The 60,948-nt window shown below is 47.2% G+C and overlaps 3 protein-coding genes across 4 annotated transcripts; 1 reads left to right on the top strand and 2 right to left on the bottom strand.

Annotated features, from left to right (window-relative positions):
• Positions 1-9,529: 9,529 nt before the first annotated feature.
• LOC149364805 (uncharacterized) lies at positions 9,530-10,144 on the bottom strand. The gene is made up of 2 exons (XM_089574745.1): positions 9,882-10,144; positions 9,530-9,828 (listed from the first exon to the last, which is right to left on the bottom strand). The coding sequence occupies exons 1-2, from the start codon at positions 10,056-10,058 to the stop codon at positions 9,748-9,750; spliced, it is 258 nt and encodes an 85-aa protein (XP_089430871.1). The 5' UTR covers positions 10,059-10,144; the 3' UTR covers positions 9,530-9,747.
• A 17,793-nt stretch (positions 10,145-27,937) lies between these two features.
• LOC149364806 (chromatin assembly factor 1 subunit A-A-like) lies at positions 27,938-42,025 on the top strand. Its single transcript, XM_089574743.1, has 7 exons — positions 27,938-28,228; positions 30,423-30,532; positions 31,836-31,949; positions 32,812-32,994; positions 34,926-35,283; positions 38,821-39,034; positions 41,167-42,025. The coding sequence occupies exons 1-7, from the start codon at positions 28,195-28,197 to the stop codon at positions 41,240-41,242; spliced, it is 1,089 nt and encodes a 362-aa protein (XP_089430869.1). The 5' UTR covers positions 27,938-28,194; the 3' UTR covers positions 41,243-42,025.
• Positions 42,026-44,106: 2,081 nt separating this feature from the next.
• Positions 44,107-60,646, bottom strand: tgo (Aryl hydrocarbon receptor nuclear translocator homolog tgo). Of its 2 annotated transcripts, none has more exons than XM_089574739.1 (9): positions 60,163-60,646; positions 57,616-57,667; positions 57,064-57,544; positions 56,841-56,988; positions 54,208-54,393; positions 53,559-53,733; positions 47,924-48,437; positions 47,625-47,736; positions 44,107-46,197 (listed from the first exon to the last, which is right to left on the bottom strand). In XM_089574739.1, the coding sequence occupies exons 1-9, from the start codon at positions 60,182-60,184 to the stop codon at positions 46,028-46,030; spliced, it is 1,860 nt and encodes a 619-aa protein (XP_089430865.1). In that variant the 5' UTR covers positions 60,185-60,646; the 3' UTR covers positions 44,107-46,027. The 2 variants fall into 2 exon arrangements, with proteins under 2 accessions (XP_089430865.1, XP_089430864.1); XM_089574738.1 differs by having other exon boundaries at positions 47,625-47,742; positions 60,163-60,643.
• Positions 60,647-60,948: the final 302 nt, after the last annotated feature.

Below are 60,948 nucleotides of genomic sequence, written 5' to 3' on the forward strand. Positions count from 1 at the left end.
TTGCTAACCTCTTGTCCTTTGAACTGGCCCTGCAGAAACCCACGCGGTAAATAACAATGTGGGTCCACTGATTTAGCTACATCCCCCAAGGCGGAGAAGATTTGTAACGTTCTTAACTGGTCGTGATAAAGCAAATAAAAAAGTCCCATACGTTCCTGGTAATGCCTTGAGGCGAGGCTTTCCAAGTTTCAAGTAAGAGCTGGGTTGGGGATGTGCTCCAGTTATAGTTTATGGGGGTTTAGCGTCCCAAAGCGACTCGGGCTATGAGGGATGCCGTAGTGAAGGGCACCGGAAACTTCGACCACCTGGGGTTCTTTAACGTGCACTGACATCGCACACTACACTTAGTTATATGCGTTACAGATGAACCTCACCGATTTGCGTTGTACGTTTTCAAGTTTAGTGATACTCGCTTGAGTGTACCTGTCCCAAACAGCCGCAGCGTATTCCAGCTGTCTGATGCACGTTTTATATGCTAACAGTTTTATGTCGCGTGTTGAATTTTCATTGCCTTTGACATTCGATATTTCAAACCACATTCCCGATTAAGAAAACTTAAATACAGGGCTCACCTTCGATGTTGAAAGCCGTCAATTTTACAATATAACCTTGCCTCCTAAAATAAAAAAAAAGTTTAGTAACTCAAGTTAATTAATCGTTTAATTATTGATTCATATGATGTACATCATCTCCCTCTTGCTGCACAGTACAGTCAAGCTCAACAGACCACATCGACGTATCTCTCATAGTTTTTAAAATAATAGCCTGTAAAGGCCAAAAAAAGTTAGGCAGGGTTTAACCACGGCTGTACCCACAGGCCGAGTGACAGCATTTTGGCAATGGTTCGGGCCAAATTTGGAGGTCGCCATCACGTCAGGCGCGCTCAATTATGGCTGGACCTCGCTTCTGGTCCAAATCGGCCAAGGTCAAATTTCGTGGGCGGGTCCGGCCAAATTTTTGGAAATGACCCGGGCCAAATTTGGAGGTCGCCACCGTGCCGGCCATAGTCAATTATTGTTGGACATGGATTTTGGTCCAAATCAGCCAAGGTCAATGTGTCAAAATCAATCTTATGCTGTGCTTCTCAAGGGTTAAAGAAAGGTCAAATCAGGAGCGGAATGGGGAGCGACTTTTGCGTTGAGTAGAGATACCGCTCTAAAATGCAGCCTGTATATCAGCTCATATAATATTACGCCAGGTTATTTTCTACAGTCATGGGCAGAAGTTTGCGGGATGCAGATTTGAGGGCAAAAAATCCTGCGTTGCCCTGCCAGCCACTCAGATCGTGTTGTTCTACCACATGCAACACGCATGTCTCCTCACACTTCTATGCTTTTTATTGACCAATTGTGCCTAACCGCTCTGCAGTAATATTTTTTTCCACGAATCCGCATCCCGCAATATTTTGTCCATGACTGTACCTTTGGCAATGAGGCGGCGCCGATTGTTGCGCCGACACGTTGCTGCTTTTGAAGCAGTATTTTGTATATTTAAGCTTATTGCGGCGGGCCCCATCTGAGGTTGCTGAATTCCGAAGCTTTCAGTCATTTACTTTCACCATCCCCAGTAGCGGTCCCAGAGAGTGGTTTTAGGGAGGGCGGGGTGAGGGGGGAGGGGGTGCGGACAGACTTCCGTATATCAAAAAAGAAAAAGAAATAGAAACAACGATTTTTTATTTATTTTATTTACACAAAATTTTTTGTGCGCTTTGCTGTTGAAAAATAAACGGCGAACGGTATAGATGTTATACCATTACTCAATGTTTGGATGTTAACGTTTACGCGAGCAATATTCATTTCGATACCAGGGGAAACAAGCCGACGACTGAGATATGCCGCCACAGCATGTCCACGAAGGTCAGAGCACCTGCCCGGACATTTCACCGGTGGGATTAGCGGCCTTCATTACTCAGCTCTGGGAAGTGGCTTTGCTCCGCCCTCAGTCTCCTCCTTCAAGGCGGCTGGTCGGCGCTCCTTGTCAAGCCAAAAAGGGATGAACCCCTCACTGGCGTCGCTGTGTTCCATGGTGGGATAAAGGCATGAATGGGTGGCTCCCTTCCGCCCCGACAAGGTTGCTGGCCACCGCAACCGCAGGTGAATGGCACCGCTGTCGCCGCGCCGGCGGCATGGCAAGACAATGGTGGGGGCACGGCAGGACCTCGGCAGTTACTACAAATTGTGCTCGTATAACTACCAACGTGTAGAACGTGGAATTGTGTGAAATAAGCCAGCCGCTAACACGGTGAACGTACAAAGCAGGGGACTACTTGACGCATCACAGACGAAAAAGTTTTCTAGATCTACATCAAAAATTGCTTCTCGTTCTATGAGAGCCCGAAAACGGACGTTCGGGAAAATGTGCAAAAGCAGTCCAGGGTAATCGGACTCGCATGGGATGCGGTTCGGTGTTCCCGGTTGTGGTGCGCGACAGTCGTGGCTCGCGTTTGGGTCCGATAATGGCCCTAATTCCGAGAACCGTCAAGGCCACGGGTTCTGGGGAGACCAGCGACCGTAGAAGAGTCTTGCTATATTGTTTTTGCGTGTTTTGCTTTTTCTTCCACAGGGGAGAGAGTTGGTCTAATAGAGTGGAAGTGTGGGGCGTGGCACGTAAACCCAGGGAGCCAATCAGTTTGTGTGTCCATTCTCGGAATGTACGATGTTTTAAGTGAAAATTATGTCCTTTTTACACTATGTATAGTTGACAGAAGGTTATGTGCCTTAAAAGTAAATTGGGGGGCGGGCCACACGGCTAATAACAAATCGTGTTAAGAGTTTGACACGATCGGATGCTGAAGAATGTGGGCCGGGCCCATGTGTCTTTAAAACTGGGTCCCGGAGCCCGGGAAAAGGGTTCTGGGCTACGGTGAGATGTAACGCATCTTCGGCTAGGGGCCTCCCCTAAATGTTAGCCAGTTCTATGTTGTGCTCACTGCTCAACTTGTATATATACGTAAATTCTTGTACATAAAGCTTCGGTTTATATCTCCTGCAAGTCCTCTGCTCTTGCCGAGTATTGTCCAGCAGAAGCCCTCAAGACGTAAGCCGTCTCCGACGGGGTACCCCTGGTGCGAAAGAAGGAAAAGAGAAAAAAATTTGCGGGGGCTTAGCTTTGGTTAATCCTGGTAGGTTGCGAAAGCAAAAGCGCAGCGCCTCCAAATGAAGGAACGCAGTGCAGGTCACGCGTGGCTACCGGCCGCCGCTGCGCGACGACTCAAAGCGTCTTCGGTAATTTTTTTATATTTTAAGGCGAAAGCCTTTAATGCCTCATACTGTCGTTAGCAGACGCGTCGGCAGCCGTGTCGACAGACGTGTCGGCAGATTCGTCCGCCTTTCGGCGTCACTGCTTAAAAGGCTCAAGGTTCCAGCATGAATAAAGGCGCATCTAGTGATTGCATGGCCTTCATAAATAAAATAAAAGGAGTAAAGTCAAGAAAATAAAAAAAATAAAAGTATGAAAATAAACAAAAATAAAAACAAAATAAATATAAGATGTGGAAATAAAATAAGAAACAATGAAATTAAACAAAGGAGCAAAAAAAAAACAAAATATGAAAAATAAAAAAGTACTAAAAACAACCAGGAAACGCTTTCGCCTTGCAGCACTTTAGAGAGCCAAAGTGCCCCCTGAATTTTTTTTTTCATTCCGCCAAAGGTCAAACGTAACTGCGGCCGGGTCACGCGAAGGCTCGAAAGTGCGAGTAGTATTGCTTTCGCAATAAAATTGGCTGTGGTGTGACCAATGGATCCCGAGTAGAATTACGGAAGCAACGGCGCGGCAATCGCTGAGGCGGTGGCATCTCAGGGGGCACTTTGACTGTCTAAAATGCGCAAAGGCGAAAGCATTTTCCGCACGACTTCTGCCTCTGTGGCACTGGTGACGTCACCACTGGATGACGTCACACATAATGAATGACTAATTACTAAGTAATTGCTAATTGATAACCAATGGCTAATTATTTGTTAATTACCAAATACTACTTAACTGCTAATTAATGATGCTTAAGCTTTGCCTTTAGGAGTAGAACGCGACAGCGTGTTGTAGCGCTGCCAGGGAGTCCACGGAACGCCACCACCCGTTCGGCGCGATGCCTTGGCCTTTGAACGCAACGTTTTTTGCGAGGAAAGGAAATGGCGCAGTAATTCTCTGTCATCTCGGTGGACACCTGAACCGCACTGTACAGGAAGGGAGGAAGTGGCAGTGAAAGAAGAAAGAGGGGCCGTAATGAAGAAAATAATTATATTTGACGAAAGGAAATTACACAGTAACTGCCTCACATATCTCGGTGGACACCCGTCAAAAGCGTGACACGTATACCTCTGCTGACAAGCTTCTGCTGACAGCCTACTGTTGTGCCTTGAGGGAAATAAGGCAGCTGACGCCGCCGCCCGCGCGCTCTGTCACCGGATATTCCCCTCCGACCCCGACGATCAGGAACTCAAATTCACTCCCGCTTACTCCTTCAAAGACATTGCTTTACTTTATCAGCCTGGCCACGGTCTTTATCCCCGCCCTTGTAAAGGTCTCTCAAAGGCGGAGGAGCGGCTTCTGCTTCGCCTTTATATTAATACTTTGCTGTGCCCGGCAGCTCTCAAACACTTCGACTCTTCCTTCTCGGGCAGCTGTCCGTACTGTGCGGAGAAGTCCTCGGACATCTACCACATGGTGTGGGCCTGCCCCTCCAACCCTGCTATCCTCCCTCACCCCAACCCGACCCGGGAGGACTGGGAGGCGACCCCCTGCTCGGCTGCTCTGACCTGTAGGCCCAACGGGCCTTGGTCGCGCGAGCCCGGGCGGCGGCCGACGCCACTGGGGTCCTGAACTAGGGACCTCCACCTAGTACTTGTAAGGGCTGGCCCCCTCTGCATGGTTCAGCTCATGCATAATCTCCAGTATATGTGTACATAAATGTTTTCCACCACCACCGACAACGATAAGGCATTAAAGGCTTTCGCCTTAGAACCCTACCACTTGGGCCGTCCACCAGCTGGGTATATCCACACAGAAAGAAGGAACAGCGTCTTTCAGCCGGGCGTCAGCGCGCCGTCAACCGTATCAACCAGAAGGCGCAAAGACCGGGGATGGCGGAATGGTCACTTGACCAAATATGGCAGCGCCGCCGCGACATGCTCACCACAGGTAGCGCGCACGAAGCTTCACGGCCAGTAAACGAGGTAAAAAAAAAAAAAAATTGGAGGACGCTTGAGCTTCGTCTTTTGAGTGTGGAACGCGACAGCGTGTTGGAGCGCTGCCAGAGAGTCCACGGAACGCCATCACCCGTTCGGCGCGACGCCTTGCCCGTTGGGCGAATCGAAAATTATTTTTATTGCGAAAGCAACACTAGTGCGCGCACTCTCAAGCCTTCGCGTGACCCGGCCGCAGTTACGTCTGACCTTTAGCGGAGTGAATATGGGCGACCAACTCGCTACTTCAGATAGCCCGGCTGCAGTTACGCCGCGCCGCGCACCTGTGGCGCTACTGCCGCTGTGACGTCATACCAGCTGTAGATTGAGAGAAGCCAACAGCCACAGAAACCAAGGAGCACAGGGGATTTTTTTTTTTGTGGTGTTGGTCAAGTAAGAATATTACTGAATATGTTGTCGCTTAAAGCTAATTGATAGAAAAGCAGAAGAAAAAACAACCACATGCCGCCGGTGGGATCCGAACCCACGACCTCCGAATTACGCGTCCGGTGCTCTACCTCTGAGCTACGGCGACGGCTGTCAAACCTTCTGCTTTCGGGGGTATTTATGTTTACAAATAACCTAACCTTGAGAGTGTTCGTCAGCGCCACCCACGTTCGTAAGCGGCGGACGTGGAACGTCCTGAGTTACCGCTGGTGTGACGTAAAACGCCATCGAACGGCGAGGGTGGAAGCTGTGTGAGAACCCTCTTATGCTTCCTATGGCGTCAAGGCTGCCAGAACCGAGGCCCTCGCTAAGCAATTAAGCAAACAAGGGAAGGAGAATGAGGGGCTCGTTATAAATATGAGAGAAGCCAACAGCCACAGAAACCAAGGAGCACAGTGGATTTTTTAATTTTCTTTTTTTGTGGTGTTGGTCAAGTAAGAATATTACTGAATATGTTGTCGCTTAAAGCTAATTGATTAGAAAAGCAGAAGAAAAAACAACCACATGCCGCCGGTGGGATCCGAACCCACGACCTCCGAATTACGCGTCCGGTGCTCTACCTCTGAGCTACAGCGACGGCTGTCAAACCTTCTGCTTTCGGGGGTATCTATGTTTACAGATAACCTAACCTTGATAGTGTTCGGCAACGCCACCCACGTTCGTAAGCGGCGGACGTGGAACGTCCTGAGTTACCGCTGGTGTGACGTAGAACGCCATCGAACGGCGAGGGTGGAAGCTGTGTGAGAACCCTCTTATGCTTCCTATGGCGTCAAGGCTGCCAGAACCGAGGCCTTCGCTAAGCAATTAAGCAAACAAGGGAAGGAGAATGAGGGGCTCGTTATAAATATGAGAGAAGCCAACAGCCACAGAAACCAAGGAGCACAGGGGATTTTTTAATTTTTTTTTGTGGTGTTGGTCAAGTAAGAATATTACTGAATATGTTGTCGCTTAAAGCTAATTGATTACAAAAGCAGAAGAAAAACAACCACATGCCGCCGGTGGGATCCGAACCCACGACCTCCGCTTACGAACGTGGGTGGCGCTGACGAACACTCTCAAGGTTAGGTTATTTGTATACATAAATACCCCCGAAAGTAGAAGGTTTGACAGCCGTCGCCGTAGCTCAGAGGTAGAGCACCGGATGCGTAATTCGGAGGTCGTGGGTTCGGATCTCACCGGCGGCATGTGGTTGTTTTTCTTCTGCTTTTCTAATCAATTAGCTTTAAGCGACAACATATTCAGTGATATTCTTACTTGACCAAAACCACAAAAAAAAAAAAATCCCCTGTGCTCCTTGGTTTCTGTGGCTGTTGGCTTCCCTCATATTTATAACGAGCCCCTCATTCTCCTTCCCTTGTTTGCTTAACAGCTGTAGATTATGTTCTCTTTCTCCCAGTCGCAACATCAAAAACAAAAATTCAGGGGGCACTCTGGCTCTCTAAAGTGCTGCAAGGCGAAAGCGTTTCCTGGCCACTGTTTGTTTTTATTTATTTTTTTCATATTGTTTTTTTTTATTTTTTGCTCCTTTACTTAATTTTATTTTTTATTTTTATTTGCACATCTTATTTTTATTTTGTTTTTATTCTTGTTTACTTTCTTGTTTTTATTTTTGTTTTCCTTTTCCTGACTTTACTCCTTTTATTTTATTTATGCAGCCCATGCATTCACTAGATGCGCCTTTATTCATGCTGGAACCTTGAGCCTTTTAAGCAGTGACGCCGAAAGGCGGACGAATCTGCCGACGCGTCTGTCGACACGGCTGCTGACGCGTCTGTCGACACTCCTGCCGACGCGTCTGTCGACACGACTGACGACGCGTCTGTCGACACTCCTGCCGACGCGTCTGCTAACGACAGTATGAGGCATTAAAGGCTTTCGCCTTAAAATATAAAAAAAAATTACCGAAGACGCTTTGAGTCTTCGCGCAGCGGCGGCCGGTAGCCACGCGTGACCTGCAATGCGTTCCTTCATTTGGAGGCGCTGCGCTTTTGCTTTCGCAACCTACCAGGCTTAACCAAAGCTAAGCCCCCGCAATTTTGTTTTCTTTCTCTCATCGCAACAACATCAAAAACAAAAATGGCTGAGGCCTAGCTTAGGTTAAGCCTAGTCAGATGCGAAGCATATTGTCGCCGAGTTGCATATCGAGCACGCCGCTTGGCTAGACGTTCTTCACGCTCTTCATCAGTCTCTGTAGCACGCCGCAACTTTTGCTTCTCATTCCAACGAGCAGCCCCGTCTCCAGGAGGCATCTCTATCCCGTGTACGCCTAGCAGAGGCAGGCGCACCCCCTTGTATACCGCCGCTCCAGCATCACGTGTTCACTACAGCGCACCTAGCGGCAGAAGCAGGAAACACATTGGTCGCGACGCCTCGCGCGACGGCGCGAGCTGGGGCAATACCTCCTAGGCTGGGGCCCCGTTTCTCCTATGTCGTTACGTCACGCATCACGTGGTCCTCCTTGGTCGCGACGCCTCGCGCGACGGCGCGCGCTGGGCCCCCGTTTCTCATCTGCTGTGACGTCACGCACCACGTGGTCATCCTTGGTCACGCGAGTTGGGCCCCCGTTTTTCATCTGCTGTGACGTCACGCATCACGTGGTATGACATGGAGGTCACGAAAGGTCAATGGTAACGACACTGCCGCGCTCGAGGAGCTGGGCTGGGCTATTTTAGTATGCTTCGCATGAAATATAAAAAAATACCAAATACGCTTTGAGTCGTCGCGCAGCGGCGGCCGGTAGCCACGCGTGACCTGTAGACGCGGCGCACTGCGTTCCAAGACGCTTTCAGTCGTCGCGCAGCGGCGGCCGGTAGCCACGCGTGACCTGTAGACGCGGCGCACTGCGTTCCAAGACGCTTTCAGTCGTCGCGCAGCGGCGGCCGGTAGCCACGCGTGACCTGTAGACGCGGCGCACTAAGACGCTTTCAGTCGTCGCGCAGCGGCAACCGGTAGCCACGCGTGACCTGTAGACGCGGCGCACTGCGTTCCTTCACTTGGAGGCGCTGCGCTTTTGCTTTTGCAACCTACCTGGCTTAACCAATACCTCCTAGAAAGAAGCCTTTCTAGGAGGTATTGGCTTAACCAAAGCTAAGCCCCCGTCAATTTTTTTTTTTTTGAGGAAAGGAAATGACGCAGCAATAGTCTCACTCGTCTTGGTGGACACCCGAACCGCGCATGATGCAGCCTCCGATCATACGTCACCGGTTCGAATCCCAGCCGCGAGCTGGTTTTAACAAGTAGCTTATGCTGCACGAACGCTGAATCGTATGGCACCATCCGGAACATCCTGCGGCAAACGGTTAGCACGAGACGATTTATCTAACGCACGGTGCTGACTACTACGCCGACGGCTCTTCGACCGAGCTGTCGCGTAAAACGTGTAGAGATACTGAAGGCACACTTTGAAAGTACCGCGGCTGTAATCATGTGTTCTGCAGTGTGCATATTGCGGTGTGCAGTATTTCATGTGCACAATGGGTACACGCTGTATGCGCATCTAAGAACGCCACTGTGCACGCCGGCACAATTTCGCCGTTCGTGTCCTGCATACGTAACAATAGAGATTTCCGTTTCCCCATAGGCCGCCGCTTCTTTAGTACTGGCTTTATATTATCTCCTCACACCTCTTCAACTTGCAGTGTCCACAGTGAAGCGGAACAACAAGCGCGAGACGTAGACATACAGTCCCGTGTCGTTGGCTCGCGAGCACATGAAAAAAATAGCTCACCTGCGCACGCCAATGGCTTTCGTTCGTAGCTTCAAAACAGCACTCTCATGATTGCCAATGGCAGTTGACGCGACACGGCGTCGAGCGACACGGCGACGCGAACATCGCGTGCGTGTTGACCAACGAACGCGACTACTCCAGTCAACTGCGTTCGACCGAATGACAAACGAATGAGTGCTTCGGGCATGAAATTGCTTTATTACACACGCAACGTATTCCAAGTGAGCTGCGATAAACGATTCCGAACTGTTCCTTCGCCATCTTCATCACTCATTACGCAGTTCGTCCCGCCTGCGGCGTTGCTCGGACGCGCCGCTTGCGACCTCACTACAAAGGCAAGAGCAAAACTCATTGCAGGTTCGATTCACAATTAAAACGCGGTCATCTTAGAGTTTAAGGCTTCCTTCTCTGTCGACGCCGCCTTGCTCCCTTCGTGTCCGGTGTAGCATGCGTCTCAGCCACCGCAGGAGTAACCTGCATGAAACTCAAGTTGAATACTAACACAAAGACACTGAATGCAGCCTTACCTTTGAATCGTTTGCCTGTCCCGCAGTAGCACCTTTCATCTCCTGTTCCCGAAGCGCACATAGCAGATTCATCTCTTCGACCTTCAGCTTGCTGGCTACGTCTCTGAGAGTCTGTATGGCCGCCAGGACTGTCTTTTCTTCCTCCTGCAAATAACGAGCCAACCGCAGCTCCGCCATGATTGCTTACTTCGATGCTTCGATGTCCAAGGCGGATGCAGAATGGTGGCGAAGGCTGGGCCAGGCCACGTGGGCCAGGCTGGGCCCCAAAACGGTTTAGCGCGACTGCAGCACCGCCACTTTAGGAACCAAAACACTTATGTTAAAAAAATTCAAAAGTACAAATAAAAATGCTATAAAACAACAAAAAAAATGAATATTTTGATGTCACGTTTTATAAAATAGGTAAATTATTTCAGCAAAACATTACGCCGAATTTTGTGATTTTTTGCAACGCTCTTGTTGCGCCCTCTATTTAGGAGCGTGCAGTGCATTTTCAGCGCGACTTCGCAGGCTCTATGGGTGAGGTGCGTTTCCGCAGTCAACGCAAAGAGTCATGGGAAAATCGTCTGCTAGCTACTTCCGGTTCCAAATTGCTCAACTGATTGCATGTTTCGCCCTATTCACCGCGTAAGTTGACATCGTTTATGCGATAAATAACTCTTGGTACTAGTCACTGATTGCACTGAAGCATCGAAAGAGAAGCCCGTACTACGTATCTGCATGACCTGAGCGATGAAATGGACAATCTAGAGAGGTAAGCGTATTTTTTTCATGGTTGATATATGCCGGCCTCCGTATAGTCCATGTCTGTTGTGCATATGCGCTGAAGATGATTTCGTGTGCGTTTCGACATGTTTAGCGCATAAGTCATTATACAGCCGTTTTTTGTCGCGCTTTGATAAACTGCAATCTGTGCAGCTGATTAGACGATGCCGGTATTTTCCTGACAGCGTGTACATATAACCGCCAGTGTGCTAGCAGACGACCCATATATGCCACTGCGCGCGTCTCAGCACATCGCATGGTGCAGTGATAAGTCGCCTTGTCGCCTTTTTATTATTCCAGATGCAGGGCAGGTGGCATTTCATGTGAGAACACGCAGGGACACGCCGCAAAGGAGAGTAGAGGCGATAGATTACATATGCCACGCTGTGTTGTACGGAGCTACGTGAATAAAATGAAATGGCTTGCCCGCGTGTTCTGGAGCAGAAATATTTTATCGAGTACTTACTGCTTTCAGTGATCCGTTGGAAATACGCTGCATGAAGTCAAGGTCACCACGTTACTTACTTCAATCGCATGTGTGATTAGCCCTGCGCTGCGCAACATACCATATTAGAGCGAAAAGTGCGTTATGTACCAGGCTCCTTTCGTCACCCTAAAATCGCAACTGCGGCAGGCTACAAGGCGAATCAACTTGCAGACTGCGCATGAGGCGGAGGTGAATTTCTCTTTCGATGCTTCAGTGCAATCAGTGACTAGTACCAAGAGTTATTTATCGCATAAACGATGTCAACTTACGCGGTGAATAGGGCGAAACATGCAATCTGTTGGACAATTTGGGACCGCAAGTAGCTAGCAGACGATTTTCCCATGACTCTTTGCGTTGACTGCGGAAACGCACCTCACCCAACGTTTGTACCGGCCACAGTGGCCGCAGGAGCTTACGAAGTGGTTTCTTATCTCCGGCTGTCTGCAATGGCGCGCCTGGGAAAGCGTGTAAATTAAGCTCGCCGGTCTCGAAATGGCCTCTTTGAGAAGTTTTTGTCGTCCTTGCTCGTCGCTTCTCTGTCACCATTTGGTTAGATTTGCACCCCGCCGCACCACTGCAGCAGTTTTATTGGTTCTATCGTTTCCTTCGGTGTACGGCCAGTGCGAAACCTTTCCCGTCGTTGTGTCACGCTCGCACAGTGTTCGTTTGAATCCTTTAGCTCTTCATTTCAAGATGAGCTCGCGGCATGTGAAGAAATTTTGCTCCGTGGCACATTGCGCCAGCGTGGACTGTACCGTCGGTGTCTTACTACACCGCTTCCCACTGTACAGTGGTGAGCAGCCTTGTCTAGAGCGCTCGGGCGGTGCACTTCCTTGCAAACAAATCCAATTTTGCGGCAGCCTCTAGGGTCCAGCTGCAACGCTTGCACGGAAGTAGCGCCAGATAGCCTCGTAAACAAAGCAGGCACGAAAACTTTGCCCTGTAATGAGGGGCTGCTCTCTAATTTCGGTTTTTGTTACCAAGTGCGCACTGCTCAAGCGCTCTAGACAAGGCTGCTCACCACTGTACCTGCCTGTACTTTCACAGGTGAGCTCTTGCCATTGTCGTCTGCTCTAGATGTGCTTTTGTCGAACTTTTCGCGTGTTTCGTAGCTGTAACCGTTTCATGCGTACTTGGCTTCATGTTATCGGAGATATTTAAGTAAACCGCAGGGCACGCACTTGCAGTCCTAAGGTGTTCGAAAAAGGCCCACCATTTGTCTTATTTATAGTTAGTTTCGTGCAGCCGGCTGTCACCAACGTGAACTTGATACCGAGCTCTCAGGAGCAACTTCGTGCCTTCTGCTGACCGCAGGGCCTATTTAAAACCAACTGTGCTGCCTAACAGCTCTCAGCATGACATTAATGGGTTTTCCAACACCGTGAAGTCGAAACTCAACCACGTGTATGTGCGCCGCCTTGACGGTGCCTTAACTGAATTCGGTCAGCAGTAGTCATTGCCGTTCTACATATACATGACCGTCAATGTAGTTTTAAACTCATTTCGCTGCTTCGCTCTCGTCACTCCTTGAGCATAGAAAAGAAGCTAGCCGAGTGGAATCAGGCGAGCGTAACCGCACTCTGAGGCGCGGAGTCTTGGCGCGAGCATTTACTGCCACAGTTAAAATATAATGTACTGCATTTAGGTGAAAGGAATCATGGCGTATTGACGTTTGGAGTTTATGTTATTCATTTGGGTGCAGTTGTATAACATGCACGCTGCATCATGTCCAGGTGCGAAACGTGGATGCAGTTCTGCCGCAACCTCAGCCTGGAGAAGACGCCGTGCCAGATGCGAGATCTACAAAAAAAACTACAAACAAACTGATTTATAATTCGCGCGAAAAACATACCTATGAGTGACGTCATTCAACGTCACTCATACGTAGGTTGCCCCCCGAAATGGAGGCGCTGGGGTGCCCCATGAGCCGCCATTTTTTTGACCAATGGGCGTCTATGGAGCCTTCGCTACCATGGTATATCTACCTTGGTCGTGCTGTAAATACGGTAACTGCGACGGTAAAGCAAGGCAACTGTACCGACGGCAACACAGCTTGGAAACATGTGTGCCGAAACTCGGCCGGCTCGCCGCACAGGTCGTCGCTTGCAAAGTGTCGCCCCACAGCAAGGAGGGACACACATAACGGCAGGCATCGGCTCGCCGTTCGTCTGAAGCGCCGCCCACAGCCGTTATCGCCTATGCTCGCTGCTTGGCTCGGTGCAGTTCGCGTTCGCGCCAGAGAAGACAAAATAGCCACGCTATCAGAAAGGCTACGTGCTATATTCAAGTAACGACAACTGTCTGCACAGAAGTCTGCGCTGCTCCCCGGCTGCCTGGTCATAACTAAACCTAGCCGATTTCACATCGATGCCGCAGTGGAGAGCGCTTCGGAACTGTCCAAAGCTGTAATAAAGGTACTACTGCCGTCATCGCTTTACTGTGAACCCGGTCTCGTAATAAAATCAGTATGTGCTCTATTTCTGCAATGCCCCGAGCAGCGGAGCTAGCAGACGCCAGGCGAGGTGCACCATGCAGGCAGCAGCAGCAAAGCGGCTATGGAAAGAACTTGCTTGTATCGAAGTGATCACTTATACCAGCAACTCGATATTGGACAACGACCCTCATTTTTGACATTAGTCTATCCCAGGGCTTGTTATGAACGCGAACAAACAATACTAGCGCATTTTTTTTTCTGGCGCCGATAGTATGGTAGACCAGAGCCATATACAGGGTTTGAAAGCATGAACTGATGGGCGAGTTGGTTATGCATGGTATAATTGAAACAGCGCAAGGCCCAAGGCCAAAGAAGAGAGCAGAGGAAAGGAGGGAACGGACAACACAGCGCTTATACAGGGTGTTCCGTACTTATTTGTCCAGGTTGTAAAATTTTTTCCCTGCGTAAACTACTGTGCTATTGGAGCTCCACTACTGACCACAAGGTAGCTTATGATTATCTGCGTTTTCGATAAATAATTTAGCATCGTAACTTCCCTGTATTACCCGGAATCGAAGAAAAACTGCAGTCGCCTGCGCGCAGGAGTTTCGTTGAAGCGAGTGGATTAGCCGATTTAGGATGCCTCGATCCAGCTTCCTTTCCAGGGGGATTAGCAGGACAGGGTGAATAGGAGAGCTATGGAAGAGGCCTTCGTCCTGCAGTGGACCTACTAAGATTGATTATGGTGACGAAGTGAGAGGTCCTGATCCCTTTTAACGGGATAGCGTAAAGGCCCTGCTACCCAGAAAATCCGGTGGTGTCGGCGTTGTGAGGAAAAAATCACGAACGTGACTAGCAGTCATGGTGCCCAGAAAGCAACCTAGGAGCCAGGTGGGTCATCTATAGGTAACGTGACCTTGTGGCGTCATCGAAACCTTCCCACCAGATTGTGAGAAAACTGCCCACTGTGGCAGGTAGCAGTTAAATCGATGATTGGTCGCTCGGGAAGCGCAACCTGGGCCGCACAAGGCCCACCGCAGGGAGCACCTGCCTTCGAAGGGCACTGTCGCGTCCGCCAGGAGGGGTATCAGGACTCCCAGGTATGAAGCAGAAAATGGCCTGCATATGTGGCAGTTAACGCATTATGCTATCGTGCCATACCTCTAAAGCGGAGCTTGAGGGTCTCCTCCAGTTATTAACTCAGCTTCGACGTTTTGTAACGCCATGTCTCGCAGTACCCTGATGGCGCAGTCTGTCAAATCTTCTGCTCCGGCCGCCGCGGTGGCTCAGCGGTTACGGCGCTCGGCTGCTGTCCCGAAAGACGCGGGTTCGATCCCGGCCGCGGCGGCTAGAATTTCTTTGGAGGAGAAATTCTAGAGGCCCGTGTACTGTGCGATGTCAGTGCACGTTAAAGATCCCCAGGTGGTCCAAATTTCCGGAGCCCTCCACTACGGCGTCTCTCATAGCCTTAGTCGCTTTGGGACGTCAAACCCCATAAACTAAACTAAACTAACTCTTCTGCTCCGCTCGCCTCGACGAAAATTCTGCTCGAAGTCTATTGCAGCTATCCGCCGATTCCGGACAATCCAGGCAAGCTCCAACGTTCAATTACTTATATTAAAAAAGAAACACAGTCTGGCATAAGCTACCTTGCGGTCGGTAAATGAGCCCAAATAGGTCGGTAGTTTGGGCAAGAGAATTTTGCACAACCCCGGCAACTGCAGCTTTTCTTGCTCTCTGCTTGTTTCTATTTATATTGTGTTTCTGTCGTCTTTCTGGCGACCTCGCCGTCCAAGGCGATGGCGGATGGCCCGCCATCTCTGCTGCCTACCGTGGATGGCAGTGTTGACCCAGCTAGTCAACGTGGTTCCAGCGTGGATGTCCCATTGGAGCTACCGGGGTCATACAGTTTCTCCTACACGGATGACATGGAATACGGTGCTGGCTACACCGTGATGGTGAGTCGGCGCCTGAAAAGGAAGCTCTGTAAGACCTCGAAAGAGTGCGGGCAGGGTGTGGGTAAGCTGAGCAAGTCTGACGTCACTCGCTCCAGCCTAATTTGCGCCTGACCAATACGTCAGCACACTGTATATAATGCCACCTTACCGGGAATAAACGTTGTTCATCACCCGATGCGGGGCTGTGCACATGGTAGCAGCGGGGCCCATTCACTAAGTCCGCCCCATCGACGCTGCTCCCGGCCCCGAAACCATTGGGTACCTCGGACGACGCATACTGCTTGGAAAATATAGAAAAGTGAGTCCATGTTATTTTCCACGGCCATCCAGTTAAGTAAACAGCCTAAAGAAGTGCAAGCAGCGACGTTACTTGTAAAGATTGAAGAAGACAGCAGGAAAACTTATAGCACTTTCGAATTCGACAAGGAAGAGGACAAGAACAACGTCGACATTTTGCTTGAAAAGTTTGAGGAATTCTAGAAACCATCGACGAATCTGACATTTCATGAGATCCGCTTCGGATGAAGAGACCAAAAGCAAGGGGAACCTTTTAACGACTAGCTGACAGACCTAAAGCTCCTAGCAAAAAACTGCGAGTTCGGAGACTTGGAAGACCGCTTGATCCACAGCCGGATTATCCTGGGAGTGCAAGACAAAGGTTTGCAGCAAAAGCTTATTGCCGAAAACTCATCGTATGAGAAGGCAGTCACAATATGCCGAGCCCAGAAAAAGCTTGAAAGGAGCAATATAAGAAAATAAGTGAATGCCCCGAAACAGCAGGCGACGCAGTATAGTCCATGCAGTCGGGCCGTGAAAACAGCCTTGTAGTCGTTTTGGTTATTTCACTCACCGTGGCGTAACGTACTCGGCTCAAGGGAAGGTGTGCACGAAGTGCGGTGGGCGCAATCACTTCGCCCGAGCATGTAAAGCACTGGCGCCCCGTCATAACACAGGTTCGAAGAAGGAACTGCACGAACTGCGAGGCGAGGATGACGGCGATTTCATTTTGAAAACTTTGACCGTCGGTGCTCTAGCCTCAGACCATTGGAGCGCGACAGTTTACATCGAAGGACGCTCATACACATGCAAGCTGGACACAGGAGCTAACGAGCAAGGATGTCGTCAAACTGCCGAGAAAACCGCACCAAGAATGTCGCGTAACGATAACGGTGTTCTTCGGCCCCAAAACTCTGGCCAAAACAAAAATTAGGCTGCATTTGCGCGCTAACAGCAAAGTACACGAAGAGACGTTTTTCGCGGTCGACCAAAACGTGCCCGTGACTCTCAGTGCATCAGTAGCTGAACGCCTGGGTTTTATTTGTCGCGTGCAAAATGTGCACGGAGACCCGTTTCACCCAGCAGCACAATCGCTTGAAGGTGTTTTCAGTGGACTGGAGCAGTTACGACATTCAGTACACGATGAAGCTAAAGCCCGGATCCGTGGGAGTGGTCGTGCCGGCGAGGAGAGTTCCGGTGGCCCTCCGAGAAAAAGTCAGAGGAGCTCCAGCGTATTGAAGAACAAGGCGTTATATCCAAGGTTAATGAGCCAACAGAACGGTCCAGTCATATGCTCACGGTAGTTAAGAAAGAAAAAGTACGCATCTGCCTAGACCCCATAGCACTTAACAAAGCTTTGCTACGAGAGAACTACCCCATGCCGACCCTTGAAGATGTTGTGCCTAGGCTTGCCGGAGCAAAGATCTTTACACCTCTAGACGCAGCGCCAGGATTCTGACAAATCGGACTAGCTGACGCAAGTTCGAAGCTCTGCACAATGAGCACACACCTTACGGACGCTATCGCTTCCTGCATGCCTTTCGGAATTTCCTCAGCCCCGGAAGTGTTTCGGCAGCGATGCATCGCTTGCTAGAAGGTTTGCCAAACGTTGCAGTGGTAGTGGATGACATCCTGTTATGGGGCAAGACAAAAGAAGAGCACGACTACCACTTGCAGATCCTTTTAACACGCTGTCGCGAACATAACCTGAAACTGAACTTGAAGAAATGTTCATTTTTCCAGACTGAAGTACACTACGTGGGACACGTGCTCACGGCAGACGGCCTGCGAGTAGATCCACAGCGCGTACAAGATATTCTGGAAATACCAGCACTAAAGAATAGTAAGGAACTGCAAGTTTTTAGGAGCACAATAAACTTTGTGCAACGTTTCATCCCCAACATGTCTGTAGTGACCGCCCCTCTACCGCGTCCTTGCTGCGCAAAGAAATCGCATGGGTAGGGACAGAAAAGTAGCAAGAAAGCTTCGAAAAGTTGCGCGAGGCTCTGATAAGAGCCGCGAACCTCCGTTATTTTGACCTTATAGTTGACGCAAGTCAGTTCGGGGTAGGCGCCGTTCTGATGCAAGATGCGCACCCCGTTGTGTTTTCGTTGCGGTCACTCGCAGATTCCCAACAAATATATGCTCAAATAGAAAAGGAAACTCTCGCGATAGTGCACGGCTGCAACAAATTTCGTGATTATCTATTTGGACAGCATGCAGTAACAGTTGAGGAAGACCATCGCTCTCTGGATATTCAGTAAACCACTTCGCCAGTGCCCGCTACGCTTACAACGCATGCGACTAACGTTACAACGTTATCCCATCATCGTGACTTATAAACCTGGCAAAGAACTGTTCATCGCAGTTGTTTTATCGCGTTTTCCCAGTAAAGCATGCATGGAAGAACACGAGCAATTTCAAGTCAATATTCTTGATTGCATTTCAGCCTCCGAGCACTGCTTGAAAGACTTGCTTGCAGCAACCGGTGACGACAGCAACCTGACAAAGCTGCGGGAATGTGCAGAGACAGCGTGATCTCTCCATAAGCTCAGAGTCCCAGAACAATTTCGGACCTACTGGTGGGTACCGAGACCGGGCCACCCTGGACAAGTTGACGGTTGTGTCAGAGCTTGGCAACGTGCGTGTTCACTTGTTCTTTGCACACCGGCTTACTGCTAATGCGGGAGTGATTTCTGATGTAGACATCGAGCTAAGAGATATGGATCACTGACATTCACCGGTTTGGATAATCGAAGTGTGTGATACTAGTGTTTGAAGACACCAGTTTGCCATCGCGCGTGAAAGTAGGATTTGTGAGGCATCCGGTGCGCCCTTCTGTACCCCGCCCACTGCAGTGCCGAAAATATCAGAAGCTGGGACACGTGACCGCTGCATGCACGAGCAAGAAGACCTACCTGCGTTGTGATGGAGACCACAACGGACCTGCATGCAAAGTTTCAGCGCCCAAATGTGCAAACTGCAGAGTACCTCGTGGAGGAGCCTCACGGGATTGTCCATAAGTAGACAGATGTGAAATTTTTAAAGAAAATGGTCAGATCACTCTTCTCGCCGAGAACCCAAGCAGCACACGTAATCCTACAAAGTTGTCCTACAAAGGACCACAGTGAATTCATCCATTTCCAATACTGGGCTGGTTACCTGTGCTCCACCTGCACAAGTGCCAAATATCACGTCACGTAGTGCTTCTGAAGAATAAAAAGCAAATGCGCTGAAAACTAAAACGGTCGAGTTGGGACTCGAATCGCTGCTGCCTAAGTCGTGAGCCGCGCGTGCTACCCTTTGATCACTGAATGATTCTTTCTTTACTGCCTTCAAAGGCGTCGGAATGCAATGCAATACAAGTCAGGCGGTTATTTAAAAAACTGCAGCGCTCTTGGCTGGCAGTGAACATTGCAATTTGTTCAGCTGTGTTAGATTTCGAAACATTGATACAATTTCATCATCGCAGTCTCTGTCCTTCACCAAATCGTGGATTTTTAAAACGCTCCTTCGACTTGCTTGAAAGAAGGCATTGTGAGAAATAAAAACTAAATGAAAACTGACAAAATAGACAAATAAAGAGCAGTGTCCGTGTCATATTTCACTAGCACGTCTTCACAACTACGGCTTGTTATAGCGTTGCCCCTCCAAAGAAAATGACTGCGTCAGCTGATTCATTTGATGCTGCCGGCGCTAATGACCCCATTGACCCTCGTGTGGAAGAGTGCGTCACCTTTATTTTTCATTTCATTTATTTATACTGACAGCCCAGATCACGGGCTATAACAGGAGTGGATAATGAGGTATAAAAAATAGCAAAAACACAAGCATTGAAAAGGCACAAAATTCGGTACATAAAGCGTTCATCACTTATACAAAAATAGAACACTGGCATATATTTCATGTAGACGATAAAACATCATGCAGCTTATCTAAAAATTCCCTAAGTGATTGTGAGGTGACAATGGAGTTTGGTAGCATATTCCATTCCTTAATGGTTCTTGGGAAAAAACTAAATTTAAAGCAATCATTTCGGACTGTGGGCATTGGTATGTACAAGCTGTGACGATGGCGTGATATTTCTCCAGTTTTAATTTCAAAGTACTTTGAATGGTTTATTTTCAAGCTGCGATTAATCATCTGGAAAAGAAACTTGAGCCTGTCACATTTGGTTCTAAACTCGAGCGCTTCCAAAGCAGCACGTTTACACAAAGACGTTGGGCAATCAGAATGTCGGTACCTATTAAATATAAACCTAGCTCCGAGACGCTGAATTCTTTCCAACTTAGAGCAATTGAATGCAGTGTGGGGGTCCCAAACAATTTTTCCATATTGGAGAATGGGCCTTACCAAGCTCTTAAAAACCAGACATTTGATTGAAGGGGTTGCACTATGCATATTTGGTCTGAGGCTTACAAAGTAAAAAAAAAAAAGAAATGGAGTTCTCGCCGCGGAGTTCTCAGGTTCGAACCCGGCCGCGGCGGCCGCGCTTAGACGAAACGCAAAAGGCGCCCGTGTGCTGTGCGATGTGGTCGAAATTATTCCGGGGCCCTCCACTAGAGAGCGCGCACTTTCCATTTTTTTCGTGCGGGTCCCACTCCCCTTTTTCCTATCCATGCTTATGTCTTTATTTTTACTTGTGTTTGTTACTTCTGTACTCTCTATCCATTTCACGCTCACCTGCAAGGGCTCCCTGGGCGCTGTCATATTGTTCACTACATGGTCGTGAGCACCTCGCGCTAGCACGGTGAAAGCGGCGGCGGAACCGGTTTACGACAGTTCAGAGAGGAGGCATTTCGACAACTCTCTCGCCCGATGCAAAAATCTATAAAAAGAGAAAACCCAGTGAAGACAAATCACTCTTGAAAAGGATCGGTCCTCCGATCGAAACTTCGAGTCAAATAAAATTATTTCCTTTAACGAAGCGTATGCTCGATATATGTATGGGCTATCTAGGTGCTTTCCTTACAAAAATACGAAAATTTTCTTCCCGTTCATACTAATTCGTACCGAAGGCGACATCTGGGATAACAGTAGCAAGCTTTCCAAAAACTGCAACAAAAGTCTGATGGCGATGATGTTCTAACCATACCCTTTGAAACATGTGAGCGTGCTCGGCCATGTGCAGAAAAATAAAAGAAGGAAAAGGAGTGGAAAAGGAAGGGTCGAGAAGCGCGAAGCAGTGCTTAAACGAAGCGACAAATGCCCTCAATGGCCCCCCAGCCAATGGCGTCGACCGGTTCTGCCCCTAGGCCGATTCCCTTCTCTTCCTCTTATCTATCCCTTTGGACCTGCTAGCTCGAAACAGCAGAGAGTGACAGCTGTATGAAAGTGGAATAATCGTGGTTTAATCGGATTAACCACTGTGTCATGAAAATCGGTCGACGCCGTTGGCTGGAGGACCTCCTTTGAGGGGAATATGCCACTTCGCTCTTGAGTTGGCGGTAACCATGGGCTCAACACCAGTCTTTATTAGTCGGCATCGAGGCACTCATGGAGGAAGGAAAAAAAGGAGGCACCCTATTGGTTGGTGGTGACATATACCGTCGCAAAACGCAAACTTCTCATAAGAGAGGCCAACCTGCCACTAGCACCGTCGGCGCAGTTGGCTTAAAAACAGGACAGCATATGCAGCTTTTCGCGGCTTCGGGAGTAGTTTGCAAGTAAAATAATAGCCGCACATCACGCAGCACTACAAAGCGAAGACGGTGCCTTAGGACCAGAGAAACAGCATCGCGCCCAAGCAGTGCAAAAAATACCCAGAATATCAGGCAGTGCGAAAGTCGAAAACTAAAAATGTCCGCTTTCACAATATGTCACAAACTTGCGTTCGCAACGCAATACCAATCGCTGACAGAGCGTGCTGACCATTTGCTTAGAACGGCGCGCGCAGAGCAGACGACGCGTGCCGCGTGAAGCAGAACTAGGGTGCCTCGATGCCAGCGCCGCCGTCCGCAGCGCTGGGCATCGAGGCACCCTAAGCAGAACTCGATTACAGCGCCACTACAGGTTTTCTTACTGAATTTGATCCTAGTGCCAGTGGAAATAATCTACGCGCTGACTGATATAATCTGCGTGCCATGAATTTAATCTGAGTGCAAAACATTTAATCCACGCGCCAGCGTATTTAATCCAAGCGCCAACTCAAACAATGCGAGCGCCAGCCAATTTAATCCCAATGCCAACGCAAATAATACGTGCGCCAGCTGTTTTAATCCAGGTGCCAACCAATTTAATCCACACTCGAAAAACGAATGCTGTAGAAGACTCCAAAGCATAGAACACGAATACCAGGAATAAAGATTAGGTAATTTTTCAAACCATGCGATGCCTGAGCGAAGTGTCCACATATTGCATAGCTTTCATCAATATTATAACCAACACTACTTTGATACAAGTGTTTTAAAGCGCCGTTTAAAGCGCACAATATCAGCATTGAAAAGCTGCACAGGGGCTCAGCGCTATGGCTTACTGGCTCTTTATTACGACCATAGAACGGAGGAGGGCACAAATGCACACACTGTTTATAATGAAACATTGAATCTACTGTCTTCAATAAAAGATGCGATTATTTTGTCAGATAGTCAAAGAAAGTGTTAATAAACCGTACTTTAGATTAGCCCTACGTAGTTTCGTGTGAAAAAAAGGTACACAGCCAATGATGGAAAGTTCCAAAGCAAAAGGCATGTTTTGCGCCTCCATTTCTTGTGGATTGTCGTCTGCTTTTGCAAAATATGCTAGGACAACAGAAAAAGACATAGATATGTGCACTCGTTATAGAAATCTGTGAACTTTCTTTTTCAAGAAATAAGATTTATTTCTCAGGCACGTAAAAAAGCATTGTTAAAAACACAGAAGAAAAGGAAGTTTCAAAGCAGACGGCTTTGTGTGTGCCGCATTGTGGCTACATTTGCACAACGGAGTAGAGCCGGACGGTGGTGGTACGCACTCCTATACTATAAGCAGGTGATAGTGTACCACTTTTCTTACATCTCGCATGGACATTAACGCGCAGTATTTTCTTCCATGGAAGCCGATGAGCCGTGCTCTTAGGTCCTAATTGGACACCGAAAACGAGGACCGCCATTCAAGCTCCCAGATGCACCAAGAAGAAAGAACAGCAAAGTCTCTGAACATGACAGGGCCAGAATTCTCGATGTGTCAAGGCGCGGAGGAGATGTGAAAAAAAATGGCAGACACGCTGGGCATCAATTTAAAGACAGCAAGATCAATTGCAGCTACCGATAGAGAGGTGTTGAAGAAAGGCGGAACGTCGAAGAAATTCGGAAATGAGGTTGTAGCGGCTCTCAAAATTATTATGGACAACAACCCTGCTTTCACTCTAAAGCAAATAAAGCAGGCGGCGGAAGAAGAATTGCCCGGAATTGCCATCAGCACAAGTAGCATCGATCGCCTACTGGATGCGCACGGCTACTCTATGAAGTTGGTGACTCAGAGGCCGATCGACCGCAACAGAGATGACGTGAAACGCACCCGCAAAACATATGCGCAGTGGCTGCAGTGTGAAGGACCCCGCTTGTGCAGGTTTTACGTTGATGAGACCAACTATAACATATGGTGTTCAAGGAGCTTCGGCCGTGCGATTAAGGGGCAACCTGCGGTGCAGACGACGACTGGCACCAGAGGCGCAAACATTAACATTATCGCCTGTATGTCAGCAAATGGTGTCATACATTGGACGGCTGTCGACAAGGTTCACTGGGTCGTGTTTAACGAATTTTTGAGCGATATATCAGCCCGTGTCGAAAGTGAAGAGCCTGGTTCAGAAGCCGTTTTTATTTTTGATAATGCTCCCGCTCACAGCCAAGCGGAACAGGCAATCCTGGCCAGTCAGCTGCACTCAATCAAGAGGTTGCCTCCTTACAGCCCATTTTTTAACCCTATAGAGGAAGTGTTTTCGAAGTTCAAGTCTGAAGTCAAAGCTTTCCTCAGCGAGCGGAGAGACTTGGCGCTCACCACTCCGCCCGGACTGACTAAAAGGGAGCATCGGCGCAGTTTATTGCTCGACGCTGCTCCACACTGTATGCAGCAAATACAGCGAGTAGAATGCGCTGCTTTCGACCGCCATAACTTTTCTTTTACACCAGCAGCTTTGCGTGAAGATGACATGTAAAATGTGAGATCACACTTTGCGCCACCTAATGTCCTACAGAAAATAAAACTGCATTTCAAAGACGGCCCCTTCTGTGCTTGTATAAACCTAGATTGTTAACACCGCTATAAGGCAGCCGCCAGTAGCTAATCTTGACCTAGGCTGTAAGCTCCGGTGTAGCTTCTCTCACTTTCCGTTCTAAAACTAAATAAACCTTGAAGTGAAGAACCGTTCCTCCGGTTCTGTGACTCGTCCCACCTAGAAGAACTCTGCATTACACTGCTACCTTTGTTTCTGCTAGTGGTGTTGAATCTTTATCACAGCCTCCCGAAAAAATTCTGCACCGGTTGCATGAAAACAGTATAAAGGCCGGAATTGTAACTAGCATGCAGATTCAGCGCATAAGACAACCCATAATCAGCAGTGCTTACCCAACTAATTAATACACGACAGTCACAAGCCTCAAGAGTTGCATAAAATACTGAGGTTTAACAGCTGCTAATGGCTCTTTGATGTTGCAAGGTATGCGAAGAAAACGAAATAGTGCATGAGAATGTGACTCACAGGCTTGCATGGTCTCAGAAATTATCTTAACTTCGCTTTATTTATTCTCTGTTCGCATTTATTCGCATGCGGATTAAATTGGTTGGCACCTGGATTAAAACAGCTGGCGCTTGTATTATTTGCGTTGCCACTGGGATTAAACTGGTTGGCGCTGGATTTGTTCGAGTTGGCGCTTGGATTAAATACGCTGGCGCTTAGATTAAGTGCATGACACTGAGATTAAATTACATAGCAGGCAGATTATATCTGTCGGCGCTCAGATTATTTCTGCTGGCACTAGGATTAAATTCAGTGGGAAAACCTGTAGTTTGCGCGACCGCCACAGCAAATGTTCATGACTGCAAGCCTGCAACTTGAGATCTCTGGCTGCAGCAGCAAGCACTGCCGCCGACACTGTAGCAATATCAGAGTAGTGGCAGTCTAATGGGCATGTTATACAGCGCTTAGAATGGAAATAAAAGATTATGCAATTTTAAAAAGTGTGTTTTGTAGTAGTAACCAGAGCTTGAAGGGACCGGGACGACGTCAACCACTTGACACAACTCTCTCTTTTAATAGTGAACCAAGCATAGATAGAACTCTTCAACCTTACCAGTGGAAAAAGTTTCATGCTTCGAAATGCGAGGAGCTCACAAGGAGGAGGAGGAGGTAAACTTTATTAAAGAAGAGGTCTTAGGCGCGGATTGGGGTCATGTTCCCCTCCCCGCGGTGGGCTCCTCTTCTAGGCCGGACGCCAGGTGGCCGACCGACGATGTCGTTCGGCGACCTCTTCGGCTCGCTCTGTGGCTCGAAGTTGAACCTCCGGGTCCGAGCTGAGCAGCGCGGCCTCCCACTGAGATTGGGTAGAGAGCTGCAGACTGTGCGATGGCTTGTCTTGAGTACATGAGTATATGATGTGCGGTGTGTCTGCCTTTTGGTGCCCACAGAGAGAACAGACGGGGCTGTACTGCTCCGGGAACCATATGGAGTACATGTATGGATTAAAGAAAGTATCTGTTTGGAGCTGCCGCCAACTGACTTGTTGTGTTTTACTGAGGGATGTATGTGGTTCTGGGAAGATCTGTCTTTCTTTCTTGAAGTGGGTAGTAATTTCTTTGTAGGTTGTCATTCGCTCCTTGGCCGACCTGAGCTCGGGGTAGCGCACCTCCCGGTTAACCACGAATCCTCGGGCAAATTGGTGCGCCGCCTCGTTTCCAGGATGGTCCGAATGGGCGGGGACCCAGATCAATGTTATCTGGCGGGTATTGGAGATTTTTTGTAAGATTTTGATGGCTGCTGAGTGGACCCTTCCTTTTGCAAAATTTCGAATTGCTGTTTTGGAGTCACTTATGACGTATTTGGCAGTGGTGGAGGTAATGGCTAAAGCTATGGCAGCTTCTTCGGCCTCCTCCGGAAATTTTGTTTTATCTATAGTCGCCGATGCAAGGGGAGAACCTCGATGATCGACAACTGCCAGAGAAAAGGCGTCTCTGTCCGCATGTTCTGCCACGTCCACGTGCGCCGTGTCTTTCTGAACTGAAAATCTTTCGTGAAGTTTTTGTGCCCTAGCCTTTCTTCTGTCCGTATCGTAGTGTGGATGCATGTTTTTGGGCAGAAGAGGGACTGTTAAGTGTTCGTGCACGTGTCTTGGAATTGGCAAGGTGTGTGTACGGATTCCTTCATATTGTATTCCTGCTTTCTTTAGGATGAAACGTCCCGTTTCAGTGCCTGATAGTCTTTCATATTGTGCAATGAGGTGTGCTTCTATCATTTCCGCTAAGGTGTTATGAATTCCTAACTGTAATAGTTTTTCATTTGGAGTATGACGTGGGAGGTTGAGCGCAATTTTGTAGGACTGTCTAATTAGAGAATCCAGGTTGTCTCTTTCTCTTACTGTGAGGGTGACGTATGGTGTAGTGTAGTTGACTCTGCTAAGAACGAAGGCTTGTATTAGTCTCCTGGTCTCGGCTTCTTTAACTCCTCCTCGCCGATTCGCGATGCGTCTGATGAGGAAGGAGATTTGGTTGACAGTGTTTCTCAGTTTCTTAATTAACGTGTCGTTTTTTTGGTTAGACTGTATCAGCATTCCTAATATTCTTAGTGTTTCCACTTCTGGGATGGCTGCCCCTTCCGCGTAGATTTTGATCTCAGGTGCTTTATTTTTCCTTTGACGCTTTGGGTGTAGGACGAGGACTTTAGATTTTTGGGGGGAACACGCGAGTCCCGCGGCTTGTGCCTCCTCTACTACTACATCTGCCGCTTGTTGTAGTGTATCTTGTATTGTGGCAATACTCCCCTTGGTGGTCCAAAGAGTGATATCGTCCGCGTACAAAGAGTGTTCTAGGTCTGGGATTTTTGCGAGTGCGTGTGCCATTTTGATGAGGGTTATATTGAATAAGAAGGGGGAGAGGACCGATCCTTGCGGCGTTCCTCTGTCTCCTAAGCTGAAGGTGTCGGATTTAATTGCGCCAATTTGAATTTTAGCCGTTCTATCGGAGAGAAAGTCCTTGATGTAGTTAAACGCTCTTTCGCCCACATTCAACGGTGAAAGAGATTCTAGGATTGCTTTGTGTTTGACGTTATCAAAAGCTTTTGTTAAATCTAGAGCTAGGATTGCCCTGGTGCTCCTTTCTTGCTCCTGAGAGAGGACTTCGTTTGCTAGAGCTTATTGGTCCAATTTTTATTTAAAGCTTAGCAGCTTTCGCGCCAATATGGATCGATGGACTAGAAATCGCCTAGTGGCGCAAAGCGCCGCAAGTGCCGCGTAAAGCTGACGTCTCAGTTCAAAGGCGGCGCTGTCTGCTAGCTTGCTCGTTTCAAAGGCAATCTGGGGCAACAATGGCATAACGACGACAAAACGGGCCTAATAAAGTTTATTCCTCCTTCTCCTTGCCATACATGCAGAATGTTCTTAAAGATGGCCACGGGATGTACCCGGATTTATAACCAAAGCATCGGCAAGTGCGAGAAAGAGACACTGCACCCTGTGCCAGTGATAACGGTGCATAGTAATTGAAAATATAACTGCGACCGTACTTTTCGAATTATATTGTAAATAAAGCTGCACAGCGTCAAAACAAAAGCGTAAACAGATTTTTGAAAGCATAGAACCTCGTTTCCGAACAATACCAAGCATATTCTAAATATTTAACCATTACACTCAACCGACCAATCCTGCAGCCACTTTACTGCGTGAAAGGTGTGCAAATCGGTTCGAGCGACTGCTTTATGACATTAGCCCATCATCCTAATGTTGGCAGTGGCATGGCCTAAGCTCTAAAGCACAGCATGAATAATTTTCCCCCGCGCCATCGTGCGTTTCCCGATCTCTACGGTCTTCGTCATGCAGCGCATAGCGCAGCTTGCTACTGCAGCGCCCCTCGCGTGCAATTCCGTATTTGGCAACAATTTAATACCATCACAACTAGCTATCTCAGAAAAAAATTGACGTGTTCCTGCTCTTGGCCAATCACCGTAGTGCCCGCCAAATGTAGTGCTCGCTGTTCTGTGGCTGCAGCGTGTGTAGCTGCGTGGAAATCGTGGTGTGAAAATTTCAAGCTGGTTAATTAGTTGGATTTGCATTACATGGTCGTCCTTGTGTTGTCCTTTCGACGAGGGTGCAGAAACGCGACCAACCGTCAGAGATGGCTGTGCTAACGTAGGTTGTGTGCTTCGATATTGCGCCGTGCTCTGGTGCAACGTTTTCTGGTGAAGCAGAAAGAGCAGCTGGCGCGATGCCCGGCACACCGACCAAGAAGATGAAGCAGTGTGAGTCCCAACTTTCGCGGTCCTCCCATTAACGGTCAGGGACCGGTCAGCCTGTTGAAGTAAAAAGCGCGCAGAGTAAAGGCGTGAACAGACTTTCCCGTGAATATGTGATTTCTCCTTGCACGATTTTGCTTTTCATTGCTACTCTGCTTACGCTACGATGGCCTAGATGTTGAGTCATCGGAATATAAGACTTAATCCCTGTCGTCGTGCGAGTGATTGAAACGTTCTGTTGAGCAATTCACGACCAGGTAGTGAACGCAGAAACGATGGCTTCCTACGGGCTACGAGGAGCCTAGAAGAGCGCAGTGGTGGTATTCGGGTCTGGAGGCACGACTGCTCTCACAAATCTGTGTAAAAGTTTTTCCTAGCTCTTGAATGCAGACCAAAAATCGAAAAATTAAACTGAGAGAACGCTGACCTTTTTACTGCATGCCTGCGCCCAACATTTCGTTGGAATTCGAATAATATGTAACATGTAAGGATTGAAGAGGCACTTTGCATCGTAAATGGGAAACTTAAGCCACATGTGTTCACTCAGTACGTTAGATAAATAAATACCTTGGACTCTGCTTCAAAAGTACTCTTCTGAAAAATTGTATCTGCATATTGGAGACGCAAAGAAAACACTACTTCATGTGCATCCTTAAGAATGAGAAGGTTAGCTGTGTGCAATTGGTTTGAAGATGCTGGATGAGCCAGAGTCACACACCACAATCCTGGCACGATTTTTTCTGTTTCTTTGCGCACCTTTCTTTGGCAGCTTTATTCTTAGCTGCATGCAAAACATTTTCGTGGTAATTGCCCCTTCGCAGTAGTAGTTCGGATGGGGAAAGAATGTTGAGCTGTCAGTCAAGTCATGGTGTTGTCATGTAACCATTAACATCACCAGCGTGATCATCGACCAAGCCAAACATTATTTGCATTTGACATCTGGGACACAGTCACACCAGAGCATACTGTATCTTGAGTCCATGGATAAAGATTGAGACAACAAATTAGCACATTTTGTTGCTGTCTCTTGGTGGCAATATAAAGAACTGTGGAAGTGATAAACTGCTCGCCCACTGTAAAAAGTGTTCTGGGAAATGTACTGGCACCCACAAACTTAGCATCTGGGAAATGTACTGGCACCCACAAACTTAGCACAAATGCTTGAGCGTGTGGCTTGGACTGACATTAGCACCTCGGAGCGTTGACTGCTGGCTCTGAGACCATGGCACCCAGATCATCAGCTGCCAGAAACACACTGTACAGCATGGTATCAAACGTGGCGGCCAGCACTCTGAAGTGCTTTCAGTGCAAGCCACATGCTCAAGCATTCGTGTCAAGTTTTCAGGCAGCACTACTTAAGTGGCTAGAAAAGCCGTATAAGCACGCGAGGTATTCTTGGCAGTTTTTATGAAAATTCATTTGGTGATCCAAACTTCTCCTTGGAATTTGAACAGTTAAGCTGTGCAGAACCTTTATGTGCAAAGCTCATTTGCAAAGAGTAAGCCATTCTGAGTGCTTCAACTGTGATAAGGTATGTGATATGTTTGCTGCTGCATGTGCTCACACTTATGATCACTGCATTAGTAACGGCACACTTGGTTTACCAGTGGCTGGAAAATATTTGTTCCTTTTGTACACTTTGCATCAGGACAGTGTTGTGCAATCGCATTTTAGGGCCCAGAAGACATTGCCACTGAAACGTACCTAGACAGATGAGATGACTGCTCACATGAGTAAAGAGTTCCACTGATTGACAACTGCACATTTGCACCAAGACAATTCAGATACGAAACGTAGGAGTGACAGCGATGTGTGTTTACTACTTGTAATAGAACCATGATCATCTGCACCAAGATTTAGTAACTATACCAGTTGCTGGTTGGCACTTATCCCTAATCTTCCTGTGTCCCGTATTAGCACCGTTTGCTCATGACGTGTGTGATACACATGTGTGCGTATATGAACCTAATCCAGCAATGCGTCGTAATAAATGCATGTACACTTTTGCTCGCTTTTTTGTCAATGCTGACATTAAGAGTTACTTGAAGAAATCTTTTGAGCCTCTTGGTTTCATGTTTGCTTTTTGTTCTAAGTGCATTATGGATCTGTCTCTAGCAATGGTTTCAATGAGAACGATGTGTGGGCTGCTGGCACTAGTGGACATATTTGGGGGTGACGCCAAGTGTTCTTTGCTCTGCAGCACGGCTGCCGTTCCAAGCGCTTTGGGGCAGTGCTCAGAAACGCAAGGCCACTGCTGACCAAGAACCTGTGTGTAAGCAGCCACGCCAAGATCAGCCGAACTCTGCACAGGTGGGTGTGATACCCAAACTGGTATTGCTTTCCCAGCTTTTGGGGCCGAGAAAACTTACTTTAAAGCATCTAAATATGCTTGGCCGCATCTTTTCTGACTGCTCATGAGTATAATTGATTCACACAGTGAATTTTCAAACTTTTTTAATGAAAAAGATGAGGCAATACGGGCTTTTCTATGAAAAATTTCTCAATCATGGGGACGGGGGGGTCTGCCTCTCGCGCTCTGTCCTCATTATAAGTGAAGCTGATATAGACTTTACCTTTCCCTGACGAAGACAAGGCCCTCTGATGAAACAGCGGCAACAGGCCAAGTCGCCATGCAAGTTCATATCTAGTCAAGTCAACATCTTCCCACCGTCCTCTCTCACGTACCCTAAAGCTGTTGTTTGTCAAACGTTCATAGGCTTCGGGTTATCAATTTTTATGTTTGACAGCAAAGCATTTCGGGGTGATCTAGGAAATACTAGAGATGTCTAGTGTGAGAAAGTATCAGTATCCCCACAGCAGTAGTCGCTGCTTGTGATTGGTAGTAGCGCTGAAAGCAACTGAATGCATTTCCTGCAATGGCAAAGCAGAGAAGCTGTGTGGTGACAAGTTAACTGATCGTCGGAGCTCGATGGAAGCTGAGTTGATGTGTTCTCTTAGGATGACCACTACTAGAGCAGCAATTGATTGGCTTTAATATTTTCATGTGTCAAACAACATGGAAAAGAAAAAGAACCGAAATTTCTTCCACATGTAGCTTCTGCCATTTATGGCATAATACGGTATTTGAGCTCTCTATGCCATAGCTCTAGTGGATGTTTGATGCAGCCATAAATTCAGTTATTCCGGCAAAATTAAGCTGTAGATGAAAAAAATAAAGACATGCGCACCATAATTTCTAACCTGCCACGGTGGCTCAGTGGTTAAGGCGCTCGTCTACCGAGCTGGAGTACCCAGTCGGCGCCCACGTTTCTATGGAGGCGAAATTCAAAAAGGTGCCGTGCACTGTGGGATGTCCGATCCCTAGGTGGTCGAAATTATTCGGAAGACCTCCACTACAGCACCTCTGTTTCTCTTGCTTCTTTCACTCCCACCTTCCTCCCTTCCCTTAGGGCGTTTCAAGTGGCCACCGAGATATGTGAAACAGATACTGCACAATTTCCTTTCCTCAAGAAACCAATTTACCACCATAATTTCTAGGGTTTCTTTTCAGTTATTTGTTCAGCTACAGGTTACTACAACAGAACCTGAGATTGGGGGAAGAGAGCTTCACTGACATTATGAGTGTGTAACAGCTGCATGTGGTCTCCTGCAGGCAACATTCCGACCTTTCGAGCTGAAGGAAGGCATGACCCTGGCACCAGCCGTGCCTGCTTGTGCCAAGGACCGCTTTGACCGACTGTTGCTGGATCAGCTGCTGCAATCCGAGGTCAGCCATGAGGACCATTGATGTGGTTACTGTGTAGTTACCTTGGAATGCAGTTACCTTGTAAAGCCTCCATTTAGAATAACCAGAGTAAGATGAACTCTAAATTAATGTCACTATAAAAAAATTGATTCCATCTTCATTTAAAAAAAAAAAAACTGCTTGTTAAACACCTGCTATGGACAACATTATAGAATGGGGAAATTTCATCAATGCCCATCTGTGCCCATGCAGATAACATGCTAGGTTGTGCCGACTTTCCGTACCACCCTACATGTTGATGAAGATGCTAGGTGAACTTTACTATGAGAGGGTTGTGTGAGTCTAGTGTTGGTAAATTCAGCACGTACTGCTCTGTAGCATGACCACTGCTACCGTTTTCTCAGTTAACATCTTAACTGATCTGTGTGCTGTACTGTTACGGGAATCTTGTGCACAGGTGTCACTATAAACTGGTATTGCCATATTGTGGTGTAGCCTTTCCTGCTTAATTTCTCGGAGGATGTCATAGATTCTGTCAGCAAAAAGTTACTAAATGAAACTGCAGTTTACTATCTAGCTTATATTTTAAAGGCCTCATTATCTTTTATTAAAAGTACTCTCATTCGCATTTTGTTACCTGGTGACAGCACGCGCATTTTTGACAAAAGTAAAGAAAGAGGTAGTTCTTTCTTTACCACTTTTATTGTTTTTGTATGAGTATGCAGCAGAGAAGTCACCCAGTTGTACACAGGACAGTATGTGGAAAGATGTACTTCATATGGAATATTTAGTGATAACAGCAGTACTGCGTGATTGGAATCATTACTTCTTAAAGGTTAGTTGTTGGGCGACGTGAATAGGCTGTGACATGGTGCATCTGTAGTGCAATGCGGACACATGCCCAAGCCTGCGAGGAAGACAATGGCATCGGCATATCCGTGCACCTCGCACGGCACCTCGAGCCAAGCTGCTGCAGTTCTGCGAGAACGTGCGGCCTGCCTACTGGGGGACGTGGCGCAAGCAAAGCAGGCTTGTCTCTGGGCGCAGGCCATGGGCAAAGGACCAGGTGAGCAACGCTTTTTATTTTAATGCATCGAATTCAACAGATGGGCACACTAAATGGAGCTTACCACTGCTGTGACCTAGTGAACTGTGGCCTTACCGAACTAATCAACTGTACAAACTTCTATACTTGATAGGATGGTGCATTTTTTCTGCTGTATGCAAAGCACTAATTTCTGAAGCTTTATTTTGACACTTAAGGAGGCTGTGTGTGCGTGGATGTTGCTCAGAATAACTGCTGTCTGCTGTGCTGCTTTTTATCACATCACACTGTTTTTTTTTTCTTTCTCTTTTATGCATACACATTTTCTTTTATGGCCTGTTCTAAAATATTTCCAAGCTCATCTTTCTTTCTTTCGTTTTGTCCTTGTGCTCTCGATGGCATGCAACTTAGGAATATACGAGGTCTGTTAGAAAAGTATCCGACCTTTTGCCGAAGAAAAAAAACTGGCATAACTGGAGCTTTGGAAACCTAATCATCTTCAAAGTAGGCTCCTTGGGACTCCACATAGTTCTTCCAGTGGTGCTGCCATTGTTGGAAGTATTCCGAAAAGGCCCTTTTCGTAATGGAGTTTAGCTCAGCTGTCGTTGCAGCCATAATGTCCTCTCTTGTCTGAAATCGCGCTCCTTCCAATGGCCTCTTGATTTTGAGAAACAGCCAGAAGTCACAGGAGGCCATATCAGGAGAATAAGTAGTCTGTTGAACTACAGCAGTCTGGTTTTTTGCGAAAAAGGTGTGAATTTAGTGCGAGGAATGTGCAGGAGCATTGCATGATGGATGCGCCAATTTCCTGTTGACCTCAACTTCGGCCTCTTGCGCCGCACAGCACCACGCAGGCGACGGAGGACATCCCTGTAGTATTCTTTTAGTCAATGTTTACTTTGTGGGGTGCGTACGCGTGGTGTGCCACACAGAGGGAGTCAAAGAAAGCAGTCAGCATCACTCTGACATAGCTGTGCACTTGGCGGGCCTTCTTTGGTCTTGGTGACGTGGAATGCTGCCATTGTGACGACTGGGATTTGGTTTCCGGGTCGTACCTGTACACCCAAGACTCGTCACCAGCGATTATGGTGTTGATGAAGTCTGGGTCACTGTTTGTGGAATCCAGCATATCCTGTGAGACTTCAACACGAAGCTGCTTTTGCTCCACCGTGAGCAGCTTCGGCGCAAATTTTGCCGCATCTTTCTCCATGGCCAAATTTTTAGTGATAATGGAATGTTCAGAAAAATTGGTGATGTCCACCTCTTCCACAATTTCTCGGATAGTCACACGATGGTCCCGCGTCACCACAGCGTTCACTTCGGCAATGACCTGGTCATTTCGGCATGTTGATGGCCGACCGGAGCGTGGCTCTCTGTGCACCGATGTGCGGCCGTCTTTAAACCAATTGTACCACTGCTTAATCTGTGTCCTGCTCATAGCATTGTCACCGAAAGCCGTCTGAATATTCCGAATGGTTTCCACTTGGCTGTCGCCCAGTTTCTGGCAAAATTTGATGCAGTAGCGCTTCTCCTGTCGCTCCGCCATTTTCCTTGCAATAAAAAACCGACAAGAGCACTGCGCACTGCCTCACTCAAACGCTGCGTGCCAGTGACTGACGCTATTGGCAGGTGAGAAAAAATTTGTGCATGCGCACGAAGGCTCAAGGTAGCCTGGTGCAAGCGTGCTTGTTTCAAATCCGTCAGGCGTTCGTAAAAAAAAATAAAGTCGGATACTTTTCTAACAGACCTCGTATACTCGAAGTACCATACAACTTGCGGCACTGTTACATGCATTTCTTTCCATATGAAACACACTCGTTTAACTCCTTTACTACTGGACAGGGCACACTTAGGTATGTGCTGATTACATCTGTTGTCTTGTAACGTGTGCTTTTGCACCACATGGGAGTGCCACTCTGTGCATCAGCTGGGAAACCTGTTCCGCCATACAGGCCTTGGACTACGAGGTGGACAGCGAAGCCGAGTGGGACGAGGAGCCCGGCGAGAGTTTGTCGGGTAGTGAGCCCGAGAGTGAGCCCGATGATTACGAGGTTGACAACGAAGTTTTTGTGCCGCACGGGTACTTATCCGAAGATGAGGAGGAAGGCGGAGGCCCCTCAGCTGAAGCACTTCAGGTGCGGCAGCTAGAACTGCAGGACGAGCTGCGCGAGAATGCCAAGGCGCCAAGGCTGCAACCCTTGGTGGTGGTCAGTGGCCACGACAACGGGCTGCTAGCACGCTTCGCAGCTGTGCGACTGCGGCCAGGCCCGTTGCACCCCAGCTGGAAGGAGGACTGCCTGCCTGATGATGGTCAGTGCTGGTTTTATCTGTGGGAGATTTGTGCAGTTTTATTTTTAGCTCTCTAGCACTAAGGCTCAGCCAAAAAGCTGTCAGTTTGCGCGGTTCTTGGTCTGGCAGCACCTGCCATCGCAGGGCAGTGCCGCATCGTTTAGCCGCTGCACCACTGCGCCAGGAGTGGTATGAGGATTCCCACCAGGGATCTGTGAATGTAAAGTAGAGAATAACCAATTGTGCATATTTCATTTCATATACGAGCATTAAATTATTATCAATTAACTTATTATCACTATCCGAACAACTTCCATCTGTGAACAATGGATCCAAACACTGGAACCAAAGTGAAAACAAAATTTCTAGCGCACATAATTCCTATTTGGCCAAACTACGCAAATCGAAGATTTTTTATTTTTTTTACCTTTGTGTTGCTTTTGAACTCATGTTAAAGGGACTCTGTGGACAAATTGAAGCTGGAATAGGTCAGGAGTTCTCTATTGTTTTATCTTACAGGAACCCCAATGGCTTTCAAAAGCTGCTAAGGAACCCCACACGTCTTGGCTTTCATCCCTGCCTGCCTAACATGTATGCAAAGAAAGAGCATATGGACACGTGATCTCTCTAAAAAAATGCCCGAATTCAAATAATAATGACTGCCTGTTAAAACAATCTGCTGTTAGCAAAGATAGGATGGTCAGTCCCAGAATAAAGTGGGCAAAGGAAAGGTGGCGATTGGGGTATACATAGATATAAGGGCTCGAGGGACCCAGAAAACACACCATGGAAACCATAGGTTCCACAGAACCCAATTTGATAACCCTCGATCTAGATTGACTGATAACTACTTTCAAATGACAAAGAGGCTGTTTTCACAGAAAATGGAGTTCTTATAAGCTAGTAGAGACTGCAAAATGAAAGACAAGAGTCACATTGCAGCAGTGTCAGAGATTTGTTGTTGTGGGCTAGTAGAGGAAATGGAGGATCACAGCTCTGAACATTAAAGTGGTTTGGTTTGGTTTAGGTTTGGTTTATGGGGTTTAACGTCCCAAAGCGACTGAGGCTATGAGAGACGCCGTAGTGAAGGGCTCCGGAAATTTAGACCACCTGGGGTTCTTTAACCACTGCGCCCTGGACTTGTGGCACCATCTCGGTGATTGTAGACAAAGTAGAGTTTCCGTTTCTGCACGGTTCACATTTTTACCGTGTGGCGGCGATTTTTAAAGGGCGCGCGGGTGCGAAGGTTGACGCGCACTTGAGCGGAGTGATGGCGTCGACATCCGAAACCGCGCGCGCTCGAAAGATCGCAGTTTTGCTCGATCCCGAGGACCTGGCAAGTGATCTTTTAGACTCATCGAGCACAGATGACTTGGACATCGATGTCGCGTCGTCGGAGTTCAGCTCAGATGAGGAAGACGCAGCCGATCAGCCGGGAGCTCTAATTTCATTAATTATTTGTGATTGCTAATTTTTATTACCCATTTTGTTATTACTGTATTTCTTTCGTAATGTGCTTTTGTACTGTGCATTTAACACGCGCATTTTGGTATATAGTATTGTGCTATAAGTTAATCTTTTCCTTGAAAAAAAAAAATTTAATTAGGACCAATCAAGAACTTGAATATTTCACTATGCGTCTTGTAATTTTTCCTAACTCAAAAAGTACTGAGTGTATGGATATCATTTTATACACAAATGTTGCCTATTGATATACCCACAATTTGTATATTTTGGAATTTCGGTAAAAAATTTTTTGCCAGAGATATTACTCCTTACTCAGAAACTTTTTGTATTTTTTTGTTTTTTTTTTGTTCATGAATATTTTTTTATGGAAATAAATCTTTTTGTATTTCTTAAAAATAAATACTGCTTGAAAGCACGTTCATTTACCTTCACTTTTATGTACCGCATGGCACTGTACATTTAGTAGCTGTTGCACAAAAAATTCGCAACTAAACCATACAAAAAACAGCCAATTTCCCCGTGGTAAGGAAAGAGTTAACGTGCACTGACATCGCACAGTACACGGGCCTCCAGAATTTCTCCTCCTAAGAAATTCTAGCCGCCGCGGCCGGGATCGAACCCGCGTCTTTTGGGTCAGCAGCCGAGCACCATAACCACTGAGCCACCGCGGCGGCGAACGTTAAAGTAATTTTTGTATGAATACCTTTTGTGCTCTTTCATCGTGGAAGGAAGTGAAAACAAAAGCCAGATATGGAAAATTAACCAACCAAACCCTCGGCACTCACCGTTATCACCGAAGTCACGAGTTTTGATATTAGTATTGGGAGAAGGTATTCAAACTTAGTTACGAAGTTGTCAGCAGCAATGAAGATGCTTTATGTTGCCGAGCATATGTCAACAGTCATGAAAGGCCCAGCTATCAGATTTTACTGAGCACAAGAACCTGATGGAGTTGTCCGCATTCTGACGATTTTATATTGCTAATCATTTGGTGCCGTCCAGTCCATTTGTGTTCCCTCCAGCTGTGTTATAGCTTGGTTTTGGACTTTCATTAAACAAGAAATACATAAATGATAAAACTGCATCCATTTCAGTTTTCGAAATTCAGTTTTAACCGAAAAGGTCATTCGATAAGCACGCCACGGCTAGATGCCAGTTGAGCAGGAGTTACACACACAGTCAAGGGAGAAAATCAACAAAGTGCTGAACCCAAAGTAGTAATGAGACAGTACACTGTGCATTTTGAGATATTGCTCCACTCGTTACATGCCTCTCCATACTGGGAGGTTCAACCTCGTCACCACATGTCAACTTCTTGCATAGCACTCTTCACTGCCCGAACCAGCTTGGGGCAGTTACTTGGCTAATCAGGTTTCTCCGCTGTATGTAAATGCACTTGAAACCATGCGTAAGTGTCAGGAAAAAGTTATGTTCTTGTTACCGCGACAGTTAAGTGGCAGTTCCATCGCTGTCATCGACACGCAGACCACATGGTGCCCTGCTGTCTTGATCAAATTAGCACAACCCAGTGATAACATGCTAGTCTACATTTTACAAATCAACTATTAGTTATGTTTGGTTTAAAGTTCCTTCATTAAACTTGTTATTTTTTTCTGCCGATAGTATTGCCTTCTGCTAGTACAGCTGTAAGTGCTTTACCAATAATTATGGACCAGTTGTGTTTCAATTACTGTTGAAGCATATGTGGGCAAAGTGCACTCCCTGAACTTTTACCCAACTAATCCTGATGCTGTAATGGTATGGTGTGTGCATTTTAATGTCCCTAAGCTGCATGTGGGCTATGAGAGACGGTGTTGTGAAGGGCTGCAGATCAATTTCGGCCGCTCGGGGTTCCTTAATATGCTTTGGCATTGCACAGCACGCAAGTCTTATTGCATTTTGCCTCTATGAAATGCACGTGGCTACCACAGCCAGGATTCAATCCCACTACCTAGGACTCAGCAGCTGAACACTACAGCCACAAGGCCACTGCAGTGGGTAATCTAAATTGCCAGTTGATGGAAAGAAGTCAAAGCTGCCATTGGAATAGACTCAGAAGGACTGAGAAGCATGCTCTGGATTTGTCTACAGCGTTGCAGCTGTTGGGTCGACTTGTGCACGGGCGACTCTGCTGCAGCCAGGGGGAGCTGGTGCGGCAGTTTCAGACCAAGTGGGAGGGCGCCCCCGTGGCACGGAGGCAGCTGCTCGATGCCCTGCAGTCCCTGGGGCCCGAGCGCCCACGCGGTGGCAACCGCTGGTGCCTGCCACCTCCTTCCCTGCAGCGACTTGGAATGCCCCTCTCACGGTCAGTCACATGCACTACAAGCCACATTCAACCTGGGGTTCTTGATCTCTTTAGCCTCGGGCTAAAGAAAAAAAAAATTGTTTGTTTGTTGGGGGAAAGTATTTCTTTTTCTTATTTGTTGCAGTTACTTCATCGTGTACACTAGCATCACCATGAGTAGCATTTCCCCATGTGTTATGCCTGCCCAGCTTTGCACGTCCATTACGAAAACATGCGTGAGACCAGCCAGTTGAAGTGCATATAAGCAGGATGTCATTAGCATGGGAGCTGCTTGGTGAAATGATTGCAGTGAGACATCGGTCAGTGCCTGTGATCTGGCTACTTGCTTCTAATAGGCATTCTGTGTGCTTATTCTAAGTGAAGCCATATTAAAAGACGTTCGAAGTCTGCGGCAAATAAGTGAAGCACTACTTCCAAACATGTTCAAGATATATGCTGGTTATCATGTGATGCTTTCAACTTTTCGCACTGACAAGCTATATTTTACGAAGGCACTTCTAAAACTGTGAACTTTCCCATGTGTGATAACTGCTGGTTTTCAATATACAAACTAATCAGAGATCACTTTGAAAATTTTTGTTAAGCAAGAACAATGAATACAAACAGAATGACTGCAAAGTGTCGTTCACCGATTTGTGTCTCAATCTGCACCGTTTCTTGCTATGGCAGCTGCGGTGACTTGAAGAGCAACTCCGGCTGTTTTCTCAACCTTTTTGGATTTTACTGAAACTTTCACGGTACGCTCTCCGCAGCTTTCTGATAATTTGTGCCCGATTTCACAGTGGGGCAGTTTTGCTGCAGCACAAATTAATTTTCAAATTATTCCATTTCGTGGCCTCAGTCGGGGAGTTTTCTACGTGCAGCCTTGTGTTTGTGATGTCATTGGATGCATAGTAGTCGATAGCTCTGCATTTGCTGAAGGACAAAATTTTGAGCTAGTTCGTGGTCATTTCGAACAAATAATGACCTAAGCTGTCACTTACAGGTGCTAGGTTAGACAATAAATGCACACACGATTTGGGTTTAGTTGAAACCCAGTTTCGGGTTCGGTTTCCTTGTTTTGCTTTTTTAAGATACTTCTATGGGTATGTTGAAAACAATTTTTTGTACTGGAGATAGGGGACCTTAAGGAATGGGATGCGATTATCAACACAACGTACCTAAAAAAAAAAAAAAAACGGGAGTTACTCTTTAAACATGGAATACCCGCTTGCCTCTGGGCTCCGGTGCCCCCACCGTTTTCGTGATGGCCTCCTTATTGTGTAAGTGGATGCCTTCACCTCACCCGCACACTTACTTTTCTTGTGCAATTCAACCAGTGTGCTCAAAGGTTTTAAATCATCGATCCATTCGGCAGCACCTGGATGCCGGCACCTGCGACAAACCTGATACAGTGACTGACGGCATCCTCTGTTTTCCTTCTAGTCGTCCCTTTTTCTAGTGCCCTCTCAATGGCCGAGAAATCTATTACGGTCTATTTCTCTGTTTGCATATTTGGGTAATCAGGTGCAACCTATATTTTCACGGAATTTGTTCAAGGTGCAAATATCAGTTGTTAATATCAGTTTATGCCCAAAAAATGAAGGGCCAAACTATATGTACCCACGTATACAGAATTCGATTATAAAGACATAGATGGTCAGTACCCAGGTGACACGTCCATTCACGCACGGATGGACAGTAATGTGCAGGCACAGGGAAGTGCAAATGGAGGCGTATGATGCATTCTTTTATTAATAATCTCTTTGGTGATTATTCATCAAGGGTTATCAACAGGAACATGACACAGAGGTCAAGCCTGTGGGCTCACCAATCCAGTGCAATGAACAAGCAACTTCTGGCAACAGTCTGAAAACGCAATTCGAGAGTACACTTGTCATATCTTGTGTGCAGCTTAATTTTTGGTCAGCTGTGCACAGGTTTAGATGAAGCTTGTTCTGGCTCCAATAAAACTTGGGTTGGGCCTAGTTGGTACATGATGTTGTGAAGGTTCTGGCTCGTGCTCCGGGACTGGTGCACTGCCTAACAGCAGTGAAAGACTGCTTCCCTTTCTTTAGCAGCCTGGCCCCAGTGTGTTAGCTTATTGTGTGCAAGGAATGCAGCTGCTTTCAGCTAAGTGGAACGTCTTGCAGGCCTTCAGGACCCCTGGACCGCCTTTGGAGCCGCGAAGCTGGGAACCCTGCCACACCGGTCGAGTCACGGCAATGAAAACCGTGGGCCACGGTGGTGCATGGTTGTTGAGTGCACCTTTTATACTGACGTTCTTACTACTGGACGCTATTCGGAGCAAACCCGTCGACCTTTCTTTAACTTGGTCATGTGGCGAATCCCTTTCGTGATGCGACCGTGTTGCACAGATCCTGGAAGACACCCGAGGTTGCACTGTGTCTGCTTGCATGGTGTATAGTGTGAAGCTTGTGTTCCTGGTGTTAAGCTGATTGTCACGGTTGTGCCAGCTTCTTTCACGTGGGAGAAAAATTCCAACTGGGGACTTTAGGAGTCGGCCATGTCTAGTAGACCTCCTCTCTGAAAAATGTTCTTTGGCTTGTGCCACAGAAGGCTGACATGCAAGCCTCCAGTTATGATATGCTTCAGCAGCAGCAGAGACCTTTCAGTGTAAGTAGGTGTTTCTGAAGGCTCTTCTTGATAGCCTTCCTGCTCGGTGCCCTCTACAACTACCTCCGTCATCTACAACGTCAGCGCAAGAGCTCAACAGCAGCTTGAACAGTCGCAGCAGAAATATTATGTTGTTTGGGTCCACAAGTCACATTCAGTTCACATGGAATGTAAGAAGTGCCTGTGTGGAACAGGTGGCGGAGTTTTTTCAAATGTGCCATTATGTCCACGGGCCGTCTGACGCACATTACTGGAAGCACAGGAGCTCTCCTTCTCTTGTCCCTTCCACAGTAGTATTCCTTTTTACTTGCCAAAGTATTGCTGTGGATTTCTTTCATGTTTAATAAAATTTCTCTCGTTGTAGATTTTGCAAAATTGTGGATCTGTTTCTTTAACTTACATGCGCATTTGATGCAGCCGACACGAAACCTGCATGATGCACTGGAAAAAATAATGATCGGCCCAACTGCTCTCTACAAAAGGCCTTAAAGAAGGCGTATCTGGAATAGTCACCTACCATATTTACTCGCGTAATTTGCGCACTTTTTTTTTTTCCTAAATTAAGGCTTCAAATAAAGGGGTGCACAACTTACGAAGAGATTTCGCGAAAACGTCCTGAAATACTCTATAAAGGTCTAACGCGCAATGTATGCGGTGCAACGCTGCGTATAAGTCGACTCCGCAACTCTTACTCCTCATTGGCCAAGAAAAAAGTATGCAAATGCATCCTGCCTCAAGGTGTGCTTGATTTTGAGTGTGAATTGGTGTGGTTGGAACGATTTAAAATATCCAGCGCTCGGGGATGTTCCTTTAGGAATCCTGGCATTTTTGAAGTGCTAAATAAAAAAAAAATCAGTTTTTTGGTCAACTTTACTTACCATCCACCCTTCGAACATATCAATGAGTGTCGTTTTATTGTCTTCGTCTCCGACTGTAGGCCTAACGATTAAGCAAATATAAAACTGCACACATGCCACTATGTCATCATTCCGCAGCAAGTATGTCGCCGTGGCAATAAATAAGCTCTTTACGGCAACGTCTTCATCGAAGATGTCTTTGCAATAAACGAAAAGAAAAAAAATTTGTGATCTATGGTAGACAAACGAGACTGCAATTTCACTCCACATTTTTTTTTTCTTCTGCGTCATTTGAGAGTTTACTATAGCGGGGTTTTACTGTAACTACTTCCATTCCACACAGTGGATTACCATGTTGTGCTCTTTAATTCATGCTTGTGTGCTCAATACAGAGCCAGCACAGACACTCACCGTGCACTCAAATGGGTGTGCATCCTTATCCAAGCAGTGGTTTGCGAGAAGCATCAACAGGCGCTGGCGTACAGAGCAGTCTGTACGGTCACCGCAAGAAACCAGCACCTCACTACCACTGTGCTCCGCCTTCTCTTGGGTCTCTCTTAGCTCTCACATGGAGCAGTGCGTTTTGGCAGGCCCTCCGAACAGGAATAAAAAACATTTCTTTCAATAAACAAGTATGTAGTACACATCCCAACCTGAAACAAAGGTGCAGCGAGGGGGAGCTCAAAGCCAGCTTAATGCATGCAGTAAGTTTTATTTCTGATCATGGCCAGACCCTTTAACCCTTTCCCTGCCACTCCCGAGATAACTCGGGCTACCACATATGCACACCCCCTGCCTCTCCCGAGTTTACTCGTTTTGGCTTTTTAACTCACCCCCTGCCGCTCCCGATAATACTCGTGTAAAAAAAAAAAAATGATGCAAACATGCAGCGCCATCTATAGAGAGACGCTATAAACTCATAAATCTTGTAGGGTGAATTTTACACAACAGATGGCGTGCATGTTTCCACATCCGAGTCGCTTCGTTTTCGTTTTCGCCAGCAGCCATGTCAGGCAATGTGCCACACTCGTCCGCACTTTGACGGACGAATAAATTCAAAACTGCTTGTGAATTGGGAGTCCAATGATAATAAGAACGAGGAAGGAGCCCACCTAAGTGCCTTGTCAAGTGATGACAGTGGTGAAGTCCCCCTGCCACCAAAAATCCGCGTAAGAAGAGGCAACCCGACAGGCACGATTGGTGCTGCAACATTTGATTCAGTACAACTAATATCTATAAGATTATCCTCAATAAACATGTCTACATGTCCTGCAGAGCATTTTAGTGCGTTACTAGCAAAAAATTTTCAGGAAACTAACATGCAAAAAAAACCCGGCAGGGTGTGTGCAGCTGTAAGCAAAAAAACCTGGCAGTGAAAGGGTTAAAACAAGCGCAGAAATGAAATGGTTGTCCCCATCTTGGATTACTTTTGCACTTCTCGCTCTTCAGGCAGCATGGAGCCTGTAGTTTTCGTCGGGACCATACACACACACTTTTATAAAGCTAGTATGTGCAGCTGGAACCAAGAATGACAGTGTTGAGTTATCGACACACACAAAAAAAAAAAAATTGGACAAACAAATGATCGCAACACAGGTGTAGACATGGTTTTCCACTATTTATTTATTTTGCTTCCTAAGCGAAACCGGGTGAAAGCACAAAAAAGAATAAAAGCGATGCCTGCAGTTCAGGCACTGTGGCCCAAGCGTGGTGGCTGCATGCATATGCATTGGCCAATTACACCTACCCTTCATCCCCCTCTAATGTAGCATCAACCTGATTGTGGTTTGCATACTTGATAAGCATGCACACCAAGATTTTCCCCAGCAAATGATATAATATGGTACCTGCACATAAGGTGAAGGGACTGCTTGAAGCTCCGAAGATGTTCTGCTACTGAATTCGAATAGCAATTACGTTTCCAAAAGCCTACGGAGAATAAACTGCATCATGGACATAACCATGACACGCAAGAAATGCCAATTCTCCCAACAAATGTCTTTGCTCATTGACGTGGCTGGGCAGTGCAGACCTCCACAGTGAAGGATCTTTTAGTGTTAGGAAACAAATACTGCCACCCAAGCGATCGGCAGTATGAGCTCTTACAATGGTCAACTTGGGTAGTTCTGTGCACAGGTTATCTGCTATAAAACAGCACTTGAGTACTTTTCTCCTAAAGCAAACGGCCTCTTGTGGTTTTGCAGGCAGGAAGGCAGCAATGTTTTTATTTTAGTTTGTGTACCAGAAATATCTTCAGGATAAAGAAAAAATATCTTAAGATATTCAGCGTCAGACATTGCAGATGAAAATGTACAAGCTTCCTAGTCAATTGCATGGCTTATTTAGTACTGCCAGGAAAGTTGCATCAAAGAGGTTTACAGAGATATCTGCAAAGTTCTTACTTCTCCACAGCAACAAAATTCAGTTCACTAAGCGTAAATTTCCCAAAATTTTTTCACCTCCTCAATGCTGCAGGCTTCAGCTATGTACAGAAATGGCCACAAAATCTTGCATCATTACAATGCAGGCACAGCTTGTAAGCAATATTTGTTAGTTTTCTTTTCACAGCATGCCCAACATCAAGGTACAACTAAAAAGCAGTTTTTGGATTTGAAAAGAAATTAAGGCTAGCGTGCACCTACAGCCAATAGAGTTGTCAGCTGTCACTGATAGAAGAAAAAAAGCAACTAAGCTTTTAATGCAGGGGAGAAGGATACTTGGCAGGGTACCACTCGATTCCGGGCAATTTGCTTAGCCTATGTCTTGCATGCTATGTCAAATGCTCTACAAGGTAATAGAGAAGTAAATGTAGATACAAAACTGGCACAGAGCATAAAAGCATACACCTTCCCAACTCTAATGAAATCAAACCTACATGCCATTAAAATCTCTCCTGTGGCTTCCTAAATAAAAAGGTCTGTTAAGGTTGTCATAAAAACTGTCACCTTTGTTGTCTCCAAACCAAATCAAGCCACAGCACCCAGCAGAAAAAAAGAATTGCAAAGCAAACAGCAAGCTCCGATTCTCTGTGACCAACAGTTGCCAGATGGCATGTATTTAAAACTTGCCGACAGCAAGGAATGTTCTCGAGTATTACCTTGAAATGAACTGCGTGTCTTGTAAAAATATGAGAAATGTACAATGCGCGCACCCTTGTGCATGCTTATGAGTTAATCAGATCTGCGAGTCAAACCAAAACATGCACACCATCTCGTGCTGGGCAGCATTCAGAGACACGAAGCCAGCCTGTCGGTAGCGGTGATGCTCAAAAGGGTGCGTGTTCCCTACCAAGCCATGGTGCTGTGGCCAATGTGCCACAACGGGGGCAAAAGCAGAGAGACCCTTTTGGGTGCAGTACAGTGCAGTGTATTTCTGTGACCTGGGATCTTTTTTTTTTCTTCTTCTTCCTCTTCTTCACGTGGGTCAAGTACATTGCTGGTCCACCACGATGCTACCAAAACCCTTGCACGAAGGCGCAGCGGTTACAAAAAAGGGCCCCCTCCCCTGATGTGTGCGGCGGTCACTCGGGAAATGAGTTGAACATGGAGAGCTCCTCGAAGGATGCCGTGCCCGACTGGTCCAGCATCTGGAGCATGTCCGACAGCTCCTGCTGCTGTGCGGGGGGCGGGGGTGGTGCTCCTCCGGCACCGGGCGGGGGTGCCTCACCCGGTTGCCACTGGCCCCACAGACCTGGCAGACAAAGCACAAGGTCATTTCTTTTCCTTACCATACCACATGCGCAATTACTCATCATCATCATCATCATACAGCTAGGCAAACCTCGATATAACGAACACAGATATTACGAATTATTGGCTATATCGAACTCTTCGTAAATATTTTTGACTAATTCATGCAATTTCTACTTTACATATCGAACGCGGTTGGCCATGAAACGGGTATATTGAACTCCCCGGCGCCAAACTGTGCCCGTTCGCATGGCAGGCGGCAGGCTTCGCCGCACAGCACAAGTGACTGGTGGTGATGCGGCACGCGTTCGACCAAGGTTTGCACTTTCATCTCGCTCTCGCCAACAGCGGTGTGTAGGGTTGCAGTCCGGCAGTCAGCACGCGTTCATGCCTCTGACATCCGTCGACAGCGCCATGGAAGCAGCACTGGTGGTTGTAAGCGTGCAGTAACAATCCTGCGCTCATGTCGGCTGTCACGGAGGTAGTGAAAACGGCGGCAGCTTTCGCTCTGACGTACCGCTTTCCACGCGACACAGCTGTGATGCAGAGAAGCCACAGTAGCCGGCGCTTAACCTGCGCTTGCAGTGCTCTGCGGGGGAGCCAACCTAACTGGCACTCGGTTTTTCGCGGTCTTCGGAATAGCCGCGAGCGTCTTCGAAACGCCACCCAGACATGGGAAAACATCTATTCGCTTCTCTTGTAAGGATCGCCAGAACTGCTGTCCTTTCAATGACTAAATTGCGCCGTTATTGCGCACGTTTCGGACTAAATTTTATACTACAAATTTCGGCGACGGCAAACTGTTTTACGATTTTTTACTAGTTCGCTATAACGAGGTTTCACTGTACATCTACTGCTGAGGCTTGTCCTCAGTCTCTCTCATCCAATTTTCGCTCGTAAAAATCTATTGTCTCCCTTCTCCTGGGTATGCTGTTGTTCGTTTAGCAGCGAAAGGCTTACTGCATAATCTTGTGCAAGGGCCGCACCCCTGTTCTGGACTAGATAAGTTATACTCTTTTTTTATTCGTGTACAGGCTGCACCTTCAAAATTAACACTCGAATTTTTTGAAGAAAGCGCAGTCATTGCACAGTTTGTACGGTACTCCTAAGAAAACTGGATATGAAGATTGAGAATTTCTCTCCAGCTAATTGTTTCAAACCTGTAAGTGAAAGTTGGCTCTGTGATCACCATTTGCAAGTGAACGGTCTATCATCAGAGGTCATACAAAAATCTCTTTGATAGCATCACATTTTGCTTGCGAAAGTAGTCGGCGGCAGTGGCGCCTGCTTATTTCATTTTTCTGGTTAAAAGCTTTTAACAGCTCCATTCTCAGTGAAAGTAAAACTTTTTGTCATGAGTATGCTGTAATCTATCAGTACAGGCCAACTTCAGTCCATCCCCAGTGTCCCCTGAAGTTGCAGTCTCACCTGGCCGTCCTGCTCCCCCAGGAGCCAGTTGCGTGTATGTGGGGCCCGATGGGCTGCGTGATGGGCTCAGCTGACTGCCGCCTCCGCCACCTCCATAGCCACTGGCCCCATACTGCTCCTGCGACAAAAGAGCACCAGATCAGTGCTGTCCCCAGTACCCATGCCCTCCCAAGCCGCAGGGCTCAACAGAGCACAGTGGAAATTGCCAACAAAGTGACTACAATCACTTGTCAGTAGCCACTCTGACATGATAAAAAGAAAAAAGGCACCTTATTCCTAGTTAGGGTGACAGCACCCACCTGTGGGGGAGGCACTCTGGGTGGCGGAGGGGCACTCCAGGCCTGGGCAGGCGGTGAGCCCTTGGCCAAGCGTGGCCCTCCTGCGTACGGCTCGTAGCCGTACGCCAGGGGTGCTGCGGGCCGCCTGTCCGCCGCTGACCGGTAGGCATCCGCACGAGGCAGCGAGTAGTCCAGGCCCTCCTTGGTGTGGCCACCATAGCCCAGCGGCAGGTCGGCCGGTGCGTCCTCGGTGCCGGCCGCGGAGCCAGACAGGGTCTTGGCCGAGGTGTTGGTGCAGACCACGTACTCCACATCGTTGGTGTACGGGTTGAGAAACGCGAAGGAGGAGGTGCGCAGCCAGAGCCACTCGCGGTTCTTGGCACGCAGCCTGTACATGACCGACATCACCTGGCCCTTCATCTTGAGCACCTGCTCAAAGTTCTCCTTCATGTGTCCCTGGTCCTCCGGGTGGAAGAAGTCAAAACATGGCTTGCCCAGCAGCTCCTGGGGCTGGTACCCCAGCACTGCTGTCACCCTACACCACCAATGCAGAAAGAAGCACAGAGAAGGTACCAAAAGGTGTGTCTTAAAAATATGCACTGCATGCATCGAATGCACAGCAAACCAGAAAAACTTTCCATCCAAGCCACCATGAGCTAACTAACACTGCTGATCTTGGCTCTAGTTTGGACTGTCAACAGTTAAACTGGCTTCACTGAGCCTTCACAGTGATACAAAAAATTGAGTTTGGAAACGCAAGTGTAACTGAAAGCCACTGGCTATTGGCAATGTTCTCCTGGAGGCACTCAGTCCCATCCTCTGAGTACTGCACATTCACTGGAAGAGCCGCGAGATGGTCCGGTTAGTCAAAAGTTTTTTAAATTTCTCGAAAGCGACACAACCAGGCTCTTGCCCAGCAACTTTCTTTGTGCAACGCTGTCCATGGAGTGCACCTGAAGTGCTATGTGTAGTCAGCAGGCAACTGGACACCACTGAAGGGCCCATGAAGCAGTTTTGAAGGTAGCTGTGGGCATGTCACCGGCAGTGGAACTGGCAAGTACATTTGGAAAAGGGGTGGCCTGCACCGGCTGCTCACCATATCGGAGTGAGCTCCTTTCACCTGGTGTCTGGTTATAAACAAAACCAGCTGCCAGTGTGCTGCGATACGAGCTTAAAGGCATGTCCAGCAAAAATTCCTTTCTAGCTAGATGAATACTCACCAGATGCATCATAGACTCATTTGGTTCTAGATCGGCCAGCAGCCCGACCTGGAGCACACAGTCTGATCACATTTCACTTTAATACCTCTTATGTTATTTACATTATTTTTTAAAACCACTAGCTCTCTGGCAGAAGGTTATTGACCTATGCGTAGTCAAGCATTCGGTGGGCACCTTAACCGCGCCATGGGAGAAACGAGGAAGAAGTGGCGTGGTGGATGGCTTCGGATAAATTTCAGTCATGTGGGGTTTTTTAATGTGGACTAATATCGCACAGCACACAGCGCCTTTTTGCGTTTCACCCACATCGAAAAGCGGTCACTGCAGCTGGGACTCGCCATGCGTTGAGTGCAAATAGAGAGCAGGACGCGATCAGAGAGAGGCACGCCTGATCCGCAGTGCAGCTAGCGGAGCAAGGCATCTCTCCTACTCATTCCAGCAGCATGTGAAACCGGCTGGAGCCAGGGAAGAACAAGTAATTGTAGCCGAGAACATTGGCAATCTTCAAAAACAAATTGGCGTCGAACACTGCATTCACGTGCGTACTTTTGAAACCAACCAACAGGAACCCTTCAGTGGCAGTGCTCTGAGCAAATAAAATGCATGCACTGTGTAGGGAAAAGTGATCCCCTTGCTACCTTCCTTAAGGTATGACGCCACTTTGAAAATCAATCAATTTTTTAAAATTTAATAGAAATACCCATTCATTTCTGAATGAAATCCAACAAACATTACGCTTCTAATTCACACCGTTCCAAAGATATGGTCGAAGTTGTCACCCCTTTCGCATCTCACGAGACCAAAACTAAGTTTTACATCAAAATAATTACCAAATTTTTGCAGCATTAGTTACTTTTTCTTTGTTTCTCAGTTTAGACAAATCATTTTTTTGTTACCAGCCATGTCTCTTTTTGTTCACATTTAATAAAATAAACACGCACAAAAGTAATGCCAGGCATTTGGAACGCACTGAATGGTTATTTCAGCCAAGCAGCACTGAAGCTGGGTTTGTATGATTCCGTGTGTCATTTCACCAATGGCAACAGGATGATGCTAGACATTCTGAAGCACAATGGGATTAAACCTGGCGTTCAAACACTGAAAGCTCGCCTAGTAGGTGACCAAAAGCATATCTAAAAAGCTTCCTGCCTGTCCACTTAGCCAAAAAAAACTATCACACAAGCAAATATTCAGGGGGCACTTTGACTGTCTAAAGTGCGTAGAGGCGAAAGCGTTCTCCGCACCACTTTCGCTGCTTCTGTGGCACTGGTGGCGTCACATATAATTGAGTACTAATTCCTAAGTGATGACAAATCACTAATTAATGGTTAATTACTGATTAATGCCTGAATACTAAATAACTGCTAATTAATGACGCTTAAGCTTCCCCTTTAGGAGTGGAATGCGACAGCGTGTTGTACGCTTCCAGGCTTCCAGGGAGTCCAGGGACGCCACCACGGGTGCACCACCCGTTCAGCGGGATGCCTTGCCCTTTGAACGCTTTTTGAGGAAAGGAAATGGTGTAGTAATTCTCTGTCATCTGGGTGGACAGCTGAAACGAAAATTGTATTTGAGGAAAGGAAATCTCCACAAAGAGGGCCAGTAATGAAGAAAATGAAAATTGTATTTGAGGAAAGGAAATTACACAGTAACTGTCTCACTAACTGTCTCACATATCTCGGTGTACACCCATCAAAATTCAGGGGGGCACTTTTTTGACCTAAAGTGCCAGGCAGTACATAGAACACCATCCTCCATTGGGTTCTATGCCTCTCTCATCGGTAAATTGGTTTTTGAGGAAAGGAATGTATCTGTCTCTCATATCTCAGTGGACACCTAACCCCTCCCCCTCCCTCCCAATGGGCAATAGCTAAGGCGATGGGCACATCTGCACAGCCATGACTCTGTGACTGCTCAGACACCAATGCCTAAAAACAGGCTAGTGATGAGGCATCAGGTGTGACAAGGGTACGCTGGCACCCCCAGCAACGGGATGGGAGAGTGCTCTCTTTCTTCCTCTCCAGGCATGCTCATCTCAGGTCATGCCATGTCACCGCCGTGCTTTTCTCGACGTGTTGCCACAATCGACACGTTAGAAGCACCACTTAAGTTTCCTTGCAATGCACGGTGTAGCTAGTGGCTGCTTTGTGAGAGATCCCTTCAGACACGTCCACAACAGGTACGCACCAACAGAGACATTCACATTAAGCCACTATGTCTTAACCCTTTGAAGGTTTTTGCCGTATATGTACGGCGGCGGTTTTCTGTCCCGCAAGGTCTCTGTCGTACGGGTACGGTTTCTATCTTCCGTTTGAAATTTTGCGCCAAAAGAACAATGCGTGCTCACTGGGGGGTGCTGCCACCTCTTAGGACTTACAAGAAGTGTTTGAATTTTGTGCTGCCTTCTTACGGAGATAAGCAGAACTTATGTCTAGCTTTAGCGCGGCGGCACAGACTGCGGCAACACCCCTTTTGTAGTTTTGGTTTCGCCGCGGGATCGCAACGGAGTCGCGCGAAATTTGAGTTTTCTTTTTGTCAGCACTATCTTGCAGGGGCTGCCGAAGTTGATTTCTATCTTTATTGGCGCTGCTCTTAGCTTGCTTATCACCTTTGCTCGCGAGGTATTCTCGCTCTTTGCGGCAAAGCGCCTACGCGGTTTTGATTCCGCCGCGGGATCGCAACGGAGTCGCGCGAAACGTGTTTTCTCTTTTTGGGCACTCTCTTGCAGAGGCAGCGGAAGTTGATTTCTATCTTTATTGGTGCTGCTCTTAGCTTGTTTATAACCGTCGCTCGTGAAATTCAATTGAACATTTTCCAGTTGTGAGTGATGCTATCACCAAAGTACTGTTCCTAACGTTTTTTTACTATTTATTCTCGATTATATACATTTTGTAGATTCAAGATCCGCAATAAAGTAATTTGACCACCTGGGAAAGTTTTCTTCAAAATAATTCGACCCTCAAAGGGTTAAGCAGGCACCAAATGCATGAGGTTTGATGGAAGTGGAGTCAATGATTTTATGCGACTGCATCCTAAGAGGAACCTACTATTTAAGGGGACAGGGTAAGCCCCATCTTTCCCATGTATTTTGGGGCATATTGTGGTGCACTTTTCTCAGCAACTAATAAAGATAGCAGCAAGATATTTACTTCATTTTGTTCAGAATTTCATCTGCTAACCACTGTACCAAAATTATTTTAGTATACGAGAAATAAAATTATTAGCGATTTTTTTACTTTCTACACCCTAATTTTGACGAAATTTTATATATATTTTTATTTTAAAACAAACAATGTTATTTGCACGCTGATAATTTTGGGACAGTAAATTGCCACATATATGTACTGTACACACAGAAAAAATCAGCTTGATATCTATTGTCATTTCGAAAATAATGGTACCGACGTAACAAAATATCTTGTTTTGAGAAAACTGAGTTAAAATAAACAAAACCTTCTATATCTAGATTTCGACTTAGCCAACTCATTTTGACCAATTTATTCAGTAGGCACCAGCTGTGTAGTCATCATCTAGGTCAGCTTGGCGCTTCTTTTCCTGCAGTTTAGCTTCCCGTGCCTGTTTTGTCACTTGCTGCGTAGCTCGATCAGCAAAGTCAACGCCGATTGACTTGCTTCAGCCAGCGGACAGTGTTGCTGCCCGAACTTAGTCCGCATGCCTCAAGAACTTTAGTTTTTGCGATGGCGCCATCACTGAAGGTCAGAACAGCATCTAATGCAGCAATCTTCAATGTCTGTAGCCCGCAACGACATTTTTTAGCACATTCCCATACGACATTGTTGAAGGACTAATTTGGGTTCTGGAAGGTTGCCAGAGAGCTTGGATGGCTGCCAAAGAGCCTTGATGGTTGCCAGAGAGCATTCTCTTGAAGCTAAATTCTGTAACAGTTGTTTTAGTTTTCAGTAAAAACGGAGAACACACATTGCTCGTAAAGGGGGTGTGTCGCTGACCGCTTTGCTTTCAGATAGCTTTTTCAGGTTGACATAAATTGCACAGAATGAAGTGTGATATATCAAACGATGCGGAAAAGAATGTAATTTCATATTTAGCAAAAAACTAAAAATTGATATTTTTCAGATTTTTTGCTTACCCTGTCCCCTTAAGAGACTATACTTTAATGACGTTTTACTGTATCAATAAATAGAATGAAAGAAATGAACTTTAGTAATGTGAGGATCCATAGCGCACAAATTTGAAGGGACACAACACAAGCGCTAACGGTAACTAACTGCGCTAACTGCAACACAAGAACCCGTATTCTCAGCTGAAAAAAAAATTTGCAAAGCAGTCTCTGTTTCTTTCTAATCTTAATTCAGAACTGAACATCCACATCGTAATACGCATGGTTAAAGGCTACAGCAGTGCATGGCACTGCTTCAAGAACAACAAAAACAAGGTGATCACAAAAGTCTCCTAACCTGGGGTCTACAAAGGTGAACTTTCCATCCACAGAGTGCCGGGAGATGAACTCAGCATTTGAGTTCGAGCCCACCAGGTCACTAGGGTTGGGGGCACTGGTCACCTGAAGCCTACCAATGGCCACCAGGCAGCAATGGCTACCCCCGTCCTGGTCACCGGGCTCCACCTGCACCCCTGCACACCAGCAAATTCCACGCTATACTTTACAGCCAGCTCTTCACAACTACAAGCAACACTCCAAAAAACTTTCAACAAAGAAAGGGCAAGAGGAGGTGACCACTCAGTTGTGCAGCATCTTGGCAGCACAACTGAACGTTTCGTTTTTATTACCCTTTATTTCAAGGAAACTGCAAACAAGAGTATACAGAAGGCAAGGCAAGAACTTGTGGAACTGTGGCTTCTCCTCAAAGAATTCTTCCAAGGGGATGAACCACTGACGTAACCAAACCCATGGTCTTCACTGTCGACAATTTTTCACGACATTTTTTTTTTTTTTTCCTCAAAACTCCAAAAGGCAAATATCCATATACAGTTGGTACAGAAACTTAAACACATCAGCAACACCACTGTTTGCTGCCACAGTTCCACAGAATGCAACAATCAGCCCTGTAGTCTACACTGCAGTCTAAATAAAGTCTAAGCACTCACCCGAAGGGGGCCAGTTTTTAATGTAGCCGGTGCAGTGGACAACGGCGTAAGCGGCACCGTCAGGCGACGGGCCCAGGGCATTGCGCTGGCGCAGCCTCTGCAGGCCCTGCACGTCAGGCTGCACATTCCCCAGCTTCATGCGGCAGATGAACCCCCGCCGGGAACCCATGCACAGCCGCATCGACGCTGCACACACACAGAAGAGGGCACGCAGTGTGTGCCAGTCAGTACACCGCAAGCCCACATGTTGCCACATGTTGTGCTTCTATGGTCAAACACAACTCAAAAAGAAGGTGGCAAACGACCATCAAAAGGGGTCCTCCAACCAATGGCGCCATGGTCAAATCATCTTGCATGAGCACACTTCAGTTGCATTTCACTGCAGGTAAAGTTTTCATTGCGAATGATAACACCGTGGCCCATTCTTTCACTAAGCAGCTGAGCTCAGCTCTTCAGCAACCGCACATGATTACAAAAAGCTAAGCTATATGGCAACAGTGTGCCATCATAGCAAGGGCTCACAGATGTGAGGAACTCAGAGGCCAGAACACTGTTTTTGATTCCACAGCAACAAAATGTGCATGCAAGACAAATAGGCGGCCATTCTTTTTGTTCCATTCCCTTTTGCTATCACAATGTGCACCAAAACAGGTACGACTGGAAGTAATGACAGCACAGCAGCATTCAAGCTCATGATGCAGGGCGAGAAGAACAGCAGCGGCATAGAATCATCACTTTCAGACTGGCTACATTGCAAGCACACAACCTAAGGCAAGCATGTGCCCCAGCACTGGGCAATAAATACCCGGTAATACCCAAACGACAATTACAGCCACAGCAACCTATCGCACTTGCCATGATATTACCTATCCTTTAAGAAGGCAAGTAGCAACTGCCATATGACTGTGCCTTGCGTTCTTGCCCCGAATGCTTCTTATACCATGAACAGATGTGAGCGAAAAAGTTCAGCAAAAGTGACAGGCCACCGGAGCGACAGATGACAACGCACAGCACCATGGTTGACAAGCACACAGGTAACAGAGTGCCAGTCCATTTTCACTCTTCAGTCATGGAGGAGGGTTGAGCAGAGGCAGCTATTGCCTCACAAGAGATTTCTCCCATGGTCTTTATTTTATTTTTATTTTTTCTAAATATAGGCTTGCTCACGTAGGCGAGTGGTCAAGGCCACATGCACAGTCACAAACGGCTGGCCAATGCCTGAAGCATGATAACAGCACTTTGACGCCGCGAAAGCAGCACAATGCATTTGACAAAGGTTGCTTCCTGCCACCCCCCTGTTACAAACATGGGAACAGCCTCATCGGTGTGTTCACAAAGCACTACACCGCGCTGGCCATGTGATGCGATTCTGCTGCTCTGGTGGCACCACTTGTGGCAATATTTTTTACTCGCACCTGTACCATCTTTGCCAAAGTAACCAGGCAATGGGGTCTGTCTCTTAACCTTGTAGCGGAGCACTTACAGCACCTCTAAATCAGTGTAAGGTCAGGACAACCCTTGTCCTCATCTTTCGAGACCTTTTGGTCTTTAGGGGTGCCGTATAAGATCCCACTATATACGGCTGGGAAGCAATGGAAACGACTGAACAGACCCAGTGCATGCGCCTGTGTTGTTCTCTTCCGTCCCGTCTGTTGGCGCTGTTCAGTCGTTTCCCCTTTGCCTGGTTATTTTTGGCAAAGACAATACATCAACCAAAAATGATAAATAAATGAAATACAACAAATTACATTCAAAACACATCAAACAGCAGTGCAGCAACTTGTATTTAAGGCATACAGAACAAAAGTGGAACACAGGAAATTAAACACCCTCTCGCTCATGTCAACATCTGTGTGGCTGGATACTGTTATACTGCACTGCTTACGTACGGCTTTTCGTGTCAAAATTACAGTTCAGTCATGAGTCATTAAAATCTCTTCATGCACCTGTTTTCCCACCACATCATCACTGCCATTCATCTCTAGGCCACGAGAGTTTGAGACACGCAGGTAGAAAACTTCACTGCTCATCTCCTCTGCCACAAATCCCAGTGAACTTAGTTGATTGTTAGCTTTCTGTCAGGCCCTAAAAGAATATGCGCAACAACCAGTACCTCTGTACATTTCATCATGGTAGTCCATCATCGGCAATTGTGTTGCACTCACTCTTGTGAACTACACAACTCTTAACCTCTAGTAGTTTACTTTTTGTTAAAAGATGAACAGTTTTTAATGCTTCTAAACAGTATAATTCCAGATCTGTAGTAGATTATTCAATAGTGCTTTAATTTTCGCCACATAATGAATAATTCTTTAAAGCTTCTGGTAGTACAATGCAACAAGATAAGTTTGATAAATTCAATATATGATGATTGACAGAAATGATCTGGTGATGCCCCAGTGATGCCTCACAAGCGGCACCCATTCTGTAGCAATAAAATTCCTGATCACTTGGGAGAAGCTGATCTCACTGAAACCAATTTAGGAGCCAGTGTGGTCAGGGTCTCGCATCCAGCCAGCACGGCTCTGTTCACTGGCTACAAATTACAAACAGCGTTTGCACAAGTAGTGCACATACAGTTACACCTAAAAAATTGTGCGCCAACTCGAGGCACGGTGCGCAGGGGGACTCACACTGATGTCCTTCCTTCTTGACAGTGCCAGTCTTGAGGTCCAGGATGCGGCCCGAGCTGGAGGCCTCCTGGGTGGAGAGCTGTTCGCGCACCTTCTCCACGTCCTCCGGGTGGATCAGGTCATAGAGGCACGCGTTGAACCACTCAGACTGCACAGCAACAAGGCAGGCGCCACGTCATGTGAGGCCAGGCACACCACCAGGAGCTACGCTCACGCAACCCACCTGGGACTGGTTGAGCACGGGGCCGACTGAGTCGGAGACATAGATGACTCGCCCCGTGTCGCAGGAGACCACAAAAAGGAAGCCGTCAGCTGCCTCCAGAATGAGGTGCTTCAGCTCCTGGTCAGTGAGGAAGGAAGGCTTGTAGGTGCCGTCGCTGCTCGTGTTTCCAGTTCCACGGAGGGACTTCATGTGGGCCACCGCCATGCGCAGGATGGTCAGCTTGTCGGGCTTGCGCGCCAGCGCACTGCACGTGGGCACCATGTCCGAGAGCTCCGTAATGTAGGCTGTCATCTTGTTGCGCCGCCGCCGCTCGATCTCACTGTGGTTCTCCTTCTTGGCAGAGAGGGACTCGAGCAGCTCGCCGCCGTCGCCTGGCCGCGGTGCCGCCAGCGCGTCGGCCGCAGCGGGCCATGCCTCGTACCGCTCCTTCTCCAGGGCGTCCTCGTCCATGCGGCCAAACTTGCCGTCCTCATCGGCAGCGCTGCACACAGCACAGCACGGCACAGTTGCACATCCCTGCCTTCACATCAAATGAATGGCTGCTCAACTCACTCCTTGTAGCAGCTGGCCTTCCGTTTCTTGAGCACCTTGCTGCCGTCTGCAACTGCAAGCAGGCAAATAACTGTCAGTGCTCACAACACAGGTAACACGCTGCACTGCGTAAGTTATAGGGGACTTGTAGTTTCTTACATGGTGCAAAAAGTGAACTCCCTCAATATATATATACTCACAGATATCAACAATGTGACTGAAAATATTTATGCACTGCTTCACAGTCACTTCTTTGGTTAGGGCAAAACAAAAAGCCCGGAGCTTTTTTTCTTCTCTTTTTTTCCAGTTTCTCTGGACACTGCCCATTTTGAGCTCCACTTTATGTTTTTAACAAATGAAGTGATCTTGCGACTACATATAGTTCGAACAAATTCTAGTTCTACTTAGCCCACGTGGCTTTCAGGTGCATTTTGAAGTTGTACAGTTTACAAAATTTTTACTAAATTCAAAGTTGGATTTCTTGGGAATCCAAGCCCGTTGTAACTGTGCGACGAATATTCGACCAACACAGCCACAAATTCGTACTTCATAAAATTTGGATTTTACTTTAACTCCACAACTTTCTCTTTGGGAAATGCTTTGGCCAGTCATCTTGCCCTGATTTACAGTAGTCTCTAGTTAATTAAAACTAACAATAACGACTAATAGTTCGAACAAATTTTCTGTACCCTTCGAGTTTGCATCATCAGAAGTTTGGTTTAGGTTCATGGGGTTTAAATGTCTCAATGCGGCTCAGGCTAGGATTTGGTTCTATGGTTTTGGTTTTATGGGGTTTTAATGTGCCAAAGCGACTCAGGCTATGGGGGGACGTCACAGTGGAGGGCTCCAGAAATTTCGACCACCTGGGGCTCTTTAACGTGCACTGACATCGCACACTACACAGGTCTCTAGCTTTCACCTGCATCGAAATGTGATTGCGGATGGGATCGAACCCGTGTCTTCCAGGTCAGCAGCCGAGCACCATAACCACTGAACCACCACCACAGCGGCTATATTATCAGAAGTCAACTGCATCTTCCACAAAAGAGAATTATTAAATTTTCAAGAAGCTCAGGATGAATAAAACACAATTAGTGTAGATATGAAAGCACAAAATACACTTCCGAAATTCGTTCAGGATGTCACCACATATAAAATGCTTTCTATTTAAACCTGAATGGCAAACTGATTTCTGGTGTGTATGAAGAATCTTGAATAATATGCTTTCTGACTGCAGCAGTTCTTACTGAACGAATGTTTGTTCAGCACCACATTAACGATATTCCCAGAAGTTCAAACTAAAAATAACGGTCACAGTAAGGAGCCTGAATTGCCTCAACCCTACTGCAAGATTAATGTTTGTCTTACGTGGCAATGAATCAACTTGAGAACTTTTTAATTATGCAGGCTGCATGTAGTATTTCATGTTTGAGGTAATCAACAACAGTCTACTCCCAACAGTACACTGGCACTAGGAACAGCACACTTAGTTTCACTTTAAGAACAGCAGCCAGATAAACATTCCAGTTGTCGCTTTGACTGAAAGTCACTAGTAGGCAAATACTTTTACACCGTTATATACTGATGCCATCCTGATTTACTGACAGTACAGAGTTTTGGTCTGTCAGTGGCGTGGTAATCATGCTTTGCTCAGTCTCACTCCCCAGTTTCAAATACCTCTTGAATCAATGCATGAAGCACTGCTTATGCAACAAAACATATCACTACACTTACAATAACAAAAAAAAATGATTCACGTAACAAGCTGCCAATATTTAATTATATACCTTCACAAAGTTGACATTGTTTCCTGGCAGTACACCGAAATGCAAGGATAAATTTGTCAACGTGCTGGGAGTTAAAAACTGGCAGTAACATCTCACTGCACCTCATATGAACCAGAATTACATTTTGAACACTACAACTCACGGGAACACGAAAGCGCATGTGAACACCTCCACTGGTTTCTGGCTTTTGCGTGATTGCGCATACTTAAACTGGAAACAGCGGGGCCAAGATTGTTTTACCGCGTTACCAACCGACCGTTCGGAGATGGATGAAACTGAACGCTAACAGTTACACTTTTCGTAGTCTACTTCGTGCGCAACATCAGCACCATACACGCGTCGCTACGAAAGCAGCTGCACGATTCACAAGAAACGTTACGCCCGACAGCAACTACTACTATAAGTTCAGCTCCGGGAAGAAGCTGTGTCATTAGCTGCCACCGAGTCCGGCCGAAAGCAACGACAAAACGGTCGTGTTTCGTCCGCGCTGCCATCGGAGATCCTGCTCCGCACGTCGGACGCGGAGACAGCAATTACGTAGTACGGGTGTTTCAGTGACATTCATTGTTTCAGCAAAACTGATCATCCAAACATGGAGATGTGAAAAGCGCATGACTCGTAGTGCCACATTACTGTCCCTTGAACGGCGCTCGCAAGCACGGGACAGGTAACCAAACACGAAGCAGCTCCCGAAGTAAGCGCGTCACACCTGGACGCTGCGAAGCCTCGGGAAGCGCCGCTCGGGGAGCAGCGCCCGCGGCGCTTGGCTCGAGGTGCTCACCTGGGTTGGCTGCCGCTGCCATGGGACTAACGCGTCCAGGCGCGACCACCGGCCCCGGGGACCGCCGCCACGCGCTCCGCACGGACCCGCAACGACAGCTCAACCATGCGTTCCTGCGACACAGCACTCGAGAACGACGACGGCGAGGCTTCGCGAAGCCGCCAGTGATGCTCCGCTCGCTCCAATACCCCAGGCACGCACTGATGCGCGCACGGGGCCCGTTTACGGACAGACACGGAAAGCCTAACCGCCAGCTTTTTCGCACAAGCTGCACACTTTACTTCCAACGAAGCAACGCTGCAGTGACGAGTGTCAACTCACAAAAATGGCCGCCACTCGCGCACACAACGCCACATGAACACACAGCGGCCCCAGGGGCACAGCACAGTCGACGGTGAGAAGCTCGCTTGCTTGCTAGCTTGCTCGCGGGGGTTGGCCGCTGGCCCAACAGGCCGGGAAGCGTTCCTCACCAGAGGTCCCCAATGAGCTTACTCACCTTTATCACATTACGTCAGAGTAGTGCCAACTTGACGTAACACTGCGTTAAAACACTTGCTTGAAGCGCCATTCATTTTCCGTAATGCTGATTGCTTCGAACTAAAAGTTATCAAACCTAGTGGTTTCGATTCACCCTAAAACTTCTGAAGTCTTTATCTTCCTGCCCTATTATAAGTGTGCGGTGCTTTCAGGCCATAATCGCATAGCACTATAACCAAATGTCGTCCCACTGCGTGCGCTAGCGGGGGCAACGTTACCTTCGTTACCTCCATGGGGTCCACGTTGGAC

Source organism: Amblyomma mixtum, chromosome 2, assembly GCF_055824585.1.
Source record: "Amblyomma mixtum isolate Tamu chromosome 2, ASM5582458v1, whole genome shotgun sequence".
Classification (NCBI taxonomy): domain Eukaryota; kingdom Metazoa; phylum Arthropoda; class Arachnida; order Ixodida; family Ixodidae; genus Amblyomma; species Amblyomma mixtum.

Excerpts from the sequence above, each read along its gene's own strand:
- LOC149364806 (XM_089574743.1), top strand. The coding sequence starts at position 28,195 with ATGCCCGGCACACCGACCAAGAAGATGAAGCAGT. Across the intron at positions 31,950-32,811 it reads ATCAGCTGCTGCAATCCGAG|TGCAATGCGGACACATGCCC; the intron begins GTCAGCCATGAG and ends GTGCATCTGTAG. Across the intron at positions 32,995-34,925 it reads GGCCATGGGCAAAGGACCAG|GCCTTGGACTACGAGGTGGA; the intron begins GTGAGCAACGCT and ends TCCGCCATACAG.
- tgo (XM_089574738.1), bottom strand. The coding sequence starts at position 60,184 with ATGGCAGCGGCAGCCAACCCAG. Across the intron at positions 48,438-53,558 it reads TTCACCTTTGTAGACCCCAG|GGTGACAGCAGTGCTGGGGT; the intron begins GTTAGGAGACTT and ends TTGGTGGTGTAG. Across the intron at positions 47,743-47,923 it reads CCAGAGTGCCTCCCCCACAG|GAGCAGTATGGGGCCAGTGG; the intron begins GTGGGTGCTGTC and ends CTTTTGTCGCAG.
- LOC149364805 (XM_089574745.1), bottom strand. The coding sequence starts at position 10,058 with ATGGCGGAGCTGCGGTTGGCTCGTTATTTGCAGGAGGAAGAAAAGACA. Across the intron at positions 9,829-9,881 it reads GACAGGCAAACGATTCAAAG|GTTACTCCTGCGGTGGCTGA; the intron begins GTAAGGCTGCAT and ends AGTTTCATGCAG.